Source organism: Nicotiana tabacum, chromosome 8 (assembly GCF_000715075.1).
Source record: "Nicotiana tabacum cultivar K326 chromosome 8, ASM71507v2, whole genome shotgun sequence".
NCBI classification, from domain to species: Eukaryota; Viridiplantae; Streptophyta; class Magnoliopsida; order Solanales; family Solanaceae; genus Nicotiana; species Nicotiana tabacum.
The window spans coordinates 73,057,272-73,129,360 of NC_134087.1; the positions used below are offsets into that span (position 1 = coordinate 73,057,272).

At 37.6% G+C, this 72,089-nt stretch overlaps 3 protein-coding genes across 7 annotated transcripts in view; 2 read left to right on the forward strand and 1 right to left on the reverse strand.

The window, feature by feature from the left end:
- Positions 1-2,376, forward strand: part of LOC107780446 (putative transcription factor PosF21) — a 6,257-nt gene extending 3,881 nt beyond the window's left edge. The window contains exon 5 of the mRNA XM_075219360.1: positions 1,785-2,376. Within this exon, the coding sequence (XP_075075461.1) occupies positions 1,785-2,155 (371 nt within the window). The 3' untranslated portion in view covers positions 2,156-2,376. The remainder of the gene's footprint in view (positions 1-1,784) is intronic.
- Positions 2,377-4,205: 1,829 nt separating this feature from the next.
- LOC107780430 (protein ENHANCED DISEASE RESISTANCE 2-like) lies at positions 4,206-10,085 on the forward strand. 4 transcript variants are annotated; one of them, XM_016600974.2, is made up of 3 exons: positions 4,206-4,392; positions 6,166-7,594; positions 9,756-10,085. In XM_016600974.2, coding segments are annotated over exons 2-3 (942 nt in total). In that variant the 5' UTR covers positions 4,206-4,392; positions 6,166-6,653; the 3' UTR covers positions 9,757-10,085. The 4 variants fall into 4 exon arrangements, with proteins under 4 accessions (XP_016456460.2, XP_016456466.2, XP_016456476.2 ...); XM_016600980.2 differs by having other exon boundaries at positions 6,624-7,594; XM_016600990.2 differs by having other exon boundaries at positions 6,642-7,594.
- A 1,068-nt stretch (positions 10,086-11,153) lies between these two features.
- LOC107780421 (RHOMBOID-like protein 13) lies at positions 11,154-12,886 on the reverse strand. Of its 2 annotated transcripts, none has more exons than XM_016600965.2 (2): positions 12,770-12,886; positions 11,154-12,545 (listed from the first exon to the last, which is right to left on the reverse strand). In XM_016600965.2, exon 2 carries the CDS (start codon positions 12,344-12,346, stop codon positions 11,531-11,533), a length of 816 nt encoding a protein of 271 aa, XP_016456451.1. In that variant the 5' UTR covers positions 12,347-12,545; positions 12,770-12,886; the 3' UTR covers positions 11,154-11,530. The 2 variants fall into 2 exon arrangements, with proteins under 2 accessions (XP_016456451.1, XP_075075463.1); XM_075219362.1 differs by having other exon boundaries at positions 11,154-12,550; positions 12,770-12,861.
- Between the last annotated feature and the right edge of the window lie 59,203 nt (positions 12,887-72,089).

Here is a 72,089-nt window from a genome sequence, read left to right on the forward strand (position 1 = left end):
TTCTCTCTCTCTCTCTCTCTCAAATGTTTCCTCTCCATGATCTCTTCAGCTTTTACCAACTTCTTCAGCCAGATTAGTGGTGCAACCATATAGGCGATCTGAACTAGTTTGGGATTGAGACACATGTTGTTGTATTTTTTCAATTTTGAAAAATGTGGGTGCCATCACTTCCTTTTATATGTTTCAACTTGGTGGTGAAAAGCAGTCCAATACAACAGAATGAATGTATGGATGTAATTAAACTGCAAGTACTTCGTTATGTTTGAAATAGTCCATCGGTTTGTTCAGCTCCTAAATTGGAATAGTTGCAATTCAAAACTAACCTTATCTCATTAGGAAACATAGTGTTATCTTGGCAATTAATTTGCCTATTGGAACTGAATTACTTTCTGCTGGATTTAGCATGTTACTTAGGTTTCAAAAACCATTGGGAAGGCTATGGTATCATATTACCTAAGAAGGGATAGTCAAGGAATAATATGGGAGTTCACATTTAGAATGGCGATACAAAATTGGGAATGGGAGAAAATAGATTAGTTCTCTTATAAACTCTATGCTTGCCTTGAAGGGGATGACGGAGAGCACAGGATGGTGTAGAGGGTGAAAGGGACAAAACAATTTTCATTCAGATCAGTTTAATTGAATGGAGTAGACAGAAGGGAAGGATGGAGGAATGGGGCACCAAGGCGTCAAAGAAGTTTGCATTCTTCATTTGGTGCACTGTGCGAGATGCAATATTGATTGTGGACAACTTAAAGAGGAGGAGAATGGTAATGAGTTGGCGTTGTTTGTGCAAGGAAGCGAAGAAGTCACCAACCAGATTTTGTTACATTGCAAATTCGTTTGACATTGGTGGAATCTTGCATGTTATTGATTAGTATTGCATGGGTTGCACCATTCACAATAGAGGAAACAATTAAGAGTTTGGAGTATGGAGAAATATACCTTCATCACTTCATGTACTTTTTTGGCTTGGATGGACCAAAACGAATAGGAGATTGTTTTACAGTAGTGAAAGGGACATTGTAGCATTATGAAATCTTTCTTGTTTCATGTACATTTTATGGTGTAAAGGGAGGATACAAGTGTGTATAGATGAATGGGTTAGCATGATAGGAACCTGTGGTTGAGCCACTCTTTTATTTGTAAAATATTTTCACCATCTTGTTTCAATAAATGATACTTTTGACTTGTCAAAAAGGATGTATGGGAGGAAAGTGACCCTTCTAGATAAGGTAGAAAGTATATTTTCACGATAGATAAGGCTGCAAGTTTGATGCTGATCTCTGTCAATCCATTTTGTCCATCATTTGGCATGTTTTAACAATGTCACTCATCAGTCAATGAATGGAAAAATTTGCTGCAAATGATGCACCAGACATCAGGTGCCGCCTAAAATGGTGGAAAAGCCAATATGCATCCTCTGCTAGTTTTGCACTCATAAATTGCCACAAGATGTTTGCTAGAATTTTCTGTCTAAATTACTATACGAGCTCTTCATCTTGTTCAATGTGCATTTGTCTTTTGCACACCTGACAATTTACACCTTAACCCTATGTCATAGAGGCGTGCTGGATGTACTACGGACTATTAGTCCAGAAGTGCTTTCATGCAGCGTTTCTATACTTCCAAAATTGTCCTCGCGTATTTATTGATCTTCTTAATGTTTTGTTAGTTTCTTTAATGCATGAAAACATTTTGAGCACAAAATATTTGGGGTTTGTCCAGAGAGTTGCTAATTGATATTTTTGCTCTGTTTTTTTCTGTAATTTCTCCATATGTAGCGTTAAATGATGCTCTAAAGGAGGAGATACAGCATCTGAAAGTGCTAACTGGGCAAGGCATTGCAAATGGCGGACCTATGATGAACTTTCCAGCATCCTTTGGGGGCAATCAGCAATTTTACTCTAACAACCATGCGATGCATACGTTGTTGGCTGCGCAACAGCTTCAGCAGCTCCAGATACATTCTCATAAGCAACAACACCAGTTTCAGCAACATCAGCTCCACCAGTTTCAGCAGCAGCAACAGTTGCAACACCAGCAACAACTGCAAGAACAACTGCACCAAGCAGGAGATATGAATTCGAGAAGTTCACTGTCATCTCCTCAAAATGACAATGGTTCTGATACTAGTGCTATATCAAAGGATTGAAAAACACACAGGCATTGTTGGCCAGAGAGTATAGAGTTGGTCTATTTTTTCAGAATCATCATGTAGCTCAAAGTCTATGTTTCAAAAGCATCATGTGTTTTTCAAGTAGCTCAGCTTATTTACTCTTAATTAGGTTGGTTAGCTTCATCTGCATTTTGGTACTACATTGTAGAATCATTGACTTTTTAGTTGAAAATTGTGCAAGTCCCATTCTATGGCAAGTCATTGTGCTCGACATGATTTTCTTCATATTACCAATATTCTTTGTGGTGGACTTTTTAAAGACATCAAGTAATTTACAGTATTTCTCTTAGTGTCAGTGTTCACATATTACTAATTATATTTGAGACATGTTTACGCTCCCCGCGATCATGGAGGATACCTGTTAGTTTTGTCTTGTAACTGTCTGTTCTGAATCTGTTATCACTTTCAGAAGAATTGCAGGGTGGAACTATTTTCCAACGTTTGCCTGTGAAGTAACCTTTCCAAATTCTGAATTATATTTCATGTTTTGATTCATTTCAAACTGTGCTTCCCTCTTGCATGAATGCAACTTATGACTCCATGTCCTCTCGCCTTCAAGACTATGTTTGGCTAACTCACCAGAGCAAGTGAATGGCGATTTTTATAACTTCTACAACGGGAATAACATTTACATTTTTAAGAGTAAAACAAACCACAAAGGAGTTCTTGCCTAAAAGAAATGGTTTTCGTTTTTTTCCCCCCGGTAAAAACAGGAAATTTTTCATTAATAACTAAGGCGTTACAGGGACATGAGACATCACATTACAACTATTATGAATAGCCAGTACACATGAGTTTCCAAAACTAGCTAACTTATAACACATAGATATAGGAATTGTTCTAGTAGACTACAAGCCTTCTTTGTCGTGTGAGTGGTGGATTTAAGCATTTAGAGCCTGTTTGGCCAAACTTTTAGGAGGCCAAAGTACTTTTTGGTGGTCAAAAAAATATTTTTTGAAAAATTTAAAGTGTTTGACCAAAATAAAAAAGTATTTTTAAGCAACAGCAGAAGCGGTTTCTCTGTTTTCTGGGGAGAATCTATAAATTCTAGCTTCTTCCAAGAAATACATACATACATACATACATACATACATACATACATACATACATACATACATACATACATACATACATACATATATATATATATATATATATATATATATATATATATATATATATATATATGCAAATTATCCCTCATTATTTTAACATTTTTCCTTATCCTTTTCCTTTTTATTTCTGCTATATCTTTCTTCTCTTTTTTATTTTAATCATATTTTTATTTTCTTTCTCCTATTCCTAAGAGTAAATTTTAATTTTATATTGAATAATATATTTTGACATATTTAAATTATCATGCAAACAATAAGTAATATCAAATAGTCAATGTTATTGCTTTGGAATAACTATATTTTATATTGATTGAAATATTTAATTTATATTTTAATTTAGAATTATTTTATAATAAATGTTTAAGTTTTTTTTTAAATAATACTAATTGCAAATTAAATCTTTACTGTCTTTTTTCTTAATTTAATACTTAAAAATACTTTTTGAAAAGATTGGCCAAACATAATGAGATTGGAAAAAGCACTATTAAAACGAATTGGCCAAACATAAACTGTTATTTTACAAAAATACTTTTCCAAAAAGCACTTTTGAACAAAAGCACTTCTCAAAATGAGTAATTTTTTTACTGGTTCAAACAGGCTCTTAATCAAAAGATAAAGTTGGTGCTCCCTCTATTTCAAATCAATTTATGTGAAGGCGTTCAAAGTGCGAATTCGAACATACATTATCAAAATTCTTAAAATATAATTTATATTTAAAATTTTTGTGAAAATTATAAGTGATCATACTTAATAATTTAAAATATTAAAAAAAGAGTCAACAAAAAACTGTATAAATTTCCAAATACCCAAGCTTCGTATTAAGAAAATAATTTTAAATGTCAAATGTCAAAAGACAAAAAAAAGTAAATAAAATAAAAAGGAAAGAGAGCCCTCTACATTTGCCTGTCTTCTCTGTCACTTCTTTCATCTAGAACAGAAGAGTCACTTTTTGTTCTTTTTCCTGAAATTTTCAAAAGACCCCATAACCAAAAAAATTTAATTTCTTCTATATTTTATTTTTGGAGCTTTTCTCCTCCATATTGACAATTCCTTTTGCACGATCACACTTCAAACAGAACACCTGATCAAACTCTCACGGTATGTTATTGTTTTTAATTTTCATTAATCCCCCAATTTTATTCTTAGCTTAACACATTAGTACTTCTTTTAGCTCTGCGTTATTTATATTAATCATTTCTTGGATGTGTTTATTTGTGTATTTTATAAATACAGCTGATAGTTAATATGTATAATGGAAACATAGCAGGAAAAGTGGGATATTATTGGTTATTAGAAAATTTAATCCTAGAATTAGATAAAGTGTGATATATGTAGTGGGTGTTTCTTGGAACATTGAGATAGTTGACACTATTATTTCCTTTATCTAAATAATCTATTTGTGTTTCTGAGATCCAAACTAACTTTTAATGGATAGAGATATGGTCTTGTACATGTTTTTAAGAATATAAGCCCTAGATAATGTAAAGTTAATATTTTTAAGGGGAATTTTCTGCAATATCTTTAAATCTCTGCTCCAACTGCCAGCTCCCTCAGCAGTGGTATTTGCTGAAATATCACTAATTCCATTCTTAGAAAGTATGGTACTGAAAGACGTAAATTGGATACGGAAATCCATCTCTGTTGGATGAAGTTTCAAAATGGGTTCATTTTCTTTCAACGAATAAAAACTTTTGAAAAAGTGAGGGATGTGTCGCGAAGACATTCCAGAAGGTCACCCATCCTAGGAAAACGAATTCGCTTTAGGTTCTTCCTAAATGGTTTAGCTGTGTCGAGTTAAGGTGAGAAATAGTAACTTATATATTGTGATCAAAGAAGAAAATACCATTAGTATTACGATGTTGGAATTTTGATCATGTTATTCCCTTTTTTTGGTGGTAAGCTTATGCATCTTATTATGATGCATTAAGCAAGTTTAGGCTTGTATTGCTGTTGCCTTTGTGCTGTATTTTCTTAATTCTTCATGAAATTCACCTATGTAAAACTTGGTCCCCTTTTCTCCCGTTATTAAGGAATGACTTCTACTTTTGAGCCCACATATCACTTCGGACAGAAGCCATGGCCAGCTGAAAGAAGCCTGAAAAACAGAAGGAAGGGTGGAAAGTAAAGAAGAAAAAAAATGTAGAAATAGAAACTGCTTTTGATGAGCTGGTATCTGGCTAACCTCATTGGGTACATATACAAGTATATTAATTTTAGCTGGGTAGCTTTAAAGAGCACCTTTGTATTGAAATGATTTGAAATGGAAAAAAGCAGCTTGTAACAGACTGCAACTCTCCTAGACTGCAGATAGCATGCAACCCAACAAGCGAATGTCAATAGCAAACTAGTAAAGATGATATTATAACAAATTATAAAGGCACATTGAAGCCTTTTTCTATGAACTTGCATTCCTGTCTCCGGCAGTCAAGGTCAATGTGTGACCGCAGTTTGACAGTGAAACCTCCTAAAACCTTTTCTTATCAAGAATGTGCCAGGTAAGAATGCATTTTTAATGGAAAGACTAATTTACAAAATTTGAATAGAGATAAGGTAGAAGCATGATTATTAGGAAAAAGAATAGGCAGTAGAATACTAGTAAAAACTTGATATAGTTGACCAGATTTAGATCAATGATGATAAAGATGTTAAAGAGAGGACACAACTCAGTGTATAGTTGTTTGGTGCGTGGGGTATAGCAGTGACACTGACCCTTACTCAGATAAATATTGTCATTTAAAGTGTTTCGATGACAAGAAAAATCTGGTCCGAGTTTTGTAACTATTGCTTCCTGATAGGTTGTAAAGTTAACTTACTGTGAAATTGGAAGATGTAAACTCTAGCAGTGATATAGCAAGGTTTATCCTTTTGCAGTTGTTCAAGATACGCAAGTCAGCATATTCAGAATTTTGTTGTGAAAGAAACAGCAATTTCATCAGAAGGATGTCAGTTAATGAAATGTAAAGGGGCTGTAAATACTAGTATTATGTTTGGCAAATAGCCTATAATCACCGGCTGTCTCGTAATTCGAGACTTTAGGGCTAGAAAACAGTAAGATGATGCAGAGGGATATGTCAAATAAGTGCAGGAGTAGAACATGCACATTGATTGTCTATTTCGTCACTGTTTAGACATGGCCTCTCTCTTGTACATCTTATGTTCCTAATGGCACTTATCTGTTAAATTGTTCACTCTTTTTGAATTTGTTATTGAGAACTCTAAGTTTGAGGGAAGCTACTCTCTAGTTTTTTACATTCTAGCAACTTTGAAGTAATATTTTTAGTATATCGATTCTACATCCTGGTAATAAAATCATCTAATCATAAACTAAGGTGGTGTCGTACAAATAGTTTGCATTGCATATGGCCAATCTTGATGGTGATGATGAACCTGAATGGATAAAGAGGGTGAAATCAGAAGGTGCCGTTCCTCTTCTGGACCCACATAACTGCTCAAATGGTTGGGCTTCTCCACCAGGGAATAGTTTCATGGTAAGAGGTCCAGAATACTTTTTAACAAAGGTTAAAGTTCATGGGGGTGAGTTTCTTCTTAAACCTCTTGGTTTTGACTGGATTAAAGGTCCCAAAAAGATTTCTGGTCTCCTAAATAGTCCAACAAACCGTATCAGGAGGGCTCTTCAAGAGGAAAATCCAACTGGTCGCAAGCCCTTTGTTTGGGCTTTCAACTTGCAAGTTCCTAGTAAGGAAAATTATAGTGCCATTGCATATTTTGTGGGTCTTCAGCCCGTTCCCGAAGGGTCTTTAATGGAGCAGTTCTTGAAAGGGGATGATGCTATTAGAACTAGAAGGCTTAAATTGATAGCAAATGTTGTTAAAGGACCTTGGATTGTAAGAAAGGCAGTTGGGGAGCAAGCTATATGCGTAATTGGCCGTGCGCTGACATGCAACTACTGTATAGCAGACGACTTCATTGAAGTAGATATTGATATTGGATCTTCTGTGATAGCAAATGCAATTGTTCATCTCGCATTTAATTATCTATCAACTCTTACTGTTGATTTAGCTTTCCTTATTGAGAGTCAAGCTCAATCAGAACTACCAGAACGGATTTTAGGAGCTGTAAGATTTTCGGAGCTGAAAACCACTTCAGCACAGCCAGTTGAAATGCCATCTGATGGGAACATGGGAGAGTTGCCGCCTTCTTTCTCTTCAAGGTTATGGAAATCGTTTGGGCACAGTTTCTCCCACCGTGTTCAGACAGATACTCAAGATGGTAGCTCCAGCTCATCACATGTAGAGGGGGCTGTTGATAATGGGATGTTCGAAGAAGATACAAAAAAATGGTAAGTCATCTCAGACTTTAAGGACGCTTTATCAAATACCTGACGTAGAAGAAACATGATTTTTCCTTCCTCATTTTAGTTTTACTTTTTCTATTTTAAATTTGACTACATTGCGAGCCCCCCCCCCCCCACACACACCCACACCCACACACACACACACAAAACACCATCAACAACAACAAAAAATGCAAAAGCCTGTTTCATGGCTGAATTTCTGAATTCTGAGTTCATGTTTTCCTTTATTTGAAAACTTAACATGGTAAGAAAACATCTTTTTTACATTGCAAAGCATGGCAACTACTAAGAGTTTGGCAAATCCTGGTTTGATCTAATTTATCAACATTGAAATTGGTCTACTAGGTTTTTTTAAAACAAATTTTGTGTGCGAGTGTGTGAGGGAAAAGTCTACATCCTTCCTCGGGTTAGCAAAAATAAAGCACAAACAGAGAATCACACAAAAGATTTTTGGTTTAATTCCATGGTATATAAAGTTCCCAATTCTTCCTCTTCCAGAGAATTTTCCTCTAGTCAGTTAAAGGTTCTTGAATGGTAGTTATGATTTATTTGAGCAAAATTGTTACTACTAGGTTTCTTTAGTTCTAGATTTCCTCTGATTGTTTTTTTCATCCATAGCAATATAGTTTAAGAAAATTTTCTCTGAAGTGTGGATTCTTAAGTTAATGTTGTCTATGAAGCTTTAAACTCGTTTGATCATGGTTTTTGAAATCATGTCCAAAATGACTTCCTCTGACCAGTTATGCATCCAGAGTAGATTTTGCATATCTTATTTTTCTCTTCTCTTCTTCCTTTCACACCGCTCAATTGAGATGCTTCCCTTATATATAGTGTCAATGGTTGTAGTAACTGGTATATCTTTGCAAATGACTTCTAATTAAGGATATAAACAATGAGTTCATTCATGACTAGGTATATGTACTAGGCTTTTCTGCCTATTTCAGTGTTGGCTATCCTTCAAGTGTCACTCTTCCAACATATTTGCAAATGTTTTTCTTATAAATATGTTAACGCAGCATCATGTTACAGTTTCTCTCAGTAAGATTTTGTTTTTAATTTCATTGTTTAAACATGCATAAGGAGCTCGTGTAATGTTGTTGGCAATTTAGGAGTGTACATGAACCGGGTTGGTTCAGTTTTTATCAAAACCAAACTAAACCAACTTATATCAGTTTGGATTGATTCGGTTTTGTGTGTATTTTCGGGTTTTTTGTTACATGAATATTATTTCAATATTACTTTGTTAACGTTATAGATAAAATTTTGATAAGTGAATGTATGTTTAGTAAAGATTCAAAAAATTGACAAACATATGATCTATTAAAATATTCTTATGGAGAATTTTTTTAGTAACACATGATAGTTATTTTGTTAGTCGTCTAACAATAATTTTTCGTTTATGTACGCTTTCAAGATTAATCGAATTTAATAATTAAACATAAAAATCAATATGATACCTAAATAATGATATGTTCAATTTAATTTTAAATTATCGAAATATCATTTCAAATTCGAAAAAGATATAAGAAATCTTGATATATGAATATGGAAGAACAAAAGGATGATTGACGCATTCAATAACACTTGATAAGAAAGTGATACAACTCATTATTTAAAGTAAATAAAAATGATGCACTTCATAATTCTATTAAATATTACATCCCATGAGAGGATCTCAAATATTTTTTAGATATTTTTTAAAGAAAATGCTATATAAAGTCTTAAAAGTATATATAAAAGTTATATATTTATATGTCGGTTTGGTTTGGGTTTTTTACTCAATACCAAATCAAATTGGGTTTTTAATCTGTTTGGTTTGACTTTTCGGTTTGGTGCGGTTTTCCGGTTCGGTTTGAACACCCCTAATTGGCATGGTGCTGAGACTCCTTTTTTTTTTTTTCTTTTCTCCGGACACCAAGATTAGGGTTTTCTCTCGGATCATGTCCTCTTTCCAATGAAGACAACATTGTCATTTTCCGTGCAATATATCCCTTGCTCTCTTTGTATTCTTCATTAAACAGTTCCCTCCTCGTATTCTTTCTTGGATGTTTGAGATGAAGGCTGTTACTCAAGTTATATGCATCATATATCTGCTCATATTCTTACTGCATATACTGATACATTTCTTAATATTTGAACACTGCAGACCTCCACACTGTAAATTCGATGAATTTCTTGAAAGGTTCAATGGCTTCAGGCGTGAGGAATCTTACTATTAGTCTCTTGTTGCTTGTGATGGCTAACCAATATTTGTGGCAGTAGACAAAAATATGCATACAGCTCTGGGGCAAATTTAGCGACACGGAACTGCAGTAACATTCTTCGGCTGTATTGGCCTCTGCCATTTTCTCATTTCTTTCTGAAAACCCACATCTTCAGCTGCTCATTCACTTGTATTCTTGATATTGATTTTTATTTGTTTATATCGATTGATTGGTAACAATAGATTACTAATTTGAAGGGGATTGATTGGTTATACGTTGTTTTTATTCCGTTCTTTTTTTCTTCAGTAACCCCATATTGTTTGATGTAAGGAAGTATATTCTTTGATTGAAAATATTGGGATAGAACAGTTATATTTGCCAGAAGAAATAAATAAAGACAAAAAGAGAGAAACCAAATTTTACATAAGGATACTACCTGACCCAAAACTACATAATAAGGGGATCCTTCCAAATATTGCAAATTTATGATTTTCCAAAAGATTTAAGAAAAATGGTTTCAACTTGTTCTACTCAATGAAGGTACAAGGATACCACTTGACCCAAAACTAGCTTATATAAGGTCCTATAAAAATCAAACATTAAAACATATACTCCATGAGATAAAATTTAAGCATACATCCCACTAATAAAGCTAAGAAATGATTCAAGAGACTGGACTAGGAGAATGATCTAGGTATTAAAGTATATCACTAAAACAGTCCAAGAAAAGAATGAAAAGTTAACCGATTAAGTTAGCAACCAATTACATGTCAAAAGTGTTTTCTGCACATCTGGTATCTTCTATATTCTGAGGCAAGCACTGGCCATCCATCACTTTAATAGGTAAAACTTTATAAGAAATTGCATATTAGGCTTTCTCAAGGACAAGATAGACAAATAAATCTCTTTTACAGTCCGGAAACTTCCCAAAGGGCCAAATTTCATTCATAAACAAAACTTAGATACTTGAAGCGGAACTTTTTTCTCTTTGAAGGCTATCTTCATCCTTAACATAAGACTCTTTTTGACTAGGTATTGAATGTCTCCGATGTTTTCTTTGCTTTTTGTTTCATTCATGGGAGAGTAGTGGGGGTGGGGCTGTAGCACAAAGCACAGAATAAGCAACTAAGCTTGAAGCTTTGAACTATGTTGCTCGGACTCTCTGAAAATGTCGCCGGGTGCATGTCGGATCCTCCAAAAGTAGTGCATTTTTGGAGGGTCAGATACGTGTGCGGCAACATTTTAGAGAGTCCGCGCAATATTGGCATTGACAATATAAGCAAAATCCATGAATCTACTCTGACTGTCTGACATAAAATAAGCATTGTAATGGACAGAAATTGACAGCAGTAAATGTAATTGTTCATTACGTAGCCTAAAAAACAGACAACTGAAGTTCTTTTGAGATTTGCAGATGTCATCCTGCTAAATCATTTAACAAATAGTTGGGATACATGCATGGATGGAACACAATGCTAAAGCACCTAAACACAAAAATTCAGTGTTAAGTGGAATATTATGGTGCATCTATAAATATGTTAATAACAGCCACACTTACACATGACAGTGGTTACCTAAACAAACGAGTGTTTCGAGAATCAATGAACATATTGTCGTGTAAATGACAATTGTTGAGATTACTGGGCAGGTAAACCAGTCATCCTTCAAAATCGCAATACTAGTAAATACATTGTAATCCTCAAGTAACCAGTGAAAGCTATACAAGATTGGCGCCAGTATCTGCTAATGTACTCATCTGTAAAGTTCTACCATTTCCAGCTGCAAGAAACCTTACAGAAGGCAAAGAGGGATCGGTGACAGGTTCAATCTCAAGAAAGTTCAAATCAAATGTAGCAGACTTTTTCAAACTGAAAACAAACACAACCACAGTCCATCCCAGCAGTGTAACCGCCCAGTAATTGTTCATCCCATGTATCAGACCCCAACCAACAGCATAACCAACAATAATTCCTGATAAATGCCCAAGAAAACTCGCTTGAGGAACAATAATAGAAGTAAATATGAGTGACTCAAATGGCGCAAAACTGATGGGAAGTGAAAGAAAACCAAAAAGATTCAGTTTTGACGATGGTTGCTTGACTGAAAGAATCGTCATCCACCCAAACACCACACAAGAATATCCAACAGCAGTAACTCTCCGAAAATACTCAAGCTTAAATTTCTGAATCAAAATATGGTACATTGCCACGACAAGCATGCCCGAAAGAAGAACCAAAACCAATGTATAATGAAGATAATACTCTACTCCAAGACCTATATGTCCCAATTGTTCAACAACTCCAAGACTCCAAAGTGCACTCATATTAAAAACAAGATGAAGCACACTAATATGCGAAAACGCTGATGTTATTATCCTCCAATGATGACCTTCCATAGCAGTTTCATAACTCATACCAACATGTGAATAACCAATATTTGATTTCTGAATATAGAACCAAATTGCACTGCATATTCCAATTACACAACTCGTTGCTGGCTTTTCCAATATCTCATAAAATAGTGGTTTCCCCATTTTGAAGAAACCTGGGCTACTCACAATTTCTTCCTCAACTTTATTGCTAAAATGCTTACGAGGACACAACTATCTCCTGTTTATTTCTCTTTCTTTTTCCTTCTGGGGAAATGTAATTATCAAATTCAATACTAAATCCACAGATAAATTGAATCTTGAAGCAGAATAGAGAAACCCCAAATCAGAAGAATCAAGAATCCTGCACTAGGGCTAAGTCTGATGAGTGAAATCATATAAAGACATAAATCTACAAACCCAACTTCAAAATTTCTTCATTGCAATCTTATTCAGATCCAATATAGTAACTAAGATTCAAGAAATCATCGTACAAAGATCAATCGAGCTATCAATTTTCAATAAAAATTGAGAATTTAATGGTAGCCCAAAATCTAAACAAGGAAAATTAAATTACGTAATACTTACAGGTTTGTCTCGATGAAATGTTGCTATGAAAATCAATATATTTTAGAGAGAGGGGTTTCAGTTGTTTTTTTGTGGAGTCTAGGCTCCTCTAGAGTGACATAAGCAAATTGAAAAAAATAAGAATAGTCGTCCCTCACTTTTTAAAACTTTTAATTTTGGATTTCTTGATCCCAAATTAATTGATTTATATTATGTTAGGCCAAGTTTCTAAAATCAGTTTATTTTAATAAGTATTTTTTCTTAAAAGTGCTTTTTTCCGAAGTACTTCTAGTAAGAAACAGTTTGTGTTTGGTTAACTAACTTGAAAAGCACTTTTGAGCAGCAATTATTGTTTGGTCAAGCTTTTAAAAAGTGCTTTCTACGTATATTTTTTTCAAAAGTATTTTTTAGGAGAAGCTATTTTTTTCTACTTCTCCAAAACTGCTTCTGCTTCTACTTAAAAATACTTTTTTTTAAAAGTTTGATCAAACGCTTTAACTTTAAAATATTAAAAAAGTACTTTTAAGTTTGAAAAAACTTGGCTAAACAGACTATTAACATTCTCACACACCAACAATTAGTAATGTGAGAGCTTCTTTGTTTAAAATGTAAAATGTGATTCCAAAGGTGTATTTGGTATGAAATGAAAATATTTAAAATAAATAATTTTTTTATTTATTTTCTAATTTTTTATATTGATTAAATAAAAGCAATTAACATTAATAAAGTATAGTAAAAAGAATACTTCCAGAAGATCTCAAAAAACACAATAGACTTGGCTAAATTTGCTTCATAAAAAGTAAACTCTATATTTTGTCCAAAAGAGGTTTCCACAATCATGTTATTTTACATTGAAAATTTTTAGCCTACACATTTTGGACCTTTCTTTCTTTCCTTTTCTTTGTTTTGAAAGTTGGTATATTATTGATTATAGTTGGACCTCGGAGTGGCAAACGGACGGGTCGGGTCGGATATGGTTCGGGTTGAAAATGAGTAATGAAAAACGAATCAATTATCCGACCCGACCCATATATAATACGGATAAAAAACGGGTTAACCAGCGGATAATACGGGTTACCCATATTATCCATGACTTCTTGTATATGATCACTTTTGGGAGAATTCTTAGTCTCTCTAACTTGAGGAACCCCCAAGTTGAGGCTTTATAAATGTAAAAGTAAGACCCATTATCCATTTTCTAAATGGATAATATGGTTCTTATCCATATTTGACCCATATTTAAAAAGTTCATTATCCAACCCATTTTTTAGTGGATAATATGAGTGGTTAACTGTTTTCTTTGAACCATTTTACCACCCCCAGTTTGACCTATTATTAAATTTTGCTGCATCACTACAAGGAAAGTGGGTGTATCCTTATGGAAATCAAATTAATTTCTAATTTCCTCAATCTATCATAAATAAAGTACTTGTCATTCTTCTCAAACTTATTTCAGATTGCACTTACCTTTTATTGTGATTCTCAGAACTATATATAGCAAGAAATGTGATGGGTACTTATACAAGTTATAACTTATCAACTATTTGTTGCACACTTTTCAGTTTCATTATGGCTACGAGGAAGGCATCCATCACTTTGTTCTCCATGATTTGTTTAATGCTTATTACAATAGGTATCTATTTCTCCCTCTTTTACTTTCTCATCAAATGAAAATTCTAATTTTATAGTATATGTTTGTACGCCTAAATAAGAAATTGAATTCTTAACATAAAAGTATTTCATAATACAAATTAATTTAATTTTTGGAGTTTCAAGTATATAATTAATATAGCAAGTCCAAAATAGTTTGGGATTTGAGACACTGCAACTTATCATATTTTTTCTAAATCGGCCTATAAAGTTGTATTATTGTCTAGTAACACTTGTTTTACACAAATTTTACTACTTTTGTATTTTTCTACTTAAACATAAATTTTTTAATACTTTATAACAAAAATTTAATTAATATTTGTTTATAGACATGCAGAGTGTGGAAGCTTCAGCCTTGTTTGGTGAACCATGCACAACATTTAGGGATTGCTTTAATTCTTGCGGTCATGGCGCAATCCCCTTTTGCCAGAATGGACATTGCAGTTGCGATAAGCAGGAGGAGGCTATTAGCATTTCTCCAACGGGAGCTATTAGAAAACTTTTACAAAATAATTAAAGACTCTGTAATTATACACAGGAATAATTGGTTTATTGAAATTTTCTTTAGTTACTGAAAATAATAAAGTGTGACGACCCGGCCGGTCGTCTTAAGAATTAACGCCCCGATCCCCTATTAACTGCTTTTCCCGTGTTTATTTCTGCTATTTTGATTTGCAGGATGTTCGGTTTTGAGTTTCAGAGAGTTTTGGGACACTTAGTCCCTAAATGAGAGCTTAAGTGTTGGAAAATTGACCATAGTCAGAACAGTGTGAAGACGGCCTCAGAATGAAAATTCGATGGTTCGGTTAGCTCCGTTAAGTGATTTCGGGCTTAGGGGCGTGTTCGGATTGTGAGATATTGATCCGAGGGTCGGCATGAAATTCCGAAAGTTGGAGTAGCTCTGTAGTGTTTAATGTGACGTGTGTGCAAAATTTCAAGTCATTCGGACGAGATTTGATAGACTTTTTGATCGAAAGCGTATTTTTAGAGTTTTTGGAATTCTTAGGCTTGAATCAGATGAAAAATAGGTGTTTTGATGTTGTTTTGAGCGTTTCGAAGGTTGGAGCAAGTTTGAATGAAGTTATGGGAGATGTTGGTAGGTTTGGTTGAGGTCCCGGGGGCCTCGGATGTGTTTCGGATGCCCAACGGGTCATTTTTGGAACTTAGAAAATTGCAGAAAATGCTGCAGCAGTCAGTTCTGGTTTCCTTCTTCGCGTTCGCAAGTGGGGTCCCGCGTTCGTGAAGAGGAGCTTGGGCTGGCAAGGAATTTGTGCTTCGCGTTCACGAAATGTCTCCCGCATTCGCGAAGCTGGGAGTTCTATACCTACGCGTTCGCGATGGCTTTCCCGCGTTCGCGTAGGAGGAGGAAGTTCTGAATCGCGTTCGTGTCCCGTGCATCGCGTTCGTGATGAAGAAATCTGGTTCCAAGTGTAATTGTGCTTCGCGAACGCGAGGGGCCTTCCGCGTTCGCGAAGAAGGAATTAGCTGGGCAGAATGTTTAAGTTCAAAATCGAGGGTTTAGCCATTTTTGTGAAAACTAGAGCTTGGAAGCTCGGATTTGAGCGAGGTTTTGAGGTATTTTCAGAGATATTAATTGGGTAACAATTCCTTACTTCTTTTTGCTTGTAACCCATTAATCTAAACATGAATTCATCATTTAATTTCGGATTGGAGATGAAAATTGGGAAAACGTTTTTAGACCTAGAATTCGACTTTTGATTGGGAATTTGACCTTAGATTTGGATAATTTTGGTATGCATAAACTCGTAAGAGTATTAGGATTCTGAAAATATAAATTTTACCCGATTCCGAGACGTGGGCCCGAGGGGCGTTTTGGTCATGTTACCTAATTTCGCGTATTAGCTTAGAGTTTCTTTGTAGAATCAGTTACTTGAAGTGTTATTTACATTATGAAATTAAATTGATAGATTTGGGCCATTTGGAGTCGAGTACTCGTGGCAAGAACGTGGTTTCGAGTTGATTTTGAGCCGGTTCGAGGTAAGTGGCTTGCCTAACCTTGTGTGGGGGACCTTGCCCTTAGGATTTGGTATTACTGTTCGTTGAAATGCCTTCTACGTGAGGTGACGAGTGCGTACTTGTGCTAATTATTGAAAATCCGGTTTTCATTAAGTAATTACTAGTATGTTTCTTTTCCTGTTCATATTACTTGCATTTAAAACCTATTGTTAGCTTAGGAAAACATGTCTAAGTGTTTTAATTGCCTTATTTGCTGAAACTGCTTTACCTGAATTCCGTGCAGCATGCTAGGCTAGAATTACTTGTTTGCCTCGATATGAAATTGACATTTCTGAATATTTTCCTGATGCTGCTGTATAATTATATTTGGGACTACGGATGTGGGATTCCGGTAGATCCCCCCTTGTCTGTTTAATTAGGACTACGGATGTGGAATTCCGGTAGATCCCCCTTGTCTGTTTATTTGGGACTACGGATATGAGATTTCGGTAGATCCCCCTTGTCTGTTTAATTGGGACTACGGATGTGGGATTCCGTAAATCCCCCTGCACAGTTATATGAAACTATCAGACTGCACCCGGTAGATTTTCCCAGTATTGAGTATTTATATTTGGGACTACGGATCGAGATTCCGGCAGATCCCCGCGCACTAGTAGTTGGACTACGGGACGAGATCCCGGGAGATCCTTCGGATACATATGATGGACTACGGACGGTATCCCGGGAGATCCACTGGATAGATGTAATTGGGACTACAGGATGGTATCCTGGAAGGTACCCCGGTTGTTATCTCTGTGTTGAGTTGTATTTCCTTTCCGTGATTATTTTGTCTCTGTTCTAGTTGTTGTTGTTCTTGCTATTCTATGTTATTTCTTACTGTTGCACTTAATTATACTGTCTTATTATACATTGTTATACCTTATATTTTATTTAACCTTAGTAGGGCCCTAACTTTCCTCGTCACTACCCGACCGAGGTTAGGCTTGGCACTTACTGAGTACCGCTGTGGTGTACTCATGCCCCTTCTACGCATGTTTTTCATGTGCAGATCCAGGTACTTTCACTCTGTCTTATCATCCTTGAGGCGAGACGCTTCTGTAGAGACTTCGAGGTATATCTGCCGCGTCCGCAGACCGAGGAGTCCCTTTCTATCTTTCTGTAATAGTATAGCCCTTCAGTATTCCCTTTTTGGTTAGACATTTCTGGAGTTAGAGCTTCTTATGTATCTCTTAGCTTGTGATTCATGGGTTTTGGGGTTTTGGAAAAATGTATTGGTTAAGAGTTAATATTGTGTATGCCGAGCGACATTTTTAAACGCTGTTTTATTACTCTATTTCTGTTTTAAATTATTTTCTTCCGCAAATTTGGTTTATCTTTCGCATTTTAGACTTACCTAGTCGTAAAGACTAGGTGCCGTCACGATGATTCACGGAGGGCGAACCGGGGTCGTGACATAAAGACTCCAAATAATGATTGAAAATTTTATCCATTTTTTCGTGTATTTTAATCGCATGAAGACAAGTTACTTCTTTTATTCTTTTTTGTTTTGTATGGCACGACTTAACTTCTTACATATATCCCAGTTCATAAACTTATGCTTTTGATTCTAGGTATAGAAAGTGAAAATCTGATACAATAATCCAAAAAACTAAAGTAAAAGGTGATTGAATTTGTGGATAACTTTAAAAATGAGGGTGAAAATTATGAAGATTTCTCTTCAAGTTCAATTTGTGGATAGAAAAGATTTCTCTTCAATTTTAAATTTTTTCGTATCTTTCCAAGGGTTATATATTGACCTCCTATATTGATCAAAGACTAATTCTTCGTTGGTGTTTGCGATTATGTTGGCTTGAGCCGAGGTTTATCAAAAATAATCTTTTTATATGCACAAGGTAAAAATAATTTTGGAATTTCATTGGGTTTATTATTTTGTTGCGGCTCTTAACGGAGAATTTGGCGGCGAGTTTGTAGTCTTCTTAAACCTATTCAAAGTTTCAAACTCCCGGATTAATTGCATGAAAAAATGCAAAAATCTTGATTTAAGCATGTGACACAAGGCACTTCTTGAACCACCTCTGTCACTAAACTTGTAGCTTTCTTTATATCAAATTAAAGAGATTCAACAATTATAAATATATTTTAAGAATTATATTTTTTTTCTATTTACACTGCATAATTTTTTCGATGGAGGAGATTCAGTCAAATCCCGTATTACATGTAGCTTTATCCCTTGTGGTGCCTCTTGATTGATAAAAGTTGAGAACACTATGAACATATTGGTTCTTCAAAAGAAGGGAAAGAGCTAAGGATAAGGCCAGCACTTGTTATAGGCGAAAATAGTAGCCGAGGACAAAATACGCACACTATTTTCACATCGTTAAAGAACAAAAGAAAAAACGGAAAAGGGCCAAATATATCCTTCTACTTTTAAATATTATTTACCTGTACCCCTCGTTATACTATTGGACTATCTATACCCCTACCATCATACTATTGGGTTATCTATACCCTTACCGTCATACTTTGAAACAAAAATACCCCTATTTTGAATGGAGTGCCACGTGGCAATACCAGATTAAAACGACTCAATTATTTTTTTTTACCCGACCCGTTTTTAAAAAAAGCCACAACCCGACCCCTATTTTCATTTTTTTTCCAGTTTTTTTTAAAAAGCGAAAATATTTTGTTAAAAAACAAAAAAAATATTTTTTTCTGTTTTTACAAATTTGTTTTTCCAGTTTTTACAAAACAAAATTCTTTTAAAAAATTGAAAAAATGATTATTTTTTTTTCAATTTTTACAAAAAAAAATTCAGTTTATACAAATTTGTTTTTCAGTTTTTACAAAAAGAAAATCTTTAAAAAAACTGAAAAAAAACATTTTTCAAAAACGAAAATATTTTATTGAAAATATTTTTTTCAGTTTTTAAAAAACGAAAATATTTTGTTAAAAACGGATTTTTTTTCTTTCAGTTTTTACAAATATGTTTTTACATCTTTTACAAAAAAAAAATATTTTGTTAAAAAACGATTTTTTTTCAGATTTTACAATTTGTTTTGCAAAATCTTTTCAGTATCTACTCAGTTTAAAAAAATGAAAATATTTTGCAATTTATTTTTAAGTTTTACAAAAAGAAAATTCTTTAAAAAAATTGAAAAATGAAAATATGGTTCGGGTTGTGGGTTTTTTGTAAAACGGGTTGGGTATGGTGCTGCCACGTGACACTCCATCCAAAAAGGGGTATTTTTGTTTCAAAGTATGACGGTAGGGGTGTGGATAACCCAATAGTATAACGAAGGGTATAGATAAACAATATTTGAAAGTAAAAAGGTATATTTGGCCCTTTTCCGAAGAAAAAATGCTATTAGAATTCCACAATATATTTAGGGGCTATTTTGAGTGTACGCCTAAACTTAAAGGACTATTTTAAGCCTTTTCTCTACCATTTCTCAAAAAATCTAACAATCATCAAAAGCGCCAAAGACATGAAATTTAGTTCGTGAAATTTTACTAATCAAGTTTCTTTCATTATTGAGGAACCAATGGATAGTAATTCGAAGCTTGCTTAAAATTTGCATCCAGTTAGAGGTTCAGCTAACTGAGAGTATTACAAGCGCAAAACACAATACGAAAATTAATGCTCGCAAGCTAAAGATAATATAGCTAAATTATCATCTCCATAAGTATTGAATTTAAACCGTGTTCGAATAATCTTTAGTTAATTACTATCCGAAAAAATTAACACTTGATTGAATGATTACCAACTACGATTAACTACTAAAAATTAAGCAATTAACAATATCACGGAAGACAATAGTTGAGCAACAAAGAAATATCAATGAGAGAAATAAGGGTAATTGACTAGACAAGTGCAAGACAATTGACTCAGGATCCAATTCTTGAATTAGGTCACTTTATAATACTGTTGATTCTCACGAATTCAACATTAGATTATACTTGAAGTTGATGTTCCTCTTTCGATTAAATGTTAATTACAATAATTAATCCAATTGATGCACGGTGAACAATTGCAACAAATAAAATGATGGTTTTAATCTAAAAGGTAACTTTTCACGAATATTTCCCTATTTTCTAGTTCGATTAATAATTCAAGAGGCTCTTTCAATTACCCAGTTGAATCACGAATTAAAACTAGAGCATAAGAGGTAAAGAAATTCAATATAAAGCTCCTCTTTCGATTAAGCAAAATAATAAATAACTTCACAATACGATTTAAAACTCCATCAATTAATTCAAACAATTCTCAAAAATCGAATCCCTAATAAAGTTATCAATACACTATATCTGTAAACACCCTAAGAAAAATTATTCCATTGCAGGAAAATTTCATCTCAATAAGGTTTAAAAACATAAAAATAATTTAATGCTAATGATTCGATACAAACTCTCGTACGTATTGCACCAATTGTTGATTGAAATCTTGATGAATTCTTGTGTCTTCTTGCCTTAGATGCTTCTCAAATCTTTTGTAGATCAAAGATCCCTTCAAAAACGTATTTTTGGTGTATTTATATCGTGTTGAAGTGGGTCCAGACGAAACTATCCTTTTCAAGCCGAAACAGAAAACACTCTAGGAAAAATGCACAGTCACGCTTGTGGGGATTATCAGAGAGCATGTCAATCGACTGTCAGACACAATTTACACCCCATGCGACGCTGTAGTGTTTCTTTCTCATAGTAATTTTTTCCCTACTTTTTGACATCCACACTTGGTCCTCACCTCCAAATGCGATCTCGGCTTAATTTTTTGGGCTTTTACTCATACTTCAAAGCTCCAAATTGTTCAATTTAGCTCCAAGTTATCTTTTTTACTCGGAATCACTTTTTACAAGGCATAAAACACATAATAAGTACAATTTACTATTATTTAAGCTCAAACACACGTAAAATACAATAATTAAAATACAAAGTACGCCTAAACATGGGTTTCTAGTCTACCTCAAGTATCAACTGTAATATATATGATTCAAAGTATGTTAACTCAAGCCCAGCACGTTACTCTATCTTTCTAGAATTATTTTGAGTGGAAAATTCGGAAACTGCAAAAGCAATGTAAAAAAATTGTATAAAATAATGTATATATTGATTAACCAAAAACAATTAAGATTAAAAATTGTATTCTGAAACTATTATCGTGAAAATAAAAAGTCAAAAACACTTCTAGAAGTTCTCAAAAATACAATAGACTTGGTTGAATTATTTCCACAAAAGGAAACTCATATATTTTGTCCAAAAGAGATTTTCACAATCATGTAATCCGTCTCATTTTTACATTGAAAATTCATTAATCTATAATGTTGGGCTTTTAGTTCAAAAATTGAGGTGAATGAAAAATGGAGGGAAAAATAAAATTTTGATTTTCCCTCCTTTACAAAGGAACATTGTTCCATATCGGAGGAGGAAAACTTATTTGTTGAGTATATATATATATATATATATATATAATTACACTTCTTTTAGTTCTTAAAGAGTTGAGAAGAAGGCAAGCGTTGCGCCGTCATCGTTGCTCGCTTGGCTTCAGATTTGATCAAATGATTTGATTGATTGATTAATTTTTGGACCAAATTTATTTGTTAAATATTAATATTTAATCCAAATCGGCCGTTTCTGTAACGGTAATTTAAGTTTCCCTCGGATTTATTTTCCGTTTTATTTTGTGTAAATAGCCGTTTTACGCGAACAATCATCTGGAAGAGTTGCACCTCTTTGTTTGAACTCAACCTGTTGATTATAAATACCAGGCCATTCCCTCAATTTTTTCTAACGAAAATTCTGGAATCTCTTCCGTTTTCTTACAAAACAAACAAAGTAAGTGTGATTGTTGCCACTGATAGTAGGCCAGGAACTCACATTTTTAGCTATATTTTACACTCTAATTACTACACTTTGATTGTATTTGAGCCTAGTTGTTATTACTGTATACTTATTACATGTGTTATGTTGTGTAGGATGTAATTTTGAATAAAGAAAATAAGTCGGAATCACATTCGGAGGTCAGGGACCAAGTCTGAGTGGCAAAAAGTGAGAAAAAAAGATTACTCTGAGAAAAATACACTACCGCACCGTACCATGCACCACAGGGCGCGGGTCGCTAGTGCAAGATTCTTGCAGAGTGTAAATAGACGGGATCCTCAGGCGCACCATGTGGGGAGGCGCGCCATGTGCCACGCATGTGCAAATTTTACAGAGTATTTCTCCTACTTAGGCTTGGAAATGATTGTTTTGTCCGAGCCTATTCCTACATGGTATAAATACATCAAAAATACGATTTTTAGAGGACTTTTGACCTTTGAAGCTTTGGGAGAGCATTGGAGACTCCAAGACACAAAATTTCATCATCTTTCTATCAATTCAGTACGGGAGTTTGGATTGTAACTTTAGATTGATGCTTTGTCACTTTTTAATTATATTTGTGATGATTTCCTCCATAATTATGGTGTAGTTTACCTTAGGGTTTGACATGATTTGGTGACTTGGTTGTTATTTATGGATTTGATTACTGTTTAATTGCTTGAATTTATTGGAGGAGCTTTAGTAGAGTTGTGATTTTATTCTTTGAGTGTTTAATCGAAAGAGGAACATCTTATTGGATATCATTGCAGCGTAGGACTTAGTTTATTTTGGTAATTCTTGGAAGTAATCGAGACAGTTTTTAAAGTTACCGTTTAAATTAAGATTGAGAAGTATTAGCGAGAAGTTTCTCTTAGATCAGTCCTACCAATAGATTCTTGCAAGTTTCCCGCACCTCACATTAGTTTATTTGAAAGATTTAGATTTAATCGAGAGAGGAGTCTCAACCGAAAGTATAAGCTAATAACATATTGAATTCGTGAGAATCGATAGAACCTCAAGAGTGAAAATATCATATCCAGAATAACAATGTTGTAACTATCATGTCAAAACTCTTATTTCTCACATTGATAAGAAACCAACTATGCTAATCTCTAGTTCTTTGCAGTCAATTGTCAATTGCTTTACGTTAGTAGTTAATCGTAGTTCTTAATCATTCCAAATCAAGTTTTGATCATCCTGAATAACAGTTAAACTAAAAATTACTAGAGCATTGTTTAAATCTAATCCCTATGGAGACGATAATTTAACTATGCTATCTTTAGCTAGCAAGCATCAATTTCATGTTGTGTTTTGCGTTTGCCAAATTTTGGCGCCGTTGCCGGGGATTGTCAATCAATAGTGTTAAAAATAGTTTTTGGTGCTAATTCAGGAACCTATTTTATTTTATTCTTCACGGGTTTTCTCTTTTGTGTGTAGGCAACAGGTTGACTTCTCTAGTGTATGACTCGATCTTCTTCAAAAGAATTGATTCTATACAACCCAGAGGTGGAAAAGAGTCTGCGACATTTGAGGAAAGAGAAAGAACTCATCGAAAAGTTCTTGGGGCAACCTTCAACCCAAGAACACATGGATAACAACAGCGATGACGAGGTAGATTTAGCTGCGAGAGAGGTAGCACAACATAGAGAAGAAGCTGCACGAATAGCAGCTAAGGCAACCCGTAGAGTTGCTGATGAGAGTATCGAAGATGATGGAGGTCGAAGATTCAATCTGAATCGCCCCTTGGTTGAAGAACAGTTCGAAAATATGGTACCCAGGCATGGTAGAGCATTGGGTGATTATGCCAGACTAGTCTACAATTAGGGACTGTTCAGTGTCAGACCTCCACCCGTAGCAGCAAATAATTTTGAGTTGAAGCAAGGTTTGCTTCAAACTATCCAGAACAACTATGTCTTCAAAGGAAGGTGAATGAAGATCCTAGTACTCACTTGATGGATTTTGAGGAAATCATGAACACATTCCAGTACAACGGAGTGTCAAAGGATACAGTCTACTTAAGGACATTCCCCTTTTCACTGAAGGATGATGCGAAGCACTGGCTTCGTAGCTTACCAACTAGGTCGATCAGGACATGGGAAGATATGACTAAAAAGCTTCTTGACAAATACTTCTCAGCGGCAAAAATAGTGAAATTTAGAAGGGAAATTCACAACTTCTGCGAGAAGGAAACTGAAACAGTTTTTGAGGCTTCAAAAAGATTCAAGGAGATAGTGAGAAAGTGTCAGCATAATAGGATTGAATTGTGGATACAACTCCAGGACTTTTGGGATGGACTGACACATTCCTCACGATGAATTCTGAGCACTGCAGTTGGAGGTCCTTTAATGAAAAAGACTCCTGAGAAGATTGTTGCAATTCTTGATGAGCTCTATGAAGATGCTAACCAATAGCCTACTGAGAGTAATGATAGAAGAAAATCAGCTAGGGTTCATCAAGTAGATTCTAACACATCAATGTAAGCCCATCTAGACGTCATGGCAAAAAAGATAAGAAAGTTAACCTTAGCCAAGGTCCAGAACCAACCATCATCAGTTTGTGACTTATGTAGAATGGGTCATCCAATGCATGAGTGTCAGGCCTCAATTGCAGATGAAGTGGTAAATGTTGTGGGAAGCTTTGACAGAGGCAACTACCAGAGTGGTAATAATTTTAACTCTATGGGGCAGAGGCACCTGATAACTAGGGATTATGGTTCATTTTACACTTCTTCTTACTTGATGCATACAAAATAGTCCCAAAGACTTAGATGTTGTACTTGTTTGCAGGGTTTGGTCATAAAGGTGACAATTAGTCAAAACCAGCCCAAGAAGGAGTGAAACATGCACAAGTACCAAGAACAAGTCCAAGCACAGTGCAACAGGTTCACTGCAGCCGCACTCCATTTAGTGCGGTCCGCAGTGAGGAGATTTAGAGAGGTGCTTATTTCAGAAACTCAAGCAATGCGGCCGCAAAGCAATTTGTGCGGACTGCAATGGACTCACCGCGGCCGCACTCGATATTGTTCGGTCCGCAATGATGGAGTTTAGAGAGTTGGAGTTTGGAGATTCATTGCCAATGCGGTCCGTGGTCCTTTTTGTGCAGATCGCAGAAGAAGCCATCGTGGCCACACTGCATTTTATGCGGCCTGCGGTGGCCAATTTTAGAGAGCAGAGTTTAAAGCCAAGAAGCCTCACTACAGTCACACTCGATTTTATGCGGACCGCACTATCCCCGCATAGGTTTTTTGTCTAGAAAATTCAGCCTAGTATAAATGGTTTCTTTTCCCATTTTAGGTTATGAGTTGTAATCTAAGCTTCAGCTGCGCTCGTGAACAGGGTTTCTTAACCATTTTGAGTAATTTTAGAGTAGTTTTATCATTGAATCTTCAAGTATTAGCTTGTAATTAAATATTATGGGTTTTTCTTCATCTATTTATCAGTTTTCTTCTATTATCATGAGTAGCCAGACCCATTATCTAGGGTTGTGGCTCAACCCTAGTGTGGGTATTTGATGGGTCTTGGGTTTTAAGGCTTGAATGTCTATGCGTGTTTGATATTTGGAGTAGTTTGTGTTTTCCATGTTGAATTAGTGGTTGCAAACACTAATTTGTGCCTATTTGACTTGGGTTCTTCTTGAGAAAAAGAACTTGGGTTTAGGAAAATTAGTCCAACAAGGAATTGGGGCGTATTCAAGAGATTGATAGCCCCAATTAAAGGGTTAAACCTAGAGATAGTAATACCTGACTTGAACCTCAATTGCTTGCACAAATTATCATACCCAATTGGTCTTGAGAAAGTCAATTAAGGTAAAATCACTCAAACTATCGAGAGGTATAGAGTGAGAAGTTTAGTGCATTGGTTATATCGTAATTCCCAACATGACAACCTTGCCTTAGACTGGAGAACCCGTCAAGTATCCACCTAGGAGAAAGTCACTTCCCTAGTGCCTTTTTAACTATTTAGACAACCTTTCAAGTATCTCGCTTTTAGCTTAATTTAGCATCTTATTAGCATAATATTAGAAGTAATCAAAAGACCAACTATGATTAGAAGTGCAATTAAGAGCAATTGCGTATCTCTAATTTAGATAAGAACCCAATTCCCATTTCTAGATCCCTGTGGAATTCGATCCTGATCATCTCGGGTAAAAGTTGCTTCGACCGCTCTCGCTACTTTGTAGTAGTACAGGGTTGGCACCGACCACTTTTTGGCGCCATTGCCGGGGAGCTAACGATTTTGGCTATCTATCTAAATAGTTTTGTGTATTGTTCTTTCCTTCTGTGTTACTAATTTGTGTGTGTCACAACTTTAGGTACAAATGGTAGCAAACAACGCACCTCTTGGAGATCTTCCGCCGGGGGAGGAGGTAGATGACAATATTGATGATGAGGTTCCTATTGTGCCTCAAGGACAAAGGAGAGGCCGCTAGGCAATGATAATATTCTAGACCCTCCCCCGCCACCTCCAAATATGGCTCATCGAGTGCTTCCCAACCAAGGATATGCAAGTGCAATTGTCCCACCTCGAATCCGGGCGGGCAGTTTTTAAATTACCAATGTGATGCTGGCATTGTTGAAGCAGTGTGGGTACTTCACGGGCGCTGCCAATTAGAATGCTTACAAACATCTCAAGGGTTTTGTGGATACCTGTTGGGGGAGCAAGCAAACTAATGTGTCGAAGGATGAACTTTGGTTGAGACTATTCCCTTTCTCACTTAGAGGGAAGGCATTGGATTGGCTTGAGCGACTTCTCAACCATTCCATCACTACTTGGGATGAGTTGGCAGATAAGTTCATTACAAAGTTTTTCTCACCGGGGCACTGGCAACATTGAGAGATGAAATCTTAGCTTTCAAGCAGGAGCCCACCGAACCATTACATGAGATTTGGGAGCGATATAGAACCATGGTAAAGGAATGTCCAACAATGATATGACTAAGACAATGATCCAATAGACTTTCTACCGTAGTATTAACACAACAAACCAGTGCATAGTAAAACAACTTGCTGGGGGCAATTTCATGAAGCTGTCTTATGATGAGGCTTGTGACATTCTTGACGAGATGGCTGACACGTCCTCCGCTTGGCAGAGTAGAGCCAATGTGCCATAGGGTGACCCCACAGTCACTCACTTGCACAAAGAGCTCCATGACCATGGGCATGCTATAGCAGAGCTGGCAAAAACAATGAACCAGCTAGCAAAGTCATAGTTGCAACAAGTTCAAAATCCATGCCAAGTAAATGCTATGGAGGGTGTCAACATGCTAGTGAACAAAAGAAGACAAAGAGGTCAATAGAACCAAGGGAGTTCGGATCAATATGACAATGATTGTGGTGGATTCCAAGATGATGGTTATGATGGGCAGAATGAAGAGGTGCAATACGTGAACAACTATCAAGTCCAAAGGGGCAATTCTTCTAACCAACAACAATGGAGACCCCAAGGCAATTGGGGCAATCAACAACAACAGGGAAATATTAATTGGGGGAACAACAACCAAAATTCTAATTGGGGCAATCAGAACAATAATCAGAACAATCAGGGTAATTAGAATGGCAACAACGACAACTGGGGTGTAACAACAATCAGGGTGGTTGGAACAATGGAAATCAAGGAAATCGGGGGCAAGGCTTTCAAAGGCCCCCAATGTATCAACAACCGAACAATCCATCCCCAATTCCATCCAAAGTCCGAGTTCTTCTAAAATGAAATGGGGAGAATTGAGATGATGTTGGAACAAATGACGAAAAAGAATGCGGACTCTGATGCTCAGTTGGCTTCCCACAATACTTCAATCAGAAACTTGGAGGTTCAATTAGGCCAAATCTCGTAATCCTTGAATACTCGCCCTAAGAGGGCTCTACCAAGTGATATGGTAGTTAACCCGAAAGGTGGAACAATCATGTTATGGCGGTAACTACAAGGAGTGGACGAGGCGGTGATGTGACTGCCTCCAAACAAAAACAAATTTTGAGTGATGAAGTTGAGTTGCAAGAAGATGAGATTCCGTTGGTGGTTGAAAATGTGATTGACGAGAACGTTAATGAAGAAGTGAGAATTGATATTCAAGATGCCGAGGTGGAGACTCAGAATGACGTGAACCCATCTAGGGAACACGTAATAGACATGCCGAAAATGGTTGTGCCTAAAGCAAATGCTCCTTTGCCAAGGTCACGTCCACCTTATCCTCAAAGGCTCACGAAGCAGTAAAATGAGAATCAGTTTAAAAAGTTTATTGGGCAACTGAGCCGACTTCCATGAGATTGCAAATGGCGGATAAAACTATGAAGAGACCATTGGGTATCATTGATGATGTTTTTGTCCGGGTGGACAAATTTATCTTGCCAGCTGATTTTGTGATCTTGGATTGTGAGGTAGATTATGAGGTTCCAATCATATTGGGAAGACCTTTCCTTGCTACTGGAAAGGCCTTAGTTGATGTGGAAGCAGGGGAACTCACCTTCCGGGTGGGTGATGAGAAAGTGGTCTTTCATGTGTGCAAGTCAATGAAGCAGCCCAATAGTTCTGAGGTGTGCTCCTTTGTGGACCTTGTCACGACAGTGATAGTTGATGATACTAGTGCAATGATCAATGTGGAGGACCCTCTAGAGGCAGTATTGTTGAATCTTGATGTAAATGATGATGAAAGCCGAGTGGAGTGCGTGAATGCTTTACATGGAATGGGCTCTTACTCTTATGAGCCTAGGAAACTCTCTTTGGACCTTGAGAATAGGAAGACTCCACCAACAAAACCTTCAATCGAGGAACCTCCGGTGTTGGAGTTGAAGCCGTTGCCTCCACACCTCAGGTATGACTTCTTAGGCCCTAGTTCAACTTTGCCAGTTATTCTTTATTCTTGTCTTACTAAAATGCAGGTTGATGCCACATTAGCGGTGCATCAAAAGCGGAAGAAGGCAATTGGATGGACCTTAGCTGATATTCTGGGGATAAGCCCCGCATTCTGTATGCACAAGATTATTCTAGAAGATGATACAAAGACCTCCTTGGAACATCAAAGGAGGTTGAACGAGGCAATGCAAGAAGTTGTGAAAAAAGGAGGTGATCAAGTGGTTGGATGCCGGGGTTGTGTACCCCATCTCTGATAGCTCTTGGACTTCACCGGTGCAATGTGTGCCGAAGAAGGGTGGCATGACCATGGTTGCAAATTCACAAAATGAGTTGATTCCTACCAGGACCGTCACCGGGTGGAGGGTATGCATGGACTACCACAAGTTGAATAAAGTGACCCACAAGGATCACTTTCCATTGCCTTTTCTTGATCATATGTTAGATCGACTTGCTGGGCGTGCCTTCTACTGTTTCTTGGATGGGTATTTTGGATACAACCAAATCTTGATTTCTCCGGAAGATCAGGAGAAGACCACATTAACTTGTCCATATGGTACCTTTTCCTTCTCTAGGATGCCTTTTGTGTTGTGTAATGCACCGGCTACATTTCAGCGGTGTATGATGGCCATTTTCACCGATATGGTGGAAGATATTTTGGAGGTGTTCATGGACGAGTTTAGTGTTGTGGGTGATTCATTTGATGAATGTTTGAAAAATCTTGATAGAGTGTTGGCCCGTTGTGAAGAAACCAATCTTGTTCTTAATTGGGAGAAATGCCACTTCATGGTTGAGGATGTCATAGTTCTTGGGCATAAAATTTCAAAGCATGGTATAGAGGTGTACAAAGCAAAAATTGATGTGATTTCAAGGCTCCCTCCCCTACCTCTATCAAGGGAGTTAGAAGTTTTCTTGGGCATGCAGGATTCTACCGGAGATTTATCAAAGACTTTTCAAAGGTAGTGAATCCCTTATGCAAGTTATTGGAAAAAGATGCCAAGTTCGTGTTCGATGAAAGATGTATTCAAGCCTTTGAACTTCTCAAGCACAAGATGACCACCACCCCTATTATCACCGCACCCAATTGGAGCTTGCCTTTTGAGCTCATGTGTGATGCGAGCGATGTTACGGTTAAGGCGGTTTTGGGTCAAAGAGCGAACAAAATATTTCATCCGGTGTACTATGCGAGCAAGACAATGAATGATGCTCAAGTGAACTACACGGTGACCGAGAAAGAGCTTTTAGCTATTGTGTTCGCAATGGAGAAATTTCAGCCGTATCTTATAGGTGCCAAGGTCATAGTCCATACCGATCATGCCGCACTTCGATACTTGATGATGAAGAAGGATTCTAAAGCTAGACTAATGCGATGGGTCTTGTTACTTCAAGAGTTTGATTTGTAGATTGTGGACCGAAAGGGTAGTGAAAACCAAGTGGCGGACCACTTGTCCCGCTTGGAGGAGGAAGAGAGGCCCCGTGATGGCCTAGAGATCAATAAACAGAAAGGGAAAGGAGAGTCCTCCTAGGATAGGGGACAAGGCATGATTAGATTGACCCTGCAAGCCCGGCAAAATATCAAAAACACCAGAAAAATCATAAAGGCTGCTGATAGAGCTATTGACCAATCGGGAAGTGAGTATGAGCCCTCCCGGGAGGCATCTAACTCAGAATCCGTGCCAGAGTATGTACCTGACTGGCCGGAGAGGAACAAATTGAGGGATACACCTCCAGGCTCCCCTACTGCCCAAGCATTAGTGCACATATCTTCTGAGTCGTTTGAGGGCTCAGCTGCTGTTAGTGACAATGAATATTCCACCTCACCTACAGCTTCACTATCTGGGGAGGGGTCCGTAGAAGAAGAAGGAGAAGAAGTAGGAGGGGGTGAGCCCCAAGTAGGAGGGGTAGAGAGAACCAAGAACCCGGAGGCATGACAGGACAAGTTCGTGAGTGAGGTGGCCTACCACAAGTTCAGAGAATGGTGGTCTGAGAAAAAGTTAATACTTGAGCGGAAATTTATCACTCGGGACCTTTTGCCTCACAACCCCAATATGTTGAGGCAGTTCAGGTAGAGAGCAGGCTGGGACTACTTCATAGGCCATGTGGAGGATGCCAAAGAGCACTTAGTCAAGGATTCTACACCAATGTTTCCCACATCAAAAAGGGCACCACAATGACTAAGGTGCGAAACTTGAAAGTGAAATTTGATGGCAAAACGATAAATGACTACCTGGGCTTTACAGAGGAGGATGCTACCTTGTACTTAGACAAGGTGGCTTTAGGGGAGGATGCCCGTCCGTGGCTAGCTGAGTACTTGGCAATCCAAGGTACCACCCCAACATGGTCAACAACGAGGGTAAAAATTCTGAGGAGAACATTGAACTTTGAAGCGAAAGGGTGGGAAATATTTGTTTGTAGCCGGCTAGACCCCACCACTCATGACAACTCCCTTCCTATATCCCGGGCTATATTGGTGGCATCAATCATGGTGGGGGTACTCAATTAACATCGGGAATGTGATATCAAGGGTTATTACACGGGTGGTGAACGAAGGTGATAGATCCTACCCCTTCCCCAACTTCCTGACCATGTACTTTGAGGACCTAGATATGGAGAAATGGAGATTTGATGTGAAAGTGAAAGCAAAGGCACCGTTATCCTGGTACAACACCAAGGGTCCTGACAACCCCAAGGACCCTAAGGGCAAAGCCACTACTTCAACTGGCCAGTCTAAAGAGCCAATAGTAGTAGTGGCTCCTACTCAGCCTCCCTCTGCCACTCCAGACATGGCCCTAGGACCCTCTACTTCTACAGCTCCAGAGATCTCCTCATCCACTGCATATCCTTTGACTGCCCACCGCCTGAGCCAGACCCTTGCCAGGATCAACAACTGGATGCAGACAGCCACTTCTAAGCTGTCTATACTATCTACTTCGGTGGCAGCCCAGTCAACATCTCCTCCGCCACAGGTCCCACAGTCCATGGAGGACACTCTCAAGGAGCTTCTGGACACCAGAAGAAGCTCCTAAAGAACCAGAAATTGATCATGGATGCTGTTGATTCTCATGGAAAGACATTAAAGGAGCTTGCTAGGGAAGCAAAGAAAATGAGAAAGACTCGTGCTTCAAAGGATTTGGTGAATGAGTTAAGGGTGGAGGTAGAGAGATTGAAGGCTGATCACTTGCCTCTGGATCTTTTATTGTATGACCCGGCCCCAGCAGCCCAGCCTCAGCCAAAGTAGGAGACAGAGAGGCCACCCAAGAGGAAGAGGGTGGTTCCCTGTACCGACGATGCTGTTATAGAGTTGGAGGACCAGCAGGAAGGTTCCTCTAGCCAACCCCAGATTCCAGTACAGGCCCAAGACTTAGTCCAGGCCCAGGTCCCAGTGGAGACACAGATCACATGGAGCTAGTCACAGGTTTGCGAGCAGACCGAGGATAATGCTAGCTTTCATTGAAGGGGGTAGCCCTATTTGGATGACTGTATATATGACATTACTTTTTCTTTATGCTTTCCTTTTACCTTTGATTTGTACATAATTTTATCATTTTATTGCAGTGTTCGTACTTTTTACTTTTGGTTTGTATATAAAGTTACGTTCTTATGTATATATTAATTCTCCTTATATATTCGACTAAATCCCCTCTTGTATATATTTATTTTACTTTCCGCATTTTTTCTTTCATAGCTTCTTATTTTATGTTCGTAGCTTCTTGTTTTGAGTTTTTGCAATAAGCCTTTAGTTTTCTTAATGCCACGGTTCTTTTCAAAGGTGGAATTTGTGTGAACCGGGAGGCTCTTCCCGATGATGAATGGCATGACAACCTTCTTAAGGGTTTGAGTCTGTTTTCTTTTTGCTTTTTGTGTAAATAGTGGCTAGTTGGTAAGGGTGCCTCAAGCAAAGCTTCACTTGGTCCTAACACATTTTTCTTTGATCCTATGGTCAGAAACAAATTGTTGTGTATAGGATAGTGAAAGTTGTGACCTTGAGACTCTTATGTTGGTCGATAATCATCAAGTGGTCTTTCGGGACCATTGTGTTGCTCAAATCTTAGCTATGGTTGTTGTGGGCCCCCGACTCTGTTTCTTTAGCAATCCCATAGCTTGTGTGGTGAGAATTTGATATGCAAGTCCAAGTCCCGAGCCATTAGTCTAGAACTTGCCCTGAATGTTTGTCTAGGCAAAATCCTAAGTGTAATTTAACTTGAGATGTGATTATAGGCTCTCCTTGATCCGAATGATATCTTGAACACTTCCATAGCCTACCAATGATAATATCCCTAGTTAACCCTTTTGAGCCATAGACCTTTTTCTTTCAAAAAACCATGATACAAGCCATTACCCGTTCTAAAAATACCCTCTCTTGGCACCCGATCTTTCCTTAGCACAAGGCAAAAGTATAAGTTTGGGGGGAGAGACAAAGGATGAAACAAAGTGGTAAAAGGTACAAAATGAAGAAAAGGAAAGGCAATGAAAAAGAAAGAAAATCAAAAAGACAAAAAGAATGATCAAAGTAGAAAAGAATGAAGGGATTCAATAAAAGTAAAGACATGAAAGGTGTGGAATGTTGAGAAAGGAGAAAAAGGTTTGAAATGAACAAGAAAGAGTGACAATATTTCTCTCTAACCCCTTAGAAAGAAAGTAAATGACTTAAAAAGTCAAGAGAATATGTGCCAAAATGAAGCAAAAGAAGTGCTAAAGGGAAGATGAAACCTACTTAGACCAAACATTTCCTACCCTGAACCAAAAGCCTTCACTATATCTCCACAAAAGCCCCATATGATCTTGAGTTGAATAAATCTTACATTAGTGGTGACTCACATAAGGGGCAAGCTTATGGTGCTTAGAGCCGGACTTGTGACCTTTCTTTGAGAGAGATGAGCGTGTTTCCACTACCCCCCTTCTGAGTGCTACAATCTTAAAGGTGAGGTTTGCTTAGGGAGAGTTGAGGATGTATGAGTTTGGATTCCACAATGATCAAAGTAATAAAAAGAGTTTCTTTGATGGGTTGAGTCAACTCTTGATGCTCTTGTGTCGCACTAAAACCATGGTGCTTAAAAGAGTGAATGTTGTTAATGATTCATTTGAATTGAGGGCAATTGTTAGTCCCAATTGATGCTAGATGAGGTCACTTTAGGTCGGCTGAATTTTCTTGGTTTTACTCTTAAGAGGTGGGTCTTATTTTCTTTGCTTGAGTACAAGCAGAAGCTTAAGTTTGGGGGAGTTGATAACAAGGGGTTATGGTTCATTTTACACTCCTTCTTACTTGAGTTTTGATTAAAAATGCATACAAAATAGTCCCAAAGGCTTACATATTGTACTTGTTTGCAGGGTTTGGTCAAAAAGGTGACAATTAGTCAAACCCAGCTCAAGAAGGAGTGAAATATGCACAAGTACCAAGAACAAGTCCAAGCACAGTGCAACAGGTTCACTGCAGCCACACTCCATTTAGTGCGGTCCGCAGTGAGGAGATTCAGAGAGGTGCTTATTTTAGAAACTCAAGCAATGCGGACGCAAAGCAATTTGTGCGGACCGCAATGGACTCACCGCGGCCGCACTAGATATTGTGAGGTCCGCAATGATGGAGTTCAGAGAGTTGGAGTTTGGAGATTCATTGCCAATGCGGTCCGTGGTCCTTTTTGTGCAGACCGCAGAAGAAGCCACCGCGGCCGCAGTGCATTTTATGCGGCCCGCAGTGGCCAAGTTCAGAGAGCAGAGTTTAAAGCCAAGAAGCCTCACTGCGGACGCACTCGATTTTGTGCGGACCGCAGTATTTTTGTCCAGAAAATTCGGCCTAGTATAAATAGTTTCTTTTCCCATTTTTAGGTCATGAGTTGTAATCTAAACTTCAGCTAAGCACGTGAACGACTATTCTTAACCATTTTGAGTAATTTTAGAGTAGTTTTATCATTGAATCTTCAAGTATTAACTTGTAATTAAATCTTATGGGTTTTTCTTCATCTATTTCTTGGTTTTCTTCTATTATCATGAGTAGCTAGACCCATTAGTTAGGGTTGTGGCTCAACCCTAGTGTGGGTATTTGATGGGTCTTGAGTTTTAAGGATTGAATGTCTATGGGTGTTTGATATTTGGAGTAATTTGTGTTTTCCATATTGATTAGTGGTTGCAAATACTAATTTGTGCCTATTTGACTTGGGTTTTTCTTGAGAAAAAGAACTTGAGTCTAGAAAAATTAGTCCAACAAGGAATTGGGGCGTATTTAAGAGATTGGTAGCCCCAATTAAAAGGTTAAACCTAGAGATAGTAATACCCGACTTGAACCTCAATTGCTTGCACAAATTATCATACCTAATTGGTCTTGAGAAAGTCAATTAGGGCAAAATCACTCAAACTACCGAGACATATAAACTGAGAAGTTTAGTGCATTGGTTATATCGTAATCCCCAACATGACAATCGTGCTTAGACTCGAGAACCCGTCAAGTATCCACCTAGGAGAAAGTCACTTCCCTAGTGCCTTTTTAACTATTTAGACAATCTTTCAAGTATCTCACTCTTAGCTTAATTTAGCATCTTATTAGCATAATATTAGAAGTAATCAAAAGACCAACTATGATTAGAAATGCAATTAAGAGCAATTATGCATCTCTAATTTAGATAGGAACCCAATTCCCATTTCTAGCTCCATGTGGAATTCGATCCTGACCATCTCGGGTAAAAGCTGCTTCGACTGCTCTCGCTACTTTGTAGTAGTGCATTGCTGGCACCGATCAGCACCCATGCTTTTGGTAGTCTGAACTCATTGCAGCAAAATAATCCAAGACCCCGAGGACAAAGAACTCCAAGATTTCAGATTCAGCAGAGGCAATAATACCATCCTCTACATTCTAATCAATATAGTATGGAAGATCTAATGAAGGCTTTCATTATTAGGACTGATGAAAGATTTGAAACTGATAGTGTAGCTATTTGAAACATAGAGAGGCAAGTGGGGCAGATTGCTAGTTTGTTATCCGAGAGGTCTCCAGGAACCTTCCCTGCGAATACCGAAAGGAATCCAAAGGAAATAATAAATGCAATATCTTTGAGGAATGGCAAAGTATTGCAAGATCGGTTAGTATCAAAGATGAATGAATTGATGGGAAATCAAGTTAAGAATGAAGTGAGGGCAGAGCAAGAGGATAATCTGAAGAAGAAGAAGAAAATCTGAAGCTCCAACAAGGAATAAGAAAGACAAACAAAAATGTAATGATGAGATTGAAGAGAGTAAATATATGCCTGTTCTACCTTTCCCTCAGAAGCAACAAAGCGAGAAGTTGGACAAATAATTTAGGTGTTTTATAGAGGTGCTCAAGCAGGTGCATGTTAATGTACCATTCACAGAGGTTCTTTCACATATGCCAGCATATGCTAAGTTCTTAAAGGAGATATTGTTCAACAAGCGGAAAGTAGAGGAGACATCTATTGCTAGACTCACAGAGCATTGTAGTGCATTTTGCAAAGTATGCTCCCTAAAAATGTGGAGATCCAGGGAGTTTTACTATACCTTGCTCTTTAGAAAGTACTAAATTTGAAAAATCTCTGTTTAATTTAGGTGCTTCCATTAACCTTATGCCTTTGTCTATTTTAAGAAAATTAGAGGGAGAGATTGGAGAAATCAGATCTATACCTGTGTCCTTGCAGCTAGCAGATCAAACAATAATCATACATAAAGGAATAGTGGAAGATATGCTTGTTCGGGTGGACAAATTTGTGTTCACTGTGGACTTTATCTTGGTGAACATGGAAGAGAATAGGGAAGTACCTTTGATTCTAGGGAGACCCTTCTTGGCTACTGGCAGAGCGATTCTAGACATTCAAGCAACGTAACTCATGCTTAGAGTGGGGGAAGAAATGGTGGTTTTTAAGATGGAAGGAGCAATGGGGGCCCTAAAAGAACGAACTGGAGAGAGTAAGAATGATAAGTGTGGGGTGTACCCAAAAAAGGCAGAAAAGAAGCTCTCAGCATAGATGTGCGCACTAGGTCAGGCATGCAAAGGAGATCCCGACTTTGATTCAGACCCGACTAGATAAATCAGGGGAAGTTTCTTTACCTATTGCTTTTGCTTGTGTGTCATGGGGACATGCCACAATTTAATATGTGGGGTAGGGATGTAAATATGTACATATGCATTTGCTTTCTTTATTTTGTTTGGAATTTTTTTTTAAACTTTTTCCGACGATGGATGTCCAAAAACTGTCTTCTTGAGGGATCAAAGTTGAAGAAAAAAATATATTTTGTTTTTTCTTAGGTAGTGTAACAATTTTCCCTTGATTTTTCTTTATGCTGAGATTCTTTTTCAAGGGTTTTGCTTGAACCGGGTGTAGTTAGTTTTTCTTTTGCTAGGAAATTTGAAGTCTTGTGCTATGGTATGAAATGGAGATGACTTTTCTTAACCTTGTTGTGCCTTGAGAGCGGTGAGTGCCTTAGCGGTGATATCTAGGCTCATCTCTTGACTTATGTATTGTAGTGCCTTAATTTGTTTTATCTCGACTATGCTTAATTGCTTTGACTAGAGAGTCGGAACAGATCCAGTCCTAAGTGAGTTATGTGCCAATGTGTGATTGAGGTATTTGTTGATATTTTGTGCATGTTAGTTGATGTATTGAACTTGCCCCTTGTGTTTGCAAAGCAAAATAGTTGTCTTGTTTAGTCTAGGAAGTGATATAGGCATTTCTTTGTTTAACCAATTATATATTTATGACCCACCTAGTTGTTGCGTATCCTAGTTAGCCCCTTTGAACCTGTAATCCTACTTCTTTGGCAACTACACTGCAAGTCTGATCTATTTTGTTTGAATTGACTATCTGTTTGAACCTTTTGCCCCTATCTTGAGCACTTGAGTTTGTTATGATCTTGTAAAAGCTAAGTTGAGGTATGGTCGGGTTCTTTAGTGAAACTATTGAAAAAGGAGAAAGATGCATTGTTTGAAAAATTGTGAGAGCCACTTGTAGGGAATTGAAAGAAAAAAGTGAGTTTGCTTGAAAAAATATTTGAACTTAGAAAAGCAAAAAAAATTGATTCCTTGCTAGTGGTAGTTCTCATCTTGGTTGTGCTTAAAGAAATTGGGAGCCTAAGGTTATTATGTTGTGAAGGTTGGGGTTTGGTTCAACACAATGCTTAGGGAGGTGTAGTCACTATATCCAAATGCATTCTGCAGCCTACATTACAACCAAAATAAAGTCATATTTGATATTTGACTGAATGAGCTCAATTAGTAGAGTATTACACTACGGGCAAGCTTATGGTACATTCTCTGTGGCACATGAATTTTATTTCTGAGAGTGAGTGAATTCTTTCTATCTTGAGTTCCTATTTGTTCTTGAATTTTATTGTGTGTGGAACTACTCTCTATCTTTGGTGTGATGGCACATGATTTGCAAAGGAAAGATTATGTCTTTGGCCTCTGTGTTAGAGTAAGTGAGCAAGTTTTTGGAAAATACGTGGTATTTTTGAGTCAAGTCTTGAGGCTAGGATATTATGATAGGGGTGCTTAGTCTGCTTTAAATATTCATGGCATGATGCATTAGGGAAGTTGTCTAATGAAAAGGTCGTCTCTAGGTGAAGTGTAGTTTGATTGCTCGAGGACGAGCATTGCTAAGTGTGGAGTGTTGATGGTAGGCCAGGAACTTACATTTTAAGCTATATTTTACAATCTAATTACGACACTTTGATTGTACTTGAGCTTAATTGTTATTACTTTGTATTTATTATGTGTGTTATGTTGTGTATGATGTGATTTTGAGTAAAGAAATAAGTTTCGAGCTAAAATGGATGATTTGGAGCTTTGAAGTCTGAGTAGAAGCCCAAGAAATTAAGTCGGGATCACGTTCGGTGGCCGGGGACCAAGTGTGGATTTCAAAAAGTGAGAAAAAGACTACTCTGAGAAAAATATACTACCGCGTCGCACCATACACCGCGGGGCGTGGGGCTCTAGTGCAAAATTCCTGAATAGTGTATAAATTAACTCTCTGAACTTCTCGTCTTCTCCGCAAATGCACCGCGTGAGGCGGCGTTCCATACACTACACATGTGCAAATTTTATGGAGTATTTCTCCTACTTCGGCTTGGAAAAGATAGTTTCGTCCGGACCTGTTCTTATATGGTATAAATACATCAAAAACACAAATTTTAGAGGACTTTTGACCTCGAAAGCTTTGGGAGGGCATTGGAGGCTATAAGATACAGAATTTCATCATCTTTCCATCAATTCAATACGGGAGTTTGGATTGTAACGTTAGATTGATGCTTTCTCACTCTTTAATTATATTTGTGATGACTTTCTCCATAATTGTGGAGTAGTTTACCTTAGGATTTGACATGATTTGGTGACTTGGTTGTTGTTTGGATTTGATTACTGTTTAATTGCTTGAATTTATTGGAGGAGCTTTAATAGAGTTGTGGTTTTATCTTTATAGTGTTTAATCGAAAGAGGAATATCTTATTTAATATCATTGCAGCGTATGCCTTAGTTTAGTTTGGCGATTCTTGGAAGTAATCGAGAGAGCTTTTTGAGTTACCGTCTAAATTAAGATTGAGAAATATTCGTGAGAAGTTTCTCTTGGATCAGTCCTACCAATTGATTCTTCCAAGTTTTACCGCACCACATATTAGTTTATTCGAAAGATTTAGATTTAATCGAGAGAGGAGCCTGGATCAGAAGTATAAGCTAATCACCTATTGAATTCGTGAGAATCGATAGAACCTCAAGAGTGAAATATAACAGTATCATTTCCTGAATAACAACCTTGCACGTATTATGTGAAAACTCTTATTTCTCATATTGATAAGAAACCAACTCTGTCAATCTCTAGTTCTTTGTAGTCAATTGTTAGTTGCTTTACTTTAGTAGTTAATCGTAGTTCGTAATCATTCCAAATCAAGTTTTGATCATCGCGTTTAGCAATTAAACTAGAAATTACTAGAGCATTATTTAAATCCAATCCATGTGGAGACGATATTTTAAGTATACTGTCACGACCCAAATTCCATTATCGGTCGTGATGGCGCCCAATACCGTTGTTAGGCAAGCCAACCCTAATCAACTAGTGAGTTCCAATTATTTCATTAAACAATTTCGACATTTACTTAACTTAAATTTAAAATAATCGATAATTAACAAATTCATAATAATAGAAATACAATCCAAAAGCAATAGTCTACTATGTGTGTGCCAGGAACTAGTGTCACAAGTACGAGGGAAACTAGTAGAATGTACAAAAGAATATAAATATCCTACTGCCTGAAATAGAATAGACAATAATAACAAACGGAGAGACTCCGGCATGCTGCTGGACGGATCAGAAAGGGCAGCTCACCGTGAAATCTCGGTCAAGTATCAGGAACGCGCGCCGGACTGGTAGCTAGATTGACCTGCCTCAGATCCTGTACATTTAAGTACAAAAGCGTAGTACAAGTACATAAATAATATGTACCTAGTAAGTATCCAGTCTAACCTCGAAGAAGTAGTGACGAGGGGTCGAATTGACACTTACTAGGGTTAATAATAATATAATCTAAGTGGTACGCTAAGCATGAATGTCATGAATAAATAATAGTTAATAATAGGAATTGACATGTTCTTCCGTAAATAGTATTTCGGTTTCTGACATTTCAGTTAGCAATCTATAATTCAAGACATTTAAAGCAGTTCAAATCACAGCAAATAGCATGCACAAATAATGCCGAAGTTGTACGGCCCGATCCAACATAATAATAAAGTGTGCACTGCCGGAGGGTCGAACGGCGTGAACCATAGATCTATTATCCCGCTCAGGGATCATACATGCGATGCGGTCAAATACAGATAAACATATCAAACAGTCAATCAATAATTTATCAGAAAAGCAATTATCCAAAGTAATGTCAAACTTCTCTTTAATGGTTAAGAAAATGATGTTTAACTTTTAGAAATTCATTTTCCAAGTTCGATATGATTTACACAATTTAAATTAACAATAAAGTTACAAATACACAAGTAAAGCATGCTTTTGGGTCCTAGACTACCCGAACTTAAGTATAATAGTAGCTACGCACGGACTCTCGTCACCTCGTGCGTACGTAGCCCCCACAATTAGTGGCAAATATTTAATTATTTCTCCTATGGGGATGATTCCCTCTTACAAGGGTAGAAAGGAGAATTACCTCGTCCCAAAGCTTACTTCAAATTTCAAGAATGCGCTCAAACCCTCAAATCAGAGCCGAACGATCCAAAACTATTCAAATGGAGTAAGAACTAGTCAATATATGCTCAAGAGTTCATATTCTAACTATTAAACTAATTTCCAACCCTAAATGTAAGGTTTCTAAAATTCATCCCCGAGTCCACGTGCCCGGATTCCGAAATTGTTTGAAGAAAGTTGTTACCCATAACCTAAGGATTAAGAATATATGATTACTACTACATTCCATAACAAATTTCGTGGTTAAATATCATTTTTGTCAAAACCCTAGGTTTTACTCTAAAACCATAATTTTCACTAATTTTCATGTTATAATCTACCCATAAACTATGTATTAAACTCACATTAAGTAGAAATAACTTACCCCCAAAGCTAGGTTGAAATCTCCCCTTTAGAAGCTCCCAAATCGCCCAAGTATGGAGTGAAATGTGTCAAAAATGACCCAACTCCCGTATTAAATGAAGGCCATTGCCTTTAGCGATTTCCGTATCTGCGGTGAGAGGACCGCATCTGCGGTATCGCTTCTGCAAAGGGTTGTCCGCTTCTGCGGAATTTGGCCGGGCCAGCTGGGGCCGCATCTACGGCCGGTTGACCGCTTCTGCGGTTCCACTTCTACACTAGAGGGGCCGCTTCTGCGATAGAAAGGCCGTTTCTACGGTTCCTGGGCTGGCCACCCATGGCCACATCTACGATGGCTTAGCCGCAATTGGTAGATGGCTAAGCCATCGCAGTATTTGTCCAAAATCCCCAATTGGTTTTATCCTCAAATCTTTAGCCATATGCAACATATCTTAAAATTTATTTCGCGTTTACTATAGCACGGAGAATTTTTCCAGATTTTGGCGTTATTTTCTGTTAGTCATGTCAATGATGGTGATTTTTTGAGCAGCCATGGATGCTGTCGTCTCTCCCCAGCTTCAAGCTGTGGGAGAGTCCATCCAAATCAGTAAAGAAACACGTCCAAATCACGTTACAAAACAGTCATATGTATCGCATCTACAAGGAAAGCAATCTGCCGCAAATTCGTCAAAGTTGGAGTTATGTCCTGTCACGTTTGAACATGGTGAACCTACTGTGGAATTCACCATTGAAGAGGTGAATGCTTTCACCATTGAAGAAAGACTATATCAAGCAATCATCCTCAAGTTCTCGTATGGTAAACCTGATCTTCAGGAGTTGCGACAGTTGATTCCTAAGCAATTTGATGTCAAAGGCTACTATAATGTTGGACAATTGGAATATCGACATATACTGGTAAGGTTTGATTTGTTTGAAGATTTTGTTCAAGTTTTGTCAAGATCCACAGGCTATGTTAAGTCAAAGGGGGACGAGTTCTTCTTTAGATCGTTCCCCTGGACAATTGGATTTAATCCGCGAGAAGAAACTTCAAAGTCAGTTGTTTGGATTTCCTTACCTGATCTTCCTGCAAATTTCTTTGCAAAAAAGTCGTTAATGTCCATAGCTTCAGCAGTGGGAAAGCCATTAGCTATAGACAAAGCGACTCAAGATCCAACTCGACCAAGTACGGCCAGGGTTAAGGTGTTGCTTGACTTATTGGACAAACATCCTAAGAGAGTTAGGATTCATATTGTGGATAAACGTTCTGGGAAGTTAGTAGAACATTACCAGGAGATAGTGTATGACAATCTCCCAAAATATTGTACATGCTGTAAACATCAAGGGCATGATGAAAGATATTGTCGTTGGAGGATTGAGAAAAATAACAAAGAAGCAGTTGTAGTGGAGGAACGTGAAGGCATGGGCAATCTTGACAAGCTACAAGGTGATACTAGGGAATATCTCAATGCAAAAAGGGCTGCCCAGAATTTGGTAGATGTTTCAGTGCAAGATCAAATTAGTGAGCAGCAGAAGTTGTTGCAGAATGTTGAAAATCAAAAAAATGCTACTGTACCTGCGGCTATGCCTAGTTTAGCTAAGGGCCATGTAGTGACTGGGCTTGATGTAGTCCCACTGGATGCAGCTAAGTTCAGAGACTCAGAGGATGTATTGGCTGATGTGCAGTGTACTAATTTTAATAAGGGTACACCTATACCTAATCGAGATGTTCCGGCTAAAAGAGCTCCAACGATGATTTTTAAAGCAGTTTATCCTATAGTTCAAGCTTATGATAGATTGCATTCGATAAAAGATGCAACTGCTATGACAGCTGAAGCAGGACCAATCATGTTGTGGCTGAAGGTGTGGTACAGAATTTAGGCAATAATGAGACTGGGCAAGGAGCAGGAAGTCCTGATGGTGATTGTCAAAGCCATAAAGCTGTTATTAGTGCAGTCAATGCTAAAGCAGTAGCAATGCCAGGACATATTGAAGAAGATGAAATTTCACCAACTGGTGTAGGTGCAAATTTGGAGGCTACTACTGCAATGAAGGCAACTGGAGATCGAGCTGCTGCACCTGTTAAACCATTGGTGAAATCAGCAGTAGCAGGTGTTGAATCAGCTTTTCAAGCAGCTAGTTTGGATGATGTTGTTAATATTGTATTAGGAGAAAAGACATCAGACTATGTTGTTGCTACTGATGGGGTTAAGGAAGATCAGATCGTGAGGAAGGCAGCAACTCTAATAGCTACTTCTGGAGCTGCTAAACATAATGCTGCACTAGTTGATAAAGCTGAAAAACAAGCAACTCTTACAGCTACTGCTGTGCAACAAACAGATGTAAAAAAAATAACTGATAGGATTACTAGAGATGTAATTTCTGAGGGAAAGGATAATGAAAATGTGAGGGCTGTTCCTTCAGGAGAAAAGGATGGTCATGAGGCTAAACATAAGAACTCACCAGCTGGAGGTGAAAAGCAGAACTCTGCTATTGCTACTAATGCCCAGTTTTCAGGGAATCAAAATGCTGGTCAAAAGGATATAATTTTGAAAACTAGAATTGCGGATATTTCTAATGATGGTAGGAGTTTGAAAACTAGAACTGCGGATATTTCTAATGATGGTAGGAGTAATAATACGAGTAAAAAGAACGAAGGTTGGAACATGGTAACATCTATAAAATCACCTACAAAGCAGGTGGACTCACAAAAACAACAGAAAACAGATGCTGGACGAAATGCCTCTAGCAGTGTTTCCAATACAAACGCCTTCGAGCTTCTTGCATCAGATGAAGATGCTGAACCTGATACAGAAGTTCCAAATAAGGATATGATGTCCAAGCAAATATTTACACTCGCCAGAACTGGAAAAGATGCACAGCACAGTGACAATTTGCCTATGAAATTGGGTGTTCGACAGCAGGTCGTGGAGGAACTAATGGGTAATGCACACAGCTCTAATATTCCTGCATTGCATTTTTCCAGCCCTCATGTCAAACAAATTATCAAAGAGGCTCAGAATGCAATGATGATGCATACTAATATGGTTAAACAACCAATGGTCACCTTGAACACCTCAGTTTTTGAAGTGCCATCACAATCTTTGGAATCATGTGGAGAATATGGAGGTGAGTTGATGTTGTCATCTGGAAATAATAATGAAGTTATCAAGGCAAATTTAAGGGGGATGGCAATCAAATCTAAGCTATGGACGGATCAACGCGAGTATGATGATGAGGAAGTCTATGGTGATGCGTATGTTGGGAATTCGAGTGAAGAGGATGACCAAGAGAGTGAAGACGAAGGTGTACTCTCAGTTGGCTCACCATCAGTTCCTAAATTTGGCAGCTCCATGAAGGCAAATTCCTGCAGCCAGCTCAATGCAAAAGCACCAGTGTTTGTGCCAAAAACTGGACAGCAACAAAGTGGAGCTAGCACAACAGGTACTTCTCTGATGCAAAATACAGCAACAATTAGGCCTGGGCAGCTGCAGAATGTGGAGGAACAAAATGCAGCAACATCATTTTTCGAACATCAGCAGCAACAATTGAATACAACAACTGAGCAGCAATTGAATGCAAACAAACCTGGAGCAAAGTCGATTGGGCAGCAGCAGTTTGCAAACAGGTCTGGAGCAATGTCAACTGAGCAACAACAGATTTTAACGACCACTTCAACTGCTATTTGTGGGGCTAAAGCAGCAGCAACATTAGAAGCTGGGCAGCAACAAATGGTCACAACCACTCCAGCTATTTCAGCAGAAGAAAGAAGGCTCTTGGATGCAATGGTAAGTGCAAATCCTATGAATTCTACATATAATATTGCTGGCAGCAATGGGCGTGCAAGTAGAAGCAGGAACAAATTGCAAACTGTACAACAACCACAACACAAGGCAACATTAGTTAAACCACAGGAGGGAAACGCTATGGTGACACAAGGTTTTGATCAAGACATGCCAAATCTGGTGATTGTGGGCAGAGGTACATATGAAGAAGGTGAGGAAGATGATATTCTAAATCAATGCCGGGCAGAGGCAGCAAGAAAAGGGGATATATCACCAATGCATAGTGGAAAAAGTAAGAAGTCTCATACAAGGGATAAAAGTTGGGACGACAAGGTGAATGAAGATGAAAACGTAAGGCGACTTCCAATGAGAGTTGCCAAACAAAAACAGGCCATCCAAACTACATCTACAAAGTCCAACCGTTCAAAGAAGAAATGATGAATTTCGAACACATTTTGAATAGGGTTGATGAACAAGACAAAGAGGTACAACTTGAAGAAGCTGCAAGCTCGAACAACAAGGGACAAGAATTTAATTCATACTACTGCCTATTTTATCAATATGTTAGTATAATCATTTGTAATATCATCACAGAGTATGTTATAAACTCTGTGATGATCATTGAATATTTGGTACTTTCCAGTTCTTATTTTTTACATGATTGCTAGTAGGTGAGGCCACTTTTTTGCCTCAATAGAATTAGTAAGGTAAGGTTTAGCCTGGTTTGTGTTGCCTTGGTCCTATGACTTTGGAAATTATCCACACGGCTATGAGATTATATGCCCTCGTGAGACTTTGCCGGCAACTACACCATGAATCCTCTACATGAGGCTGCCATCATAAGGCAATGTGAGGCGCAGAGGAGTGATTATATAGCCAAGGCATATGGGTAACAATACCAGTGCTATTGTCCCCCTTATTTGTACTTTTCCTAATTGTTGTATTTTTCTTTTCTTTTATTAATAAAAAACTAGCCCTAGGCGCTTGCCTAACGGATTGCCAAAAAAAAAAGCCAACCTTGAGGAACCAAGTGTTCCGATTTCATCTCAAACTTTTCCAAATCCCGAACCAACCATCCCCGCAAGTCATAAATCAGTAAAAGCAAGTACGAGAAGTCTTATTTAGGGGAACGCGATTCTAGCAAGCAAAACGACCGACCGGGTCGTTACATTCTCCACCTCTTAAATGAACGTTCGTCCTCGAACGGGTTTAGATTCATACCTGAAGTGCTAAATAAGCATGGATATCTGCTTCGCATGTCCTCCTTGGACTCCCAGGTTGCCTCCTCGACTGGTTGGCCCCTCCATTGGACCTTTACTGCAGAAATCCTCTTGGATCTCAACTGGCGATCCTGTCTATCAACAATGGCAACTGGCTCCTCCTCATAACCCAAGCTCTCATATAGTTGAATAGTACTAAAGTATAACATATGAGACAGGTCGGCGTGATACTTCCGAAGCATAGACACGTGAAAAACCAGATGAACTGCCGATAATCTGGGGGTAAAGCAAGCTCATAAGCAACCTCCCAACTCACCTCAACACCTCAAATGGGCCTATAAACCTGGGGCTCAACTTGCCCTTCTTTCCGAATCTCATAATACCCTTCATCGGTGAGACATTCAAGAGAACCTTCTCGCTGACCATGAATGATACATCCCGTGCCTTATGATCCGCATAATTCTTCTGTCTAGACTGAGCTATGCGAAGTCTTTCCTGAATCAACTTTACCTTTTTCAAGACATATTTAACCATATCTGTACCATACAACTTAGCCTTACTAGGCTCAAACCACCCGATAGGAGATCGATATCGCTGACCATATAAAGCCTCAAATGGATCCATCTCGATGCTGGACTGATAGCTGTTGTTGTACGTAAACTCGGCCAAAGGAAAGAACTGATCCCACTACCCTCCAAAGTCAATCACACATGCTATAAGCATGTCCTCCAAAATCTGAACTGTCTGCTCCGACTTCCCGTCGGTCTGCGGGTGAAATGTTGTGCTCACAGGTCCCCAACTCACTCTGTACAGCTCTCAATAAATGGGAAGTGAACTGAGGGCCCCTATCTGATATGATGGAAACAGGCACACCGTGCAACCGAACTATCTCCCGAATGTAGATCTGAGCCAACCTCTTTGAAGTATAAGTAGTCATAACTGGAATGAAGTATGCCGACTTGGTCAACCTGTCAGCAATGACCCAAACTGCATCAAACTTCTGTAAGGTCCTTAGCAACCCAACTATGAAATCCATAGTAATGTGCTCTCATTTCCACTCAGGTATAGGCATCTGCTGAAGTAGGCCACCTGGCCTCTGGTGCTCGTACTTAACCTACTGGCAATTCAAGCACCTAACCACATACTCAACTATGTCTTTCTTTATCCGCCACCACCAATAATGCTGCCTCAGGTCACGATACATCTTCTTAGCACCTGGATGAATAGAATACCGTGAAGTGTGTGCCTCCTCTAGAATCCTCTCCCTCAAGCCATCGACATTAGGAACACATAGGCGACCCTGGAGTCGCAGAACACTATCCTCTGTGATAACAACTAGGTCAGGAATCCAAATTAGAGTAAGAATTTGAGAAGTAAATACGGAAACAATAACAACAAGGAATTGAACAACTAGAATTAAAGAGATGAAAATAAAGGATATGGGACGAATTCAAGGAAAGAATTCCAAGAACTTCCAAGAACGTAAGTCCTATAGCCTTGACAAGATCAAAGTAACAACGTCTTGATTTATGGAAGAAATCAAACGCCTTTACTTAAAAAGCAAATCAAAACAATAGATTCGGATCTTGACCACTTTACGAGTAACTTGAGACAACAATTAATAACTAGTATTAATCGCCTTCTAAGAATACCACAAAGGAATCAAAGATATCATAAAAGAGAAGTAATCTTACTACCTTGAACTAAGAACTAGTAAAGGTTGAAAGATAAATCTCAAAGCACAAGTAACAAAGGTTCAAAAGAACTCTCAAAGTATGATATACTTAATCAATAAATGTTGTATCTTATGAATGAGAAGAACTCCCTATTTATAGGAATACTAAGGCATAAAAGTCCTTAAAATTAGGTAGGGTGGTTGCTAAGGCATACCAAGTCATTACAATTAGGTAGGGTGGTTGCTAAAGAGTAAGAAAAGTCATTAAAATTAGGTGGGGGCGGCCAAGACCCTTTGGGGCAGATTTGGGCCTTAAAACAACTAGTTTGGGCCATTGGTTTGGACTCCAATTGGGCTCCTTTTGAAACACCCCCTTTTGGACCTCTTTTAAGGTCATTTTGAGCCCTATTGGTGGACTTCAAGGGCTGATTTGGTAACCCAATTTTCCTCCTCTTGGACTTCAATTTGGACTACCAAATAGTTGTAAAACTTGGACAATTCATCTCCTTTGGGCTTGAGCTCTTCCTCTACAATTAAAAGCTTCTTTATTTGCCATTGAAGTCTAGCAACCTAGCTTGCAACTCTTTAGCTTGAGATCTTGTAAATGGCCTTAGAGCTTCCAAAACTCTATCATCTCTATCATTGTCCTTAACTATATCCTTGTTCTTGATGCTATCATTCCCCCCTTCTTGAAAAGAATTCGTCCTCGAATTCGATCCTACATCAAACAAAGATAAGTCAGCAACATTAAATGTGGCACTTACTTGGAACTCACCAGGAAGGTCCAACTTGTAAGCATTGTCCCCAATCCTTTCAAGGACTTGAAATGGGCCATCTCCTCTAGGATGCAACTTTGACTTCCTTTTGGAAGGAAATCTCTCCTTTCTAAAGTGAACCCAAACTAAATCTCCAGGTTTAAAAATAACTTGCTTTCTTCCCTTATTCTTTCTCAAGGCAGTTTGCTCATTTTTCTTCTCAATTGCAAGCCTTGTTTGTTCATGAATTTTTTTCATCATCTCAGCCTTTGTCCTACCATCAAGATTAGCAATATCATTAGTTTGTAATGGTAATAAATCAAGGGGAGTGAAGGGATTAAAACCATAAACAACCCCAAAAGGAGACATACCTGTAGAAGAATGGATTGTTCTATTGTAAGCAAATTCAATCATAGGTAAGTGATCTTCCTATGAAGTTAATTTACCTTTCAAAACAGCCCTCAACATGTTTCCTAAGGTTCTATTAACTACTTCAGTTTGTCCATCAGTTTGTGGGTGACAAGAAGTAGAAAACAACAATTTAGTACCTAACTTCCCCCAAAAAACACGCCAAAAGTGGTTCAAAAACTTAGCATCCATATCACTAACAATAGTTCTAGGTATACCATGAAATTTGACAACCTCTTTTACAAAAAGACCAGCAACATATGAGGCATCATTAGTCTTTAAACAAGGAATAAAGTGAGCCATTTTGGAGAACCTATCTACCACAACAAAAATACTATCCCTACCATATCTTGTTCTAGGCAAACCTAACACAAAATCCATGGAAATATCAATCCAAGGCGAAGTAGGAACAGGTAATGGCGTGCAAAGACCATGTGGTAACACTTTAGATTTAGCTTGTTTACATTCCAAACACTGTGCGCACATTCTTTCAACATCTTTTCTCATTCCAGGCCAAAAGAAATTTTCGGCCAATATGTCTAGTGTCTTTGGGACTCCAAAGTGTCCCATAAGCCCTCCACAATGTGCTTCCCTTACAAATACTTCACGTAAAGAGCAATTAGGAATACACAACTTATTTTCCTTAAAGAGAAAGCCATCTTGGAGGTTAAACCTCTCAAAAGGACTCAACTTACAATCTGCAAAAATTTTGCCAAAATCAACGTCATTAGCATAAAGTCCCTTGATTTGATCAAAACCCATTAATTTAGAAGTCAGGGTAGAAACTAAGATATACCTCCTTGAAAGTGCATCAGCAACAACATTTTCTTTCCCTTGTTTGTAAGAAATTACATAAGGAAACGTTTCAATGAATTCAACCCACTTAGCATGCCTTCTACTAAGCTTACCTTGACTCTTCAAGTATTTCAAGGATTCATGATCAGTTTTAATGACAAACTCTCTTGGCCACAGGTAATGTTGCCATGTGGCTAAAGCCCTTACCAAAGCATATAACTCTTTGTCATAAGTGGAATAGTTCAATGTGGCTCCACTTAACTTTTCACTAAAATAGGCAATAGGTTTAGAATCTTGCATCAAAACAGCACCTATTCCTTTGCCCGAAGCATCACATTCAATTTCAAAAGATTTAGAAAAATCAGGCAATTGTAACAATGGAGCAGAACATAACTTTTCTTTCAACAAGTTAAAAGCATCATCTTGTTCTTTTCCCCATTTAAAAATCTTATCCTTTTTAATAACTTCAGTTAAAGGAGAAGCAATGGTACTAAAGTCTCTCACAAACCTCCTATAAAAACTAGCAAGTCCATGAAAACTCCTAACTTCAGTTACACTCTTAGGTTTAGGCCATTCTTTTATTGCTTTGATTTTCTCTTCATCAACCTCAACTCCTTTAGAACTAACTACAAAACCCAAGAAAATCACACGATCCACATAAAAAGTACACTTTTTAAGATTAGCAAATAAAAATTGCTTTCTAAGAACTTCAAAAACTTATTTTAGGTGTTCTACATGCTGTTCTAAAGTGTTAGAAAAGACCAAGATATCATCGAAGTACACCACAACAAATTTTCCATGAAAATCCTTAAAAACATGATTCATTAATCTCATGAAAGTGCTAGGTGCATTAGTCAAACCGAAAGGCATAACTAACCACTCATAAAGCCCATATTTGGTCTTAAAAGCAGTTTTCCATTCATCTCCAGGATTCATTCGAATCTGATGGTAACCACTTTTTAGATCAATTTTAGAAAAGATTTTGGATCCATGTAATTGATCCAACATGTCATCAAGACGAGGAATAGGGTGGCGATACTTTACCGTAATCTTGTTGATTGCTCTACAATCCACGCACATCCTCCAAGTTCCATCCTTTTTTGGTACCAATAGGACGGGAACCGAGCAAGGGCTCATGCTCTCTCTCACAAAACCTTTCTCAAGCAACTCCTCAACTTGCCTTTGAAGTTCTTTTGTCTCTTCTGGATTACTCCTATAGGCTGGCCTATTTGGGATTTGTGATCCAGGTACAAAATCAATTTGATGCTCAATGCCACGTAAAGGTGGCAATCCATTAGGAATATCTTCTGGAAAGACATCTTCAAAATCCTGCAAAAGAGAAGAAATACTACTTGGCAAAGAAGAAGTTAGCAACTCAGAATTAATCAAAGTCTCTTTGTAAGTAAGTAGTATTATGGGCAGCCCCTCTTTTCTTGCATTTAAACACTCTTTGGTTTTTATATAAAAACTCTCTTTTTTTCTTTCCTTAACCTCTTTCCTCTCACCAAGACTGTCTATTTTTTCATTCAAACCCTTTTTTATCTCTTTTCTCAAATTGCTGCCCTCTCTCTCTTTCTCTCGGCCATCTCTCTTTTTTCTAATTCTTGGCCTTCTTTCTTTTCTTTTTCCTCAAGCTCACTTTTTATCTCTCCCCTTGGTTTTCCCATTGTTTCTCTTAATCTCTTTTGATCTTCAAACACTTGAGAAGGAGATAAAGGTGCAAGAGTAAATTTCCTGCCATTTAGTTCAAGAGAATATCTATTCTTTCTTCCATCATGAAAAACATTCCTGTCATACTGCCAAGGACGACCAGTAAGATATGACAAGCTTGCATAGGTATTATGTCACAAAGAATATCATCCTCATATCTACCAACATTAAATGAAATCATGCACTGTTTGTTTACCTTTAGTTCACCACTATCATTTAACCATTGGAGTCTATATGGAGTAGGGTGTTTCATGCAGGCAAGTCCCAATTTTTCCACAAAGTATGAACTCACCACATTAGCACAACTACCACTATCAATGATCATAGAGAAAGTTTTTCCCTTTATCCCACACCTAGTATGGAATATATTCTCCCTTTGTTCTTCACTATTGCTTGCCAAATTGATAGTCATAATCCTTCTAACTACCCCAATCATGCCCTCATTAGGTAGTTCTACATCATCTTCATCACTCACATCTCCCTCTTCTTCTCCCTTACCTCTTTCACTCTCATATCCTCCATCTTCTCTAAGAATGATGTTTCTTCTACTTGGACATTCATGCATCATATGTCCCCTTCCTTTACATTTATGACATTGAATAGAACTAGAAGGCGTAAAAGGTTTAAGGTTAAAGGTTTTACCTCCCTCTTTGTTCTCAAATTTACCTTTACCCTTGTCTTCTTGAGGTCTAGAAGAACTCTTCATCTCATGATATGGCCATGGATTCTTGGAGATGGTGCTTGTCCGACCTTTCCACGAGCTAGTCTGCTTTCTTTTATTTTGATTTACAGACAAATCAACTAACTCATCTATTGTTACATATTATTGTAATTCTACTACATCAGCTATTTCCTTATTTAAACCATTTAAAAACCTAGCCATTGTAGCCTCTTCTTCCTCTGTACAATTAACTTAGATCATAGCCATATCCATAGCCTTAAAGTACTCATCCACAGACATGGACCCTTGCTTCAATGTTTGAAGATGTTGTTGTAGCTCTCTTTGAAAGTGTGATGGCACGAATCTCTTCCTCATCACCCTCTTCATCTCAGCCCAAGTAGCAACTGGTGCTTGTCCTTCTTGCAATCTGTCCCTAGCAAGCTTTTTCCACCAAATAGCAGCATAGTCAGAAAACTCAACAACAGCAAGTTTAACTTTCTTACCCTCTGAGTAGTTGTGACAATCAAAGATGGCTTCAACCTTTCTCTCCCAATCAAGGTACAAGTCTGGGTCCCTTGCTCCCTTGAATGATGGCATCTTCATCTTTATACTACTTATATTGTCATCTTCTACTCTACCTCTTTGTCCCCTCCTATCTCTTCCCACCCTATCAAAATCAATATCATTAAAATCATCTATAGGGTTTTCTTGATTTACAATGGGAGCATGGGGTACATTTCTCCTAGCTTGGGGTCTAACATTATTTTCCCTCCTAAGTTCAGCTATTGTATCATTTTGATCAGCAATGGTATCCCTCATCTCTTGGAGTTGCAAATTCAACCTTTCAAATTGTTGATGCATAGCTTGCAAGGTAAAATCATTTCTTGCTTTGATTTCAGCTTCTTGGAGAACCCTTCGTTCATCATCAGCTGTACGCGACATCTTTAAAAAAAAAAGTGTAAATTGTATCACAAAAATTAGCTCTTTTTTTTTTCTCGGAATAACCTTTGAACAAAATACTTTGGAGATTTATAATTAAACCCAACTCGTATGAAATTCTTAGTAGTAAAATTCAGATTTTTGGGGAACTAATGAAAGAAAAACCAAATCCTAGAACTATTAGGCTCGGTTGAAACATGACGCGAACAAAAAGGAAAGGATTATATGTTTAGATTAGAAAGAGTAAGAAAATCTAGGATCCCCTCTTCTTGTTTCCTTTGTTAATTTTTGGTAACAAATTAGATACAAAAGAAATATCCCGGAGAGCACTCAATTCTATTTTTTTGTTCTAAAAATTGATTTTCGCTTTTTTTTTTAAATTTTTTTTCTTTGCTCTTAGTATTCAAGAAATCCCAAGACTTACCAAGAACGAAATCTTGATAAAAACCGCTCTGATACCACTTGATAATAACTAGGTCGGGAATCCAAATTAGAGTAAGAATTTGAGAAGTAAATGCGGAAACAATAACAACAAGGAATTGAACAACTAGAATTAAAGAGATGAAAATAAAGGATATGGGACGAATTCAAGGAAAGAATTCCAAGAACTTCCAAGAACGTAAGTTCTATAGCCTTGACAAGATCAAAGTAACAACGTCTTGATTTATGGAAGAAATCAAACGCCTTTACTTAAAAAGCAAATCAAAACAATAGATTCGGATCTTGACCACTTTACGAGTAACTTGAGACAACAATTAATAACTAGTATTAATCGCCTTCTAAGAATACCACAAAGGAATCAAAGATATCATAAAAGAGAAGTAATCTTACTACCTTGAACTAAGAACTAGTAAAGGTTGAAAGATAAATCTCAAAGCACAAGTAACAAAGGTTCAAAAGAACTCTCAAAGTATGATATACTTAATCAATAAATGTTGTATCTTATGAATGAGAAGAACTCCCTATTTATAGGAATACTAAGGCATAAAAGTCCTTAAAATTAGGTAGGGTGGTTGCTAAGGCATACAAAGTCATTACAATTAGGTAGGGTGGTTGCTAAAGAGTAAGAAAAGTCATTAAAATTAGGTCGGGGCGGCCAAGACCCTTTGGGGCAGATTTGGGCCTTAAAACAACTAGTTTGGGCCATTGGTTTGGACTCCAATTGGGCTCCTTTTGAAACACCCCCTTTTGGACCTCTTTTAAGGTCATTTTGAGCCCTATTGGTGGACTTCAAGGGCTGATTTGGTAACCCAATTTTCCTCCTCTTGGACTTCAATTTGGACTACCAAATAGTTGTAAAACTTGGACAATTCATCTCCTTTGTGCTTGAGCTCTTCCTCTACAATTAAAAGCTTCTTTATTTGCCATTGAAGTCTAGCAACCTTAGCTTGCAACTCTTTAGCTTGAGATCTTGTAAATGGCCTTAGAGCTTCCAAAACTCTATCATCTCTATCATTGTCCTTAACTATATCCTTGTTCTTGATGCTATCACTCTCCAATAGAAACCTCTTTGGCACTACCCTGTAGTACCGTCTCTCTTAGAACTGCCAAATGGTCATCGAACTGTCGAGCCTTGATCTGTCCCAGTAATGAAGACTAAGCAACAACACACGCAAGGGCTCGACTGGGCTCTGAAATGTCCAACCTCACAAGTTTGTTAGCCAAGGACTGAATATCCAAGGCTAGTGGCCTCTCCTCCGTTGAAATGAATGCCAAGCTACCCATACTCTCTGCTTTCCTGCTTAAGGCATCCGCGACCACATTTGCCTTGCCCGAATGATAAAGAATGCTGATGTCATAATCCTTCAGTAACTCAAGTCATCTACGCTGCCTCAAATTGAGATCCCTCTGCTTGAACAAATGCTGTAAGCTTCGATGGTCAGTATAAACCTTACATGACACTCTATAAAGATAATACCTCCATATCTTAAGAGCATGAACAATCGCTGCTAACTATAGATCATGCACGGAGTAATTCTTCTCATGAATCTTCAACTGACGCGAAACATATGCAATAACCCGCCCCTCCTGCATCAATACACAACTTAAGCCAATGCGTGAAGCATTGCAATATACCGTATACATCCCCGATCTGGAAGGCAATACTAGAACCGGTGTTGTAGTCAAAGCTGTCTTGAGCTTCTGAAAGCTCGACTCACAATCATCGGATCCACCTTAATACCCTCTCCTGATACAACATGCCCCAAGAATGCTACCGGCTCAAACCAGAACTCACACTTGGAGAACTTAGCATATAGCTTCTGCTCTTGCAATGTCTGAAGCACTACTCTCAAATGCCACTCGTGCTCCACCAAGCTACGCGAGTAGATCAAGATGTCATCAATGAAGACAATAACAAAGGAATCAATATAAGGCCTGAACACCGGTTCATCAAGTCCATAAACGCTGCTGGGGCATTAGTCAAGCCGAAGGGCATCACAAAAAACTCATAATGGCCATATCTAGTACAAAAAGCAGTCTTTGGGACATTTGAGTCCCAAATCTTCAGCTGATGATATCCCGATCTCAAGTCGATCTTAGAGAACACCCTAGTACCCTGCAACTGGTCGAACAAATCATCAATGCGCTGGGTACTTGTTCTTGATGGTAACCTTGTTCAACTATCGATAATCAATGCACATCCGCATGGTTCCATTCTTCTTCTTCTTCACAAACAACACTGGTGCACCCCAAGGTGACACAATAGGTCTCACAAACCCCTTTGCTAACAGTTCCTCAAGCTGCTCCTTCAACTTTTTTGGAGCCATACGGTACGGTGGGATATATATAGGCTGGGTACCTGGAGACAAATCAATATAGAAATCGATATCATGATCCGGTGGCATGCCTGGAAAGTCAGAAGGAAACACATCGGCAAATTCCCGGATTACTGGAACTGAATCAATCGTTGGAGACTCTATGGTGGTGTCCCAAACATAAGCTAGATAAGCTAAACAACCTTTCTTGACCATATGTTGTGCCTTCAGAAAAGAAATAACCCGACTAGATGTACTAACTGAGGAACCCTTCAACTCCAACATCGACAACTCCGGCATTGCTAAAGTAACAGTCTTGGCATGGCAATCTAGGATGACATGATATAACCAGTCCATGCCCAGGATGACCTCAAAGTCGGTCATACCAAGCAACAAGAGATCTGCTCTAGTCTCAAAACCACAGAATGTGACCACACAGGGCTGATAGATCCGATCCACAACCACAGAATTGCCCACAGGAGTGGACACATGAAAAGGAGTACCCAAGGACTCCCGAGGAATATCCAGGAAATGAGCAAGCAGAGATAATACGTATGCATAGGTAGACCTAGATCAAATAGTACTGAAGCATCCCTACCGCAGACGGAAATAATACTTGTGATAACGACATTTAAGGCCAATGGCCAAGCCAGAAAAACATAGAATTTGGCTGGAGCGTCGACTGGATGGCCTCCACCTGACTGAACAGTAGTTGGCTGACCTCTCCCTACCTAGCCTCCACCTCTAGGATGACCCCTACCAGTCTGTCCTACGCCTCTCGGCGGCTGGACAATCGGTGCTGTAATTATGGGTTGCTGACCCTATTGTACTGCCTTGCCCCGAAGTCTGGGGCAGGTCCTCTTCATGTGACCCAGATCTCCACACTCGTAACAACCTCTCGGTACCATAGACTACTATCCTAAAGTCTGGCCTGATGGCCTGAATACCTACTAGAGGAACCCTAAATAGCTGGTGGGCGGTTTGAACTCTTCGGTATAACACTAAAGTGGGAGCTAGAAGAACCCTGGGGACCTGAATACCTACTGGAAGAACCCTGGATAGCTGACGAGCGGTAAGAACTCTCTGGTATGACACTGAAATAGGGGCACACTGGAGCACCTCAAGGAGGTGGTGGTGTTGAGTATAGGGGCTTGCTAGGTTGACCCCTCCCAAACTGACCTCTGCCCCTAGCCGGGGCACCTCTAAATTCTCTAGAGAATCAAGCCCTCTTGTCATGTTGCATCTGCTCTCTACCTCTCAGACGGTAGCCCTCAATCCTCCGAGCAATCTCCACTACCAGCTGATAAGGAGTCCCCATGTCGACCTCTCGGGGCTATGTTGGCCCTAATACTAGAGTGAAATCCTGCAACAAACCTCCGCACTCTCTCTGCGTCAGTAGGAAGTATCATCAGTGCATGGCAAGGCAACTCAGAAAACCTCGCCTCATAGTCGGTCACTAACATCTGACCCTGCTCAAGCTGCTCAAACTGATACCGCAACTCTTCCCTCTCAGAGGGTGGAATATAGCTGTCCAGGAAAAGCTGTGTGAACTGATCCCAAGTAATGGAAGAAGAACCCGCTGGCCTGCCGAGAACATAAGACTGTCACCATCTACAGGCCTTGCCCTCCAGCTGGAAAGTAGTGAAGTCAACCCCATGAGACTCAAATATCCTCATGTTGTGCAGTCTGTCCCTGCACCTATCAATAAAATCCTGGGCATCCTCATGATGCTCGCCTCCGAAGATAGGAGGGTGTAGTCTAGTCCACCTGTCCAATAACTTTTGCGGATCACCGTCCGCAACTGGTCTAGGCTCAGGTGCCACAACTATAATTGGCTGGGCCCCATTAATGGGTAGTTCACCCAGATTCTGATACACTGTAGTTGCATGACAGGAGCCTGAGCAGTAGGGATCTATGCTCCCCCTTCTGCTCGAGATGTGGCTGTGTCTATTGGAAATAAACTAGCCTGAGTCATAGAGTCCATAAACCGCAACATACAGCCCATGACCTCCTGGAAGCCTAGTGCTGTCATGAAATCCATCGGGGCAAGCGTTGCGCACCTCGCCGTACTCCTCAATAATAAGATCCCCCACAGGATCCGCCGGTGGTGCAACTTGAGCAGCTCTGGGATGCCCTCATCCCCTACCTCGGGCCAGTGCCCTCCCCCGACCTTTGCCTCGGCCTCTAGCAACGGGGGGAGCAGCTCCTCCCGGATCTGGAACGTCTGCCGTATGCGTCCTCACCATCTGTGAGAGAATAGAAGAAGGAAATTTAGTATACCATCAACTGCATGATAGAAAATGAATAAAGAGTAGTTTCCTAACACCCTGTAGCCTCTCGAAGATAAGTACAGACATCTCCGTACCGATCCACAAGACTCTATTAGGTTTGTCCATGACTTGTGAGACGTACATGAACCTAGTGCTCTGGTACCATATTGTCACGACCCAAATTCCATTATTAGTCATGACAGCGCCCAACATCGTTGTTAGTCAAGCCAACCCTAATCAACTAGTGAGTTCCCAATTATTTCATTAAACAATTAAGATATTTACTTAACTTAAATTTAAAACAGTCGATAATTAACAAATTCATAATAATATAAATACAACCCAAAAGCAAAAGTCTACTAATATGTGTGCCAGAGACTAATGTCACAAGTACGAGGGCAACTAATAGAATGTATAAAAGAATATAACTATCCTATTGCCTGAAACAGAATAGACAGTAATAACAAAAGGAGAGACTCCGACATGCTATTGAACGGCTCAGAAGGGGTAGCTCACCGTGGAATCTCGGTCAAGTATCAAGAACGCGCGCCGGACTGGTAGCTAGATGCACCCGCCTCAAATCCTATACATTTAAGTATAGAAGCGTAGTACGAGTACATAAACAATGTATACCCTGTAAGTATCCAGTCTAACCTTGAAGAAGTAGTGACGAGTGGTCGACTTGACACTTACTAGGGTCAATAATAATATAATCTAAGTGTTACGCTAAGCATGGATGTCATGAATAAATAACAGTTAATAATAGGAAGTGACAGGTTCTTCCATAAATAGTATTTCGGTTTCCGACATTTCAGTTAGCAATCTATATTTCAAGGCATTTCAAATCACAGAGTATACCAAGCAAATATCATGCGCACTGCCAGAGGGTCCAACGACGCGAACCATTGATGCATCTATTACCCCGCTCGCGGATCATACATGTGACACGGTCAAATACAGATAAACACATCAAACAGTCAATCAATAATTTATCAGGAAAGCAATTATCCAAAGTAATGTCAAAATTCTCTTTAACGGTTAAAAAAATGACGTTTAACTTTTTAGAAATTCATTTTCCAAGTTCGATATGATTTATGCAATTTAAATTAACAATAAAGTTACAAATAAGACAAGTAAAGCATGCTTTTGGGTCCTAGACTATCCGGACTTAAGCATAATAGTAGCTACGCACGGACTCTCGTCACCTCGTGCGTACGTAGCCCCAAAATTAGTGGTAAATATTCAATTATTTCTCCTATGGGAATGATTCCCTCTTACAAGAGTAGAAAGGAGACTTATCTCGTCCCAAAGCTTCCTTCAAATTTCAAGAATGCGCTCAAGCCGTCAAATCAGAGCCGAACGATCCAAAACTATTCAAATGGGATAAGAACTAGTCAATATATGCTCAAGAGTTCATATTCTAACTATTAAACTAATTTTCCAACCTTAAATGCAAGGTTCCTAAAATTCATCCACGGGACCAGGTGTCCGGATTTCGGAAATTTTTGAAGAAAGTTGTTACTCATAACCTAAAGATCAAGAATATATGATTCATACTACATTCCATAATAATTTTCTTGTTTAAATCTCATTTTTGTCAAAATCCTAAGTTTTACTCTAAACCCATAATTTTCACTAATTTTCATGTTATAATCTACTATCTTTGGCTAGCGAGCATCAATTTGGTGTTGTGTTTTACGCTCGTTAGCCGCCATTTGTGTTCGCTGAAACATTGAGGTATGAAATACCGCTACACCAATATGTAATTCGTTCTAAAAACAATTAAAATTAAAAATCATGTTCCGAAACTATTATTGAGAAAACATAAAAGAATACTTCCAGAACTTCTCAAAAAACACAATAAACTTGGCTAAATTGTCTTCACCTAAAAGTACACTCTGTATTTTGTCCAAAAAAGGTTTCCACAATCATGTAATCCTTCTCATTTTACATTGAAAATTTTTAGCCTACACATTTTGGACCTTTTCTTTGTTTTGGTAAGTTGGTATATTATTGATTATAGTTGGATCTATTATTAAATTTTGCTGCATCACTACAAGGAAAGGGTGTATCTTTATGAAACCAAATTAATTTCTAACTTCCTCAATCTATCATAAATAAAGTACTTGTCACTCTTCTCAAACTTATTTCAGATTGCACTTACCTTATATTGTGATTCTCATTATATATAGCAAGAAATGTGATAGGTATTTACACAAGTTACAACTCATCAAAAAATTGTTGCACACTTCTCAGTTTTCAACATGGCTATGAGGAAAGCATCCATCACTTTGTTCTGTATGGTTTGTCTTATGCTTATCACAATAGGTATATTTTACTTTCTCATTACATGAAAATCCTGATTTTATATATGTTTGTATGCCTAAATTAAAATTTGAATTATTAACATAAAAGTATTTCATAATATAAATTAATTTAACTTTTGGAGTTTCAAGTATATAATTAATATAGCAAATCCAAAATAGTTTGGGACTTGAGACACTGCAACTTATCATATTTTTTCTGAACCGACCTATTAAGTTGTATTATTGTCTAGTAACACTTGTTTTACACGAATTTTACTACTTTCTTAAACATAATATTTGTAATACTTTATAACAAAAATTTAATTAATATTTGTTTATAGGCTTGCAGAATGTGGAAGGTTCGGCCTTGTTTGGTGAACCATGCACAACATTTAGGGATTGCTTTAATTCTTGCGGTCATGGCGCAATCCCCTTTTGCCAAAATGGACATTGCAGTTGCGATAAGCAGGAGGAGGCTATTAGCATTTCTCCAACGGGAGCTATTAGAAAATTTTTACAAAACAATTAAAGACTCTGTAATTATACACAGGAATAATTGGTCTATTGAAATTTTCTTTAGTTGCTGAAAATAATAAAGACTCCAAAATAATGATTGAATTTTTTATACATTTTTCGTGTATTTTAATGGCATGAAGACAAATTACTTCTTTTATTCTTTTTTGTTTTGTATGGCACGACTTAATTTCTTGCATACATCACAATTCATCAACTCATGCTTTTTGATTCTACATATAGAAAGTGAAAATTTGATATAATAATCCAAAAAACTAAATGAAAAGGTAATTGAATTTGTGGATAGACTTTAAAAATCAGGGTGAAAATTATGAAGATTTCTCTTCAATTTCAATTTGTGGATAGAAAAGATTTCTCTTGAATTTCAAATTTTCGTATCTTTCCAAAGGTTATATATTGACCTCCTATATTGATCAAAGACTAATTCTTCATCGTGTTTTTACGATTATGCTGGCCTGAGCCGGGGATTTATCGGAAACAGCCTCTTTACCAATACAAGGTAGGGGTAAGGTCTTACACGCTACCCATCCCAAACTCCATATGCGGAATTCCACTGAGTTTATTGTTTTGTTGCGGCTCTTGACAGAATTTGACGACAAGTTTGTAGTCTTTCTTAAACCTATTCAAACTCCCGAACTGCATAAAAAATGCAAAAAACTTGATTTGAGCATGTGAAACAAGGCATTTTTTGAACTACCTTTGCCACTATATTTGCAGCTTTCTTTATATCGAATTAAAGAGATTCAACAATTATAAATATATTTTAAGAATTATACTATTTTAATTTACACAATATAATTTTTCTGATAAAGGAGATTATATTCAATCAAACCACCGTAATTATATGTTGCTCTACCCCTTGTGGAGCCTCTTGATCGGGAAAAATATGAACATATTGGTTCTTTAAAAGAAGGGAATTAAAGAGCTTAGGATAAGGCTAGCATTTGGGTAGAAACCTGTTTGTTATAGGCGAAAATAGTAGCCAAGGACAAAAAACGCACTATTTTGGCATAGTTAAAGAACTAAAAAAAATGCTATTAGTATTCCAAAATATATTTAGGGGCTACTTTGACTGTACGTATAAACTTAAAGGACTATTTTAAGTCTTTTCTCTACCCTTTCTCAAAACTTAACAATCATCAAAATCACCAAAGACATGAAATTTAGTTCGTGAAATTTTACTAATCAAGTTTCTTTCATTATTCAGAAAAAGTTGGATAGCAGTTGGAAACTTGCTTAAAAGTTTGTATCCAGTTAGAGGTTCAGCTAAATAAGAGTATCACCTTTAATACATATGAATCAAAATCTATCAATGAGTTTACATGTTACCCTAGAATTTAAAGTTATGAGCGAAAAATTATTTTTTTGGTCAAATAATTAATTGTTGTATATTATTTAAATAAATAATTTATATTTAGGTAATCAGTTTAAATTAAAATTGAACTAAATTATAAATTATTTGTATATGCATCAATTTAGAATAAAATATTGTAATAATCATCTTTTTTATAGTGTTAACAACTTTTAGGATATTTCAGTCATTTTAACGTAAATAAGTGCTTATCAACACTTGTTTGCCAAACACTTCAACAACTTTTTTTCAGCTTCAACACTTTTATCCAAACACGTAACTGCTTATTTATAAAGCAAGCTCCAGCATTTAAAAAGTGCTTTTAAGCAGCCACTTTTTTTAAGTCAATCCAAACAGGCTCAAAGTATGTTAACTCAAGCCCAGCACGTTACTCTATCTTTCTAGAATTATTTTGAGTGGAAAATTTGGAAATTGCAAAAGCAATGCAAAAATTTGTATAAAAGAATGTATATTGATTAACCAAAATTAAAGCAATTAAGACTAAGATATTGTATTCTAAAACTATTATCGACAAAAAAAGAAGAAGTCAAAAACACTTCTAGAAGTACTCAAAAATACAATAGACTTGGTTGAATTATCTTCACAAAAGGAAACTCTTATATTTTGTCCAAAAGAGGTTTTCACAATCATGTAATCCGTCTCATTTTACAGTGAAAATTCATTAGTCTACACGGTTGGGTTTTTAGTTCAAAAATTGAGGTGAATGAAAAATGAAGGGAAAATAAAATTTTGATTTTCTCTCCTTTTACAAAGGAACATTGTTCCATATTGATTTTCCTTTGGCTTTTAAATTCACAATCATCTTTGGCTTTTCTTTCTTTCCTTTCTTTGTTTTAGTAAGTTAATATGTTATATACTGATTTTAGTTACTTGTAATTTGATACTGCTTCATCACTATTAGGAAAGTGGCTGTATCCTACTATGGAAGCCAAATTGATTTCTTACTTCCTATATTATCGTAAATAAATTAATTGACAATGTTCTTAAACTAATTTCAGATATTATCAAGATTTAAATTATATTGGAACTGTCCTCAAAACTATACATAGCAAAAAAAAAGAAGAAAGGGATAGGTGTTTTTTGTAAGTTTCAACTAGTCACGAATTTGTTGCACATTTCTCAACATGGCAATGAGAAAGACATCCATCAATTTGCTCTCCATGGTTTTTGTGATGCTTATCACAATGGGTATTTCTCCCACTTTACTCTCATTTAAATGGAAATCCTAGTTGCAGTGCATATATGTTTGTTTGCATAACATAAAAATATTTTGTATTCAATGTTTGGATTCTGAATTAAAATTCATGTTCACACAATATTATTCCTAAAGATCTATGATTTCAAGGACTTCTTTAGGCAAAGGCATATCAAAACCTTATTTTGATTATTTTCAAGATATGATTTATCAAATGGTAGCAAGATTATCCTTGTAGTGTTGTAGTAGCGGAGCCAGAAATTTCAGTAAGGGGGTTCAAATATAAAAAGGTAAACATACAAAGAAGTCAAGCGGATTCAAATCTATTAAATATACAGAAAAATAATAATTTTCACTCGATATATATTGTATAAAAGGGGTTCGAATACCCCATGTCACACCTCCTCTTTTTCCGCCCCCGCGAGGGGCGTAGGGAATTTTCTCCAATTAAAGGACAGTCGAAACAGGATTTGTTTGTTTATTTCAGAGTCGCCACCTGGGAATTTTAAGGCGTCCCAAGTCACCGGTTTTAATCCCGAATCGAGGAGAATATGACTCTATTTGTCATTCTGCGAACCAGAAAATCCGAGTAAGGAATTCTGTTAATTCGGGAGAAGGTATTAGGCATTCTCGAATTCCGTGGTTCTAGCACGGTCGCTTAACCGTTATTATATTTGGTTTAATTATCTTGATTTGTTAAATACATTTTTATTGTATGATTTTGTCACCGCTCCTGTTTAGATTGTTTACAAATTAAAGATTTTCTTGAAACGAATCACGCGTACGTATATTCTCCTTATATATTTTTTATAAACGTAAAGAATTGTGTCACGCATACGTGTACACAATAAGATTGATAATATTATTTTTTATACATTTTATTATAAAAAAGGACTTATGTTTGAAATTGTGCTTAAAATAAAATTAAGAACGTTCGTCGCTCTTGTATAATTAAGTAGTGAACTGCACATCTCAGGTTTTTGTGAAATTAATTTAAGATCCTCCGACGAATCTCTTTTTATTAAAATTTTGACTCAAAGTTGCGCGAACGCATAATCCGTACTGCCTTTAAAAAATGTAATTTAGGCTACGCGAACGTATCCCTAATTTCACAAAATATTCTTGATAAAATTCTCTACAAATTATTTATTGCGTCCACTTATTTTAATATGAAAGCCATAGAGAAACACTGATTTAGACATCTCCAAATTTTCTCAAAAGTTATTATGTGTTGACCGCAAGTCTTATTTTTACGCATATGAATTATATATATACCTTAAAACTATTCAAATCTTAAAGAATTAATGATATGAAAAAGAAACAAACAATATGTAACTAAAAAACTACCATTTTTATCGTGGATGCAACATTAGTATATCCAAAATCGAATCGCATATAAAACTGAGAAAATAATTAATTTGATAAACAAAATAATAGTTTTTGAAGAATTTTCATTGTTATATTTAATGCGAACTCTATTTCTACATATCTTTGACATAAAATATTGCAATTCGTGCTTATAAATCCCATATCCTTCTCATATACTTGTTTTTAGTCCAAAGTTATGATTGTTTGGTTAATTTGTTTACAATGATGGATAAAATCAAGTTGGTGAGAAAGAGAACTATTTTACAAATTGACTCAATAAAATGGCATCACATGCAACGTAGTGGTACGTCCGAACCATTCATCATATTCCAACATCGTAAACGGGACGGATTATATCAATTCACATTTCCACCATGGCTATTCACATAACCTATTATTATGCCATATATGAACGAAATACAATTAACATTATCTAGCCTTAAACAAAATCGGATATTTGACAAAATAGGCTAATAATATAGTTTTTTGATATTTCTACACTATTCTTTACTTAGCTAACAATATCACAAGATCGAATTATTGGCCAACTTTCTGCCATGTTCCCTATCTTGACAATTCGAACATAACTTATACTTAATGAAATTCTGAAATAGATGACATTATTACAACGTTTATACGAACTTCAAAAGGGAATGATTAACTAGTAGCGATCATGTTAAGCATACTACCATGTTAACTAACTGAAACGAAACTGAAATTTAAATTAATAGATTTAAACGAGTAAAAGACATAATTATAATTCCACACTTCATTTAGCTGGTAATGTTGAAGCTTTCCACAACATGAGTCTAAAATATATACCTGGAAATAAGGGTAAAAGAGGCAATATTTCAGCAGTAGCAGCAGCAATTAAACCAACAGAATATACCAATATTTCAACAGATTTCAACAACAAACAACAAGACCCATGAAGCCCAGACGTATAGTGGCAGGAATTTTAGGAAATTTCAGATTTAACCCAAGCAATATCAACAAACAGACCGGACAGATTCAAGAAGCAATGTTTCAGATTTTCTTTCTTTCTCTTCTATTTTTCTGTTCCAGATTCTTTCTTCTTTTATTTTTTTTAGTTCTGTTTTTTTTCTTTTCTTCTTTTCTTAATCTCTCTTTCAGATTCCTCTCTATATTTCTCTATCTGTGTCCCTAAAATCTGATTTCAAGACTTCTACTTATATCCCATCCCATAAATCTTTTAATCAATTAAAATCAACCCATTTTCTCTACCAAACCCATCATCTTCCCACTCATCCCCATTACACTAAATAAATATATCACACCACCCCATTATATTTTGTCCCCCATGCCTAACATAAACAAATACTAGATTCCCCCACACTAAAATTTGTCTTGTCCCCCCTTTATATTAAATAACTATATCACAACCCACCCCATTTCATTTTGTCCCCCATGCTTAACATAAAGAATTACAAAATGTTCAATTACCAAACTACCCCTCCGACCTTATTGCAATTACCATTTTACCCCTGAACGTACTACAAATTACCAAACTACCCCATCAGCTATAACAAACAATTAATCAAACTTAACCAAAATATAGACAATATGATTAATTTCTAACAATGTTCAAACAACAAATTTCATGAACATGATTTCTTCAACATTTCAACAACAAATCACATGAACACAAATTGCACAACAAAGAACAACTAAAATTTGATTGAACAATATTTTTAGCAACAACAAACCTATTTTCGGATTCAACAACAACAATCAAACAAGTATATTTAGATATCTAAATTCGATAATATTGAACTTAAAATCAATTCTAACAACATTACAACAAACAATTCCTATATTAAACTTTAAACAAGATTATGAGACAAATTCAAGAAATAATCATAAATGGTAAACAAGAAATCAAGCTATACAAATTTCGGATTCAAGATCAACCAAACAAAGTATGAACATGAATTAAATCTATTTTAAACAACAAACATGATGGGTTCAAACGATTAAACCAACATATTTCCCTAAACAACTAAATTCTTTTGAGACAAATAACAAGATCGACGCAGAAACAATTATGAACTTAAACTTGAACTTAACAATATTAACAATTTCTAAAAATACATAAACACATGAAACAAATTGAAGAAACAATTAATTAAACTTCAATTTGTATCTCACCAATATTAGACTAACAACTTTTACCTAAACAATAAAACAAACATGAAATAAACATGAAAAACCTTCCATTTGAAATCTGAAAATTAACTTAACAAAACATATGAACATGAACAAAACAAAAGTCAAATATCTAACCATAGACATGAACAAAACAAACATTTGCCGTTTTTAGATTCGAGAATATCAAAACAAGGTACGGACAAAAATAAAATTCAAAATCTACCAACCGGGTTGAAACGACGAACAACGACCAACCAACGACGAACTCGAACAGTGATCGACGACATCGACCAAAACTCATCCGTGTACGCGAGGCAGAAGTGAAGAGGACGAAGGTGAGGCAGCAGCGCGACAGCGTCGAGGGCAGCTGAAGCAACTGCCGCGACGAGGCAGCAACAGTGATCGTGAACCAGAAGCAATAACAGCTGTGGTGAAGAACGAACAATGGAGGAGCAGGTAGCAGCGACATAGCAGCGGAAACAATAGCGACGACCCAGCAGTGATAGCAGCAGCAATGACACCGAGCAGCGGGCATGACAACGATGGTCGTTTGGTGGTGGTTTGGGTGTTCGAGCTGGTTATGGCGACGAGAATGTATGGACGTGAGGGAGAGTTTGGACAACGCAGCAGCAGTTGCTGCTGCTTGACGTGGAATGAGGGATCGTTTGGGCAAGATGGTGAGGAAGACGATGGCGGACAACAGTGGTCGTCGGATTTAATGGAGGATCGCCGGAGAGGTTTTGGAGGGGTGACGATGGTTTAGGGTTTGGTTGGTTTGAAGGAGAAGAACGTGAGGCAGAAGGTACGGGCAACCATGGGAGTTGGGTGGTTTTGAGGTTTTGGAGAAGAAGAAGATAGGGTGGCCATTGTTGGCTTTCTTGAAGCTTGAGGAAGAAGAAGAAGATAGGAGGGGGGGGGGATGGCTTAGCTCTTTAGGGTTTTTTTTTGTTTTGTTTTGTAAAAATGAAAAATAAAAAATGAAGAGGGGGAGTTGGGTTATGGACTGGGTCGACCCAGTTCGAATTGGACTGGGTCGTTTGGGAAGATTGGACCATTTTTTGGGCCTGTGGCTTGAAATTGAAGAAAAGGCCCAATTCCGACTTTCTTTATATTTTCGCTCTCTTTTCTTCTTTTATTTCTCTAAAACTAAATTATAAAAATACTTAAACTATTATTAAGAACTAAATTAAGTTATAAAAGCGCAAATTAACTTCCAATAACAATTAACGCACAATTAAGTAATAATTAAGCATAAAATTGTATATTTGGACATTAAATGCTAAAAATGCAAACGATGCCTATTTTTGTAATTTTTAATTTTTGTAAAACAAATTTAATTACTAACAATTGTAGAATTAAATCCTACATGCAAAATGCGACATATTTTTGTATTTTTAATAATTTAACAAATAAACATGCACAGACAAATACAAATAATTATTCAAAAATATCACAAAATATCACAAAATTGCACACCAAAGAAAAATCATTTTATTTTTGAATTTTTTGGGAGTAATTCTCATATTAGGCAAAAAATCACGTGCTTACAGCTGCCCCTCTTTGCCCGAAGACACGAAGGGTTTTCGTGCAAAGATAAAGCGAGCGATTTTTTTGCCCATCCGAGTACTCCGTATGAAGCATTTTTTTTTTGAAAAAGATTTGACCGAACCTTTGCTTCAAAGGTTTCCTACATATCCTGGGTTAAACAGGAATCAGGTCAATGTAGTTCGGGAAGTTTTGGGTAGCTGGGACTACCATGGGCCTGTGATGCTACTGCTGTTTCGTGCTGCTTTTACTGCTTGCTGACCTCCTTATTACACCCTGCTTTAAAGGTAAAACAAAAGCTAAACTAGACTATGGTATATGAATTACAAAATCTTATCTAGATCATGCCTTTGCGTTTCTTGTTGTCTTGATGTCTTGGTGACTTTTGGGCATCCTTTGCTTCTGACTTGTTCCGCATTTCCTTTCATTGTGTCCCGTATTTTCTTTCTCTGTTTGGGACTCTTGTTGTTTCCTGCTGGGGATTTTGTTGGACCCTTCTGCTTTATTGACTCTAAGTGTGCTCCTTTCTTATATGAGCGGGCTCTTGACTGCTGACACTTCAATTGTATTCCCTTATTCTCCAGGTGGGCGCCTGACTGCCATTTCCTTTCTTCATCCTTGTTCTCCAGGTGGACGCCTGATTGCTATTTCCTTCCTTCATCCTTGTTCTCCAGGTGGATGCCTGATTGCTTCTTCCTTTCTTCATCCTTATTCTCCAAGTGGACGCCTGATTTCTTCTTCCTTTCTTTATCCTTGTTCTCCAGGTGGACGCCTGATTTCTTCTTCCTTTCTTCATCCTTGTTCTCCAGGTGGACACCTGATTGCTATTTCCTTTCTTCATCCTTGTTCTCCAGGTGGACGCCTGATTGCTATTTCCTTTCTTCATCCTTGTTCTCCAGGTGGACGCCTGATTGCTTCTTCCTTTCTTCATCCTTGTTCTCCAAGTGGACGCCTGATTTCTTCTTCCTTTCTTCATCCTTGTTCTCCAGGTGGACGCCTGATTGCTATTTCCTTTCTTCATCCTTGTTCTCCAGGTGGACGCCTGATTGCTATTTCCTTTCTTCATCCTTGTTCTCCAGGTGGATGCCTGATTTCTTCTTCAACTCTTCATCCTTGTTCTCCAAGTGGACATCTGATTTCTTCTTCAACTCTTCATCCTTGTTCTCCAGGTGGACGCCTGATTTCTTCTTCAACTCTTCATCCTTGTTCTCCAGGTGGACGCCTGATTTCTTCTTCCTTTTTCATCCTTGTTCTCCAGGTGGACGCCTGATTGCTATTTCCTTTCTTCATCCTTGTTCTCCAGGTGGATGCCTGATTGCTTCTTCAACTCTTCATCCTTGTTCTCCAGGTGGACGCCTGATTTCTTCTTCAACTCTTCATCCTTGTTCTCCAGGTGGACGCCTGATTTCTTCTTCCTTTTTCATCCTTGTTCTCCAGGTGGACGCCTGATTGCTATTTCCTTTCTTCATCCTTGTTCTCCAGGTGGATGCCTGATTGCTTCTTCAACTCTTCATCCTTGTTCTCCAGGTGGACGCCTGATTTCTTCTTCCTTTCTTCATCCTTATTCTCCAGGTGGACGCCTGATTTCTTCTTCCTTTCTTCATCCTTGTTCTCCAGGTGGACGCCTGATTGCTATTTCCTTTCTTCATCCTTGTTCTCCAGGTGGATGCCTGATTGCTTCTTCAACTCTTCATCCTTGTTCTCCAGGTGGACGCCTGATTTCTTCTTCAACTCTTCATCCTTGTTCTCCAGGTGGACGCCTGATTTCTTCTTCAACTCTTCATCCTTGTTCTCCAGGTGGACGCCTGATTTCTTCTTCCTTTTTCATCCTTGTTCTCCAGGTGGACGCCTGATTGCTATTTCCTTTCTTCATCCTTGTTCTCCAGGTGGATGCCTGATTGCTTCTTCAACTCTTCATCCTTGTTCTCCAGGTGGACGCCTGATTTCTTCTTCAACTCTTCATCCTTGTTCTCCAGGTGGACGCCTGATTTCTTCTTCCTTTTTCATCCTTGTTCTCCAGGTGGACGCCTGATTGCTATTTCCTTTCTTCATCCTTGTTCTCCAGGTGGATGCCTGATTGCTTCTTCAACTCTTCATCCTTGTTCTCCAGGTGGATGCCTGATTTCTTCTTCCTTTTTCATCCTTGTTCTCTAGGTGGACGCCTGATTGCTATTTCCTTTCTTCATCCTTGTTCTCCAAGTGGATGCCTGATTGCTTCTTCAACTCTTCATCCTTGTTCTCCAGGTGGACGCCTGATTTCTTCTTCAACTCTTCATCCTTGTTCTCCAGGTGGACGCCTAATTTCTTCTTCCTTTTTCATCCTTGTTCTCCAGGTGGACGCCTGATTTCTTCTTACTTTCTTCATCCTTGTTCTCCAGGTGGACGCCTGATTGCTATTTCCTTTCTTCATCCTTGTTCTCCAAGTGGACGCCTGATTGCTATTTCCTTTCTTCATCCTTGTTCTCCAGGTGGACGCCTGATTGCTATTTCCTTTCTTCATCCTTGTTCTCCAGGTGGATGCCTGATTGCTTCTTCAACTCTTCATCCTTGTTCTCCAGGTGGACGCCTGATTTCTTCTTCAACTCTTCATCCTTGTTCTCCAGGTGGACGCCTGATTTCTTCTTCCTTTTTCATCCTTGTTCTCCAGGTGGACGCCTGATTTCTTCTTCCTTTCTTTATCCTTGTTCTCCAGGTGGACGCCTGATTTCTTCCTTTCTTCATCCTTGTTCTCCAGGTGGACGCCTGATTGCTATTTCCTTCACCGGGTGTTTCCTGACATAAATGTTGTTTTTGCCCCTGTTTCAAATCAAAGAAAATTTTGTTAGTTTAAGGCATGGTGGTTAATTGGAGCACTCTTGCTGTCCTGTTTTACTGCCCTGGAGTGGTTGAAAAGACTGTTTTGTCCTTGTAATTGATCCTTAACCGTGGGATCCCCAACTGTTGTCTTTACTTCAATAAAACCTTTCAATTGTAGTCATATGTTTTTCCTGACATTATTGAACCACTTTTCCGTTTCAACTTTCTTACATCCATGTCTG

Bases quoted from the DNA above. Each gene is read 5' to 3' on its own strand.
- LOC107780430 (XM_016600974.2), top strand. From the start codon at position 6,654: ATGGCCAATCTTGATGGTGATGATGAACCTGAATGGATAAAGAGGGTG.
- LOC107780421 (XM_016600965.2), bottom strand. From the start codon at position 12,346: ATGGGGAAACCACTATTTTATGAGATATTGGAAAAGCCAGCAACGAGT.